The following is a 72,089-nucleotide window of genomic DNA, read 5'->3' as shown; positions in this document are numbered from 1 at the left end:
TGGTGTCAAGATCGTGATGATGTTAATGCAAGCATGATGGTGTGGGTATTAGTGGAGGAAGAGGTATTGCCACGCGGAGTGCTTGTGTTGAGAAAATGTAGGTTGTGATGGAGGGGGTAGTGGTGGTGGTGCATGGAGTGTTGAGATATTAGGAATGTTTAGATATTAGTAAAGTTGAGATATTAGGATATTGATTCGTTTGGTCCAGTCGGGTCTTTTAATAAAAAACATTTATAAATCCTATGACCTCATACTAGCGTAGCAAAGCTACTATAGTACAGCAGCTCTAGGGTCGAACTCTGGGATGGGTTTTCACTCTACCAGTGATAGACTCAAGATTAGAAATTGAATCTGATGATTTCCTTTGTCAAAAACTTAAAGTTTAAAAGAAAATAAAATTTGTTTTGAAAGTGGTGTTTGAAACTAAACTAATATAGAACTAGGTAAAAATGTAAGAAAGAAAGTCTCCCGGAGCTAAGGGTTGCTAGGATCAAGTTCAGAATGCAAAGTGGAAATTTCGGATTCTTCTTCTCGCATTGGAGACAACAACATAAAGGATGGTTGTTTCCTGAACCAGTATAGGTATAACAATGAAGATTTAATCCATAAAAAGTCAATAGAAATGGTAGTCAAGTTCCATTAATGGCTTTAAACACTATGGGTCTTCACCTTGAACCACTTTCCAATGGCTCGTACATGATAACTAATGGTCTGATATGGATCTAGCAATAAGTATCCACAAAAACCTGAAGCTTACCATGTATTGGCCATTCAAAGTGATTCTAAGGGATTTAAAGCAAAACTTTAGATTTAAAAGCCATTTATGAACTCCAACTACCTGTATTTAATGCACGAGAGTTTTCCACCTTTGCATCTGGACTTTTCACCTAGCTTCCTTCACTTCAAGAAACCAAAAGTTTAGCCTCTCATCCTCTGGGAAAACATCCTCAGAGGTTGTTTGGCTTCCAAGAAAAAGAAAATAACAGAGAGAAAAAGGAAAGCAAAGAGAGCCCTGTATTTTACTAAGTGTAAAACATAACACATATCCATTGATTACTACCAAAAAGTGATATTTTGTAGACCTAATTATAATGGTTTTAAGCACCTTTGAGTAGTAATCATATTCATTTAACCCAATTAATTCATTAAGGTCCTTAGTAATTGGTTTTAACCATTTTGTGGCAAGTTTACATGTTTTTCATCAGCTTATGAACCAATTCAAGCATGCCAATTGATGAAGGAGCTACTTGTGCGAGTTAAGCAAGGATTTTGGACATTTATTGGAGCAAGCATGCCAATGAGTACATCTTCATTGGAGCAAGCCATTTTGAAGATAAGCAAAGTCATGGAGGACTTTGTAGGTGAGCAACAAAAGATCAACTCTCATCTTAATGAAAAGATTGATAATTTGGAGAGTTCAATAAATGTAAGAATGGAGGGGGTTTATAATGATCTATCACTAAGGATAGAAAAAGTTCAAGACTCCATTGAGAAGCTCACCAATCTCGACATAGCAAGGGGGAAAAGGAAGCTTCCTCCTCAACCCCACCATAACCTTCAAGGAACCAATGCAAAAAGATCAAGGAAAGTGTTGAAGATCGACACTTTGGTGGGGGATTGCTATGACAACTCTATGAACCAACCTTCCATTGAAAATCATAAGGTTCAAGATGATAAAGGGTTACCTGAACCCTTTAAAGCATCCACTTCTCTAGGGAAGAGAAGAGAAATGAATTCCCTTAGACCAAATGGGAAGGATGCCAATTTTGTTTGGGATCCAGGGGAATTCAGCATGAAGTGGGTGTGTGAGTGAGGATGAGCTAAATAGTTCATCTTCTTTTTGGGGTACATGCTATCAGCTTCATTTAAATTCTATCATTTCTTTAAATTTATGCATGTTTTAGTTTGAATTCTTAGCTTTAATTTAGTTTTAATATATTTTTAAGATGAGTTTTGAAGTGTTCATGCAGGTACGATGCTTGCAAAAATTGAAATGGAGGTGGAACAGAGGAAACAGGGGAGCCAAAATGTATAAGCAAAGCTCTCAGTGGAATTTTGCACCATGAACACACTCAGTGCGAATTTTTCGCACAGTGACAGTGCATGGTGCGAAAAGGAATTTCTATACATTTTGGAAAGCCAAGCCTCCCGGGATGCTATCTTCGCACCTCAATTACCAGTGCGAAAACTTTCGCACCTTGTTTATCTTGGTGCGAAATGATTTTCAAGCTAATTTCTAAAAACAAAGCTCTCAGGAAGGCCTTTTTCTTGAATTCCATGTTTTTCCAAGTTTAAAAATTCATGAATGCATTTCCAAACCTTTTGTTTTCAAATCCAAACCCAATTTCTTCCAAAAACAAACACCATTCTAAGCCAAAAATAGTATTCACCTTCTTCCACAACCTCCATAGCCACACACCACCATTCTTAATTCTCCACCCTTCACCAATTTTCTAGTTTTCTCCCATTAGAAACCTTCCCTTCATCCATTCTAAGCCTTAGGAACCCAATTTTAGAAATCCCATCCATCCAAAACTTTTTAAAAATCGAATTTCAAAACCATTCCATGCATGGCCTTCCACTTTGATTTTCATTTTCCATTATTTAATTTTGTTTTTCATCATTTAAAAACTACCCAAACACCTTAGGAATCTTGTTTAGAGCCTAACCTTACCTTTTAAAAAACCATTTTTGAATTTTTTCCCAAAACTTGGAAAACACACAGTCGGGCTTCAAAGGAGGTGAACAGTGACTATGCCAATTTTGGCACTCACTGTTCATTCCTCCTTTGTTTTCCCCTGTTTTAGCCAAAAATCTCCAATTTTAACACCCCTACAAGCTACATTCAAATGTCATTGCAACTTATATGAATATACCATCATGGCATGGACCCTTTGAGCCTTGTCCTCAGCTGCTCAAAGTGGGGCCCACTCATCATTTTTGTAAATATTTAGTATAAATTCCTCTCTCATTCAATTTTTGAATTTTGAAACAGGTGGTTCAACCTTCTCAACTCCAAGTCCACATAACATGAGGTACCACTTCCTTCCTCCTTATTTTCGATTCAAACATTGAGGACAATGTTCATCTCAGTTGGGGGGAAAGTTGAGGAAGTAAGTATTAGTTTAAATTTTTATCATACTTAGTTAAATTAGCTACTTTTTGTTTAAATTTTAAAATTTTTGCTTTAAACTCCATGGATATTAAGGATTAACTCTCAAAATTAAATGAGAGAAGTCGAGTTTCAACTTGATTACATGAGTCTTAGAGTTTGTATTATGCTCTTCTAAAAGTTGATGAATTATTGAAACTCCCATTGCATACAAACTTATCTCTTCCACCTTAAGCTATTCGTACACACATACATTACATTTCGGTTATAAGATGTGAAACTATCTCACCCTCTAAGCTTGAGAAATCATAATTTGACGCCTTTAACCTCTCTTTAATAGTGTGGGGACACCTCATAAAGACCAATGAGTCTTTGAAAAAATAGAAAAAGAAAAAGAAAAAGAAAAAAATAATAATAATAAAAATAGAATAAACTTCTTTGCTTGCCTTGAAACCTGAGCATGGTCCGAAGGGGTGGCGAAAGCCTTTAAAGCCTGGTGCCCTAAGCCTTTATTGGTTGGGAGTCACCGATCCTCTGCTTGTTACATGGGTGAATTGGTTAAGTTTAGTAAGTGAAAAGAATTGTGAATAAGAGGTGTGTTCCTAGCCTATCAAGAGATGGTTAATTTTGCTAAGCTTAAAGAAAGACTTAGGTTGGGGGGAGATGATAGTTATCCATACTATACTCGGAAGCTAATCACATTAACACTTAGCTTTTAGTGGAAGAATTTGATTTGGATGTTTTGAGAGTGGAAATTCTTTTGATGCTTAAACTTGCATAATATCCATTCTTTGTACTCTATGATCAAGTGAATGCTTTGACAACTCTTATTATAGGTTGAGTTTCACATCTTTATTGATCCATGGATGTCCATCATGCCACTCATATCATTTTTTGGAGTGATTTGCATGATCCCTTTTATGTATATTATTATAGTTTACTTAGTTTTTATCTCCTCCATTGCTAAGGGACTAGCAATGAGTCGGTTGGGGGGTGTGATTACTACCAAAAAGTGCTATTTTTTAGACCTAATTATAATGGTTTTAAGCACCTTTGAGTAGTAATCATATTCATTTAACCCAATTAATTCATTAAGGTCCTTAGTAATTGGTTTTAACCATTTTGTGGCAAGTTTACATGTTTTTCATCAGCTTATGAACAATTCAAGCATGCCGATTGATGGAGGAGCTACTTGGACGAGTTAAGCAAGGATTTTGGACATTTACAGGCTTGAATTTCAAGTGGAAACACGAGCACAAGCCATGGGAACACCATTTTGCAAGGAAAGAACAATGGAGAAGAGGAAAACAGAGTGAAGAAAACAGAGGACAGCAGCTGCAGTCTTCTTTCACACTTTTGGAGCACTTTCCAAAGTCCATTTTCTATATGCTATATACCATTTCAAAGATCAGGAAGTCAAGAATCCAACGCTTCAAACCGTCTACGATTTGGAGCTGAAATGAGGAAGATATGGCCTTCGGAAGACAACTACATCAAGCCATGGGAATTCACCTTGCGAAAATTTCGCAAGGAGATTTTCTTCATGGTGCGAAATTTGGCCATTTCGCACCATGAAGAACCACCTTGCGACTCACCTTGCGAAATTTAGACCCTTCATCTTTCCATTCCACTGCCGGTTCTCCAAGATATTTTGCTTGATTTTTAGCTTTGTAAATACCTATTTTACCCTTGTAATCAACCAATGAATAGGTTGCTTTTGTAATAGCTCTTGTAATTTAGCTTGTTATTGTCTTTAAATAGAGGTGAAGAGCCTCAGACAAATCTATCTTGTAACCTGTAACTTTATAAGTTATAAGAGCACTTTTGTTCATACGCTTCTTTTCTCTTTTCTTTCTCATTTTCTTAGTAGCCAAACATCCTTGGAGGATGAAATCCCCAAGGATGAGAGGCTAAAACCTTTTAGTTTCTTGAAGTAATGGATGCCATGTGAAGCTCCCGTGTCAGGATGGAGATTTCCAAGCCATAAATGTAAGTAGCTGAGCGTCATAAATTTTTTCATTCAAAGTAAAGCTTTTAATCCCTCTGACTTGCTTTGAATGGCCAATACTTGATAACCTTTTGGTCTCAGTGGATTCTTATTGTTAGATCCACTGACGTTCATTAGTTATCTCCTACGAGCCATTATATTGCAAGTTGAGGAGATGACCTATATCAATAAAAGAGCATTTATGAGGTTCAGCTACCCTTTTTGTAAGTTTTCAAGGACTAAAACTCAGTTGTTAAACTCATACCGGTTCGGGAAGTAAACATCACCTTAGTTGCTTCCCCAACTCGATGTGAAAAGTCCCAAAATCTCCATTAATACACAGTGAGTTAAGCATGACTATCCAAAGCTTTGAGAAACTTCTTTTTCCATCTTTTAACCTATTTTCATGTTAGTTTAGTTTACAATACCTTCATCTTTTTATGTTTTCATCTTAACCTAATTTTTATTAAGAAAAGTTCATTCCATCCTTCGAACTTCACCAGTTAAAGTAAAAACCCTTCCCAGTGTTCGATCCTAGAGCCACTATGCTATAGTAGCTTTGCTACTTTAGTGTAAGGACCTTAGGTATAAATTTTGTTGATACCCTTACATGCCAAGCTACCAAGAGTCGGGTTATCATCCATTGTTTCGAGAGATGATTTTCACCCCTCTTATAGTTTTTACAAAATCAAAGCCTGTGATTGGCTAATTATAGGGATAAGAAAGGAATTTACATCAAAAAATATAAAAGAAAATATCTCATGTGGAGTCGGCAAAACAGAGGAGATTTCGCACCAAAGACACATGGGCTGGTGCGAATTTCGCACAAGGAGAAGGTGTTGTGCGAATTTGGCACAAGCTGAAGGTGTTGTGCGAATTTCGCACAAGCCTGGAGCAGTTGTCTTCCGAAGGTCATATCTTCCTCATTTCAGCTCCAAATCGTACACGGTTTGAAGTTTTGGATTCTTGACTTCCAGATCTTTGAAATGGTATATAGCATGTAGAAAATGGACTTCGGGAAGTGCTCCAAAAGTGCAAAGGAAGACTACAGTTGTTGTCCTCTATTTTCTTCACTCTGTTTTCCTCTTTGCTTCTCTCCTTTACTTGGCTTGTCTTAATGATCCAAAAAGCTATCAAAACACTAAAACTAGCCACAAATATGATTAGAACTCATTGTTAGGTCCTTAACATGCCAATTGGAATAAAGATGGAGAACTACTACACAAAAGTGCTTAAAAACATAATGAATTAAAGGCGCAAAATAGCACTTTTTGGGTAGTAATCACTCCCCCCAACTGACACATTGCTAGTCCCTGAGCAATGAAGGAGAGAAAAAGAAAGAAAGAAAAATAGATAATATAATAATTTACAAAATCATGCTGATCACTCCAAACAATAATCAAGTGGCATGATTGGATCAAACTCTCACATGGCAAGTCAAGGATATAAAACTCAATCATCAACAAGAGTCATCAAATAACTTACCTATCACAACATACAAAGAGTGGGCATTATGCAAATTTGAGTATCAAAATACTTTCTACTCCCAAAGGACCAACTCTTAATTTTCCACAAAAATCTAAGTGTTAAGGTGCTTAGTTTCCAGTTATAGTATGTCAAACTACATTCTCTCCCCAACTAAGGTTTTTCTCTAACTTTAGTAACACTAACTCATATATAAAAGGCTAAGAATGCACCTCTTTTTAAAAAAAAAAAAAAAAAAAAATACTCCACCCATCCACCCATGTAACGAGCAGTGAGGTCTCATAAGATACATTGGCCTTTTATAAGGTGTCCCAACACTAATAGAATGAAGTCAATGGCACCAAGTCGAAAATTTCCTAAGTTTAGGGGGTGAGAAAGTTTTCCATCTTATAACTGGAATCTAATGTGTTCAGTGTGTGAAAAGATTAGAGTGGAAGACTTAAGATTGAAATCAAAAGGAGCTTCAACAATTTATCAATTTTAATAAGCATAATACAAACTCTGAAACTATGGCAATAAGATAAGAATTTAATTTCTCCCATTTACTTTTGAGAATTTATCTTTGAGAAACAAAGAGAGTTTGCAAAAATTTGTTAGCAAAATAACCTAACCAAAAAAATTTACTTCCTCAACTCTCCCCTCAACTAGGATGAACATTGTCCCCAATGTTCCAAAAGCAAGTGATAATAAAAGGGAGGAAATGATACCTCCTGATAGTAAGGGACTCTGAATGAACAGGAGAAACCACATGTTGCATAAGAAAAGAAAAATCATAAGAGTGATGAATAGAGGAAATAAAAAGGAACAACTAAAATACACAAAAAAGAAGATGTCTATATAAACTGAGAGAGTACAATATACAAGATAAACATGGAATACATCCAATCCCAGTATAAAAGTGGTCCAAAATATATAAGACATCCAAAAACGTAGAATATAGATACAAAAAGGGAGAGGAGTGATCGTATGATCAAGTAGTAGGCTCCTCTGGTGGATAGGAGGGGTCCTCCGCTACAACTGTGGAAAATACCGCTACAGGTGTAGCATCATCAGCTGGAGCAAAATCATCAGTTGGAGCAGAAGGCTCTGAGGGCACAAAAGCAACAAGTGGAACTGGTGGCAAAAGACCAAGGTGCTGCTGAATCTCACGGGGAATGAGAGTCTGTTGGTCCTGCCGAAGCTGGAAGTGGTCCATCCGCTCCATAATAGTCGTCTGAGTAGTGGTCAGAGTCTGGAAAGAAGCGAGCAAGTCACAATACTCTGCACCAAGGATAGTAATGGGTGGCTATGAGGTAGGAGGAACAGCAGGTGGAGCATCAGACGATGCTGCCTCTAGTACGGGCTCCGAGGGAGCTGAAGTGGACAGAGCAAATATAAATGGTAAAGGCTATGGAGGGACTTCCCTTGGCTTGGGAAGTTCTGGGGAATGCTGATGGAGCCATACCTGATTCTATTGGTCAAGAGAGAAGCTCTCTCGACAATGGCGGCGGGGCTCAGAATGAGGGTCTGCAGGAAAACCCATATGCGCCAAAACATGGCATAGCAGCCGAGGGAAAAGTAAAAGAATGGTGTCTGCCCTTGTAAGACGCCGCTTATGCACCTTCCCCTCAAAATGGAGGAAGGCGGCCATAATCAAATGATGGGGGCCAGAGTAGTAGCCCTCAGAGATACGGAATAATGCCTCTAGAATGGCCCCTCGCCTCTGCACTCTATGCTGAAGAGGAAAAAGATTGGCGCGAAGCACCACATCAACTAGGAGCATCCCAGGGGAAAACTCCTTCCTCATAATGATCCTCGCTAAAGATGTCCCTATAGATAGTATACGAACCATGTCCCACTCAGAAAGTGGGGCCCAGCGTCTAAATGTAGCGGGATCTGCTGGTGCATAAGGGATATGGAAAGCCTCGGCAATATGTCTAGCCCCTAAAATACCCTGGCGTCCATCAATGGTAAAAAGGATCGAGGCTGGTACCGGGATGCCACGAGTAGTCATAGACTGGTAAAAGTCTAAAGCTACTCGAGGATAAAAGAACTGGGGCGGAGTCATAAAGGGTACAAGATGGTACCTCTCAAGTAGGTAGTATGAATCCCGCAACTCAGGCTACTGTCGCAAAATAAAGTGATCAAAATATGCCTCGACATGAAATGCTCTCGATCAGCAATCGGAGTTGCCCTCAATAGGCGAGCTAGCTATAGGGCGCCTGGTGGGAGGAGGCTGAGACTGTGAATCCCGAGGTGCTCTGGAGGACTCTCCTAGCTCTAAAGTCTTGGCCTTCTTTGTAGGAGGACTCCTAGGTGGAATCTGAGTAGGGGCAACAGGCGTGGCAGTTGCTCTCCTCGTATGGTATCTGCGCTGAGGAACAAAATCAGGTAAATGTGGAGGTGCATCTAGTGGGGCCCGCACAGGGGCAACTCTCTGACTGCTCTGGGAAGTTGAGGCATAGCCTCCTCGGGTCTTAGGCATGAGGAAGCAACGAAATGAGGCTTAGAGGCTTGGAATTGGGGAGGGTAGGGATGAAGAATCTCAAAAATTCTCACAATGGAATGTGTTGTGCGAAAATTTCGCACAAGGGGATGTGTTGTGCGAATTTCGCACAAGGGGATATGTTGTGCGAATTTCGCATAGGGCACTATTCACCCGCCCAAATGCGAAATTGTGGTTTTTTCAAATGGCAACAATTCTTGGTTTTTGAGGGTGGGAAATGTTGGCTGAGGTAGGAAAAGAGTTTTTCATGGTGGCTAAGCTTGGAATTGGGAGCTTTACAAGAAGAGAATGGAGAATTTGGAAGCTCCCATAGCCGGTGGCAATGGGTTTCTTATGAAGAAACCGTGGCTTTGAAACCTATGCTTGAGGTTTTGATTTTGAAAAATCAAGGTGGGGTTGGGTTTAAGGATGAATTTGGAGTGTTGAGTGAAGAAATGAAGTGTTTTTTATGGTGGAATGAGGAGAATGAGCTGAAGATGGAAGGTGCGAACTGTTGTGAATAGTAATGGTCGCGGCTATGGAATGAAGCTATGGAGATGGGCTGCCATGGTGGGGTTGATGATGAGGGATGATGAAGGAGAGGAGCTTATGTATGGAAAGGGGTGATCGGAAGAGAGGTGTTGAGAGAATTGAAGAAGAACAAGCTTAGAATTGAAGAGGAGAAAACGGTTTTTAAAGAGAAAGTGCGAATTTCGCACAAGGTGATGGGTAGTGCGAAAATTTCGCATTCCTATGGTTCCCTAAGACAAAGAGCATGCTTTTCGAAAATTGGTCACAAAAGAGAATTCGCACAAGGCTCGTATTCCTGTGCATTTTCGCACTGAGATTTTGGGAGGGACCGAGAGCATGCTTTTTGAAAATTTGTCACAAAAGAGAATTCGCACAAGGGGATGTGTTGTGCGAAAATTTCGCACCAGAGGATTGGGTAGTGTGAATTTTGCTGTGTCTTGGCTTTTCTCCCCTGTTTTCCCTTCTTTTAATTTTTTAAGCTTTCCTACCTGCATGTTAATACAAAAATCCAATTCAAACCACATTAGAACGAAGTTAAAGTCAAAAATAAAAATCAAAACATGCACAAACACAAGAAAAACACTGATTAAACTAAAATCAACTTAAAAGAAAACAAAAAGAGGATGAACTTTTTAGTCTTTGAAGAGACTAAGTTCGACCATGAACTGAGTGTTTTCATGTTGAAGGTGGATCAAGGAGGATGAATTCCTCCTTGTCTCGGGAAAATGATTCCATATAGGACTTGAGACGATGCCCATTCACTTTGAAAGTTCGAGTGCTATTGAAGTTGAGTGGTTCCACTACTCCATTTGATTGCACATCATGAATTATGAAAGGAACCGTCCACCTTGATTTCAATTTTCCTGGAAAAAGATGAAGCTTAGAGTCATAAAGCAAGACTCTTTGCCCCTTGGCAAAATTCTTCTGATTTACCAACTGATCATGCCATTTCTTCAACCTTTCTTTTGCAATTTTTGAATTGAGGTAAGCATCATCCCTCATTTCCTCCAATTCATTCAAATCCAAACATCTTTTCAACCCGGCTCTTGTCAAATCCATGTTGAGCTTCTTGATTGCCCACCATGCTTTACATTCAACCTCTACTGGAAGATGACACGCTTTGCCATAAACAAGGCGATAAGGAGACATTCCAAGAATGGTCTTGTAAGCGGTCCTATAAGCCCATAATGAATCCAGGAGCTTAATAGACCAATCCTTCCTATTCACATTCACCACCTTCATCAGTATATTCTTGATTTCCCGGTTGGCTAACTCAACTTGGCCACTTGTTTGAGGGTGATAAGGTGTAGCTACCTTGTGCTTGACCCCATATTTGGCTAGAAGAGTCTCAAAAGGCTTATTGCAAAAGTGGGTTCCTCCATCACTTATAATGGCCTTAGGCACTCCAAATCTTGCAAAGATATTCTCCTTGAGGAATTTAAGAACCACCTTATGATCATTGCTCCTACATGGGATTGCTTCTACCCACTTAGAGACATAATCCACTCCCACCAAAATGTAGGAGTGTCCAAACGACATTGGAAATGGTCCCATGAAGTCTATTCCCCAAACATCAAAGACATCCACTATCAAGATGGGGTTCAAGGGCATCATATTTCGGCGTGTTAGCTTCCCAAGCCTTTGACACCGATCACATCCCTTGCACATAGTGTGGGCGTCCTTGAAAAGAGAGGGCCACCAAAAACCTGATTGGATCACTTTCATAGCTGTTTTCTGGGAAGCAAAATGACCTCCACATGCACTATCATGACAATGGGATAGAATTCCTGATTGCTCTTGTTCAGGAACACATTTCCTTATGATTTGATCCGCACAATATTTGAAGAGAAAAGGCTCCTCCCAATAATAGGCATGGATCTTAGCAAAGAAATGCCTCTTGTCTTGGGCACTCCACTCACTTGGAACTTCTCCAGTAACCAAGTAATTTGCAATGTGGGAATACCATGGAGCTACCTCTATTGACATGAGAGACTCCTCAGGGAAGTCATCATTGATAGGTAGACCATGTGAGTCATGTGCTATCACAAGTCTTGACAAGTGGTCAGCTACCACATTTTCTACTCCCTTTTTATCCTGGATTTGGAGATTGAATTCTTGAAGCAAAAGGATCCATCTTATCAATCTTGCCTTGGCATCTTGCTTGGTTAACCAGTACTTCAAAGAGGAATGGTCAGTGAACACCACTATAGAGGACCCTACCAAATAGGCACGAAACTTATCCAAGGCAAAAACTACTGCCAACAACTCCTTCTCAGTAGTTGTGTAGTTCCTTTGAGCCTCATTTAAAGTTTTGTTTGCGTAATAAATCACATAGGGCTTTCCATCTTCTCTTTGCCTCAAAATAGCCCCCATAGCAAGATCACTTGCATCACACATTACCTCAAAAGGTAATTTCCAATTCGGGGCTCTCACTATTGGTGCAGTTGTGAGGAATTGCTTTAGTTCCTCAAAACTCTTCTAACATTTCTCATCCCACACAAACTTGGCTTCCTTTACCAAAAGTTCACAAAGAGGTTTTGAGATTTTTGAGAAATCCTTAATGAACCTCCTATAGAACCCAGCATGTCCTAGGAATTGCCTAATTCCTTTAACATTTGTGGGAGGTGGCAACTTAACAATTAACTCCACCTTTGCCTTATCTACCTCAATGCCATTCTTGGAGATTATATGTCCTAAGACAATTCCTTGTTGTACCAAAAAATGGCACTTCTCCCAATTTAGCACTAGGTCTTTCTCAATACACCTTTGAAGAATAGCTTCTAAATGCAACAAACACTCCTCATTAGAACCTCCATATACAGTGATGTCATCCATGAAGACTTCCATGATGCGCTCTACCATATCACTGAAGATGCTTAGCATACATCTTTGGAAAGTTGCAGGAGCATTACATAGACCAAAGGGCATTCTCCTATAGGCAAAAGTACCAAAGGGGCAAGTGAAGGTTGTCTTTTCTTGATCTTCCAAATCAATCTCTATTTGGAAGTACCCCGAGTAACCATCCAGAAAATAGTAGAAAGGATGTCCTGAGACTCTCTCAAGGACTTGGTCCATGAAAGGCAATGGGAAATGGTTCTTCCTAGTCACTGAATTCAACCTCCTATAGTCTATACACACCCTCCATCCTAAGATAGGACGTGTAGAGACTTCCTCCCCTTTCTCATTCTGGATCATAGTAATTCTAGATTTCTTTGGGACTACTTGGGTTGGGCTCACCCACAAGCTATCTGAAATGGGATATATGATCCCTGCTTGAAGTAGCTTCAAAACTTCACCCCTTACCACCTCTTGCATGTGAGGATTCAACCTCCTGTTGGGCTGCCTCACTGGTTTTGCATCTTTCTCCATGTAGATATGGTGGGTGCATACCAAAGGGCTAATCCCTTTCAGATAAAAAATTTGCCATCCAATGGCTTTCTTACATTTTCTGAGGACTCCCAAAAGACTATCCTCTTGATCACTTGTGAGATTTGAAGAAACCACCATTGGACATTTCTCATCTTCCTCCAAATATGCATACTTCAAATCAACAGGAAGCGGCTTCAAAACAAGCTTTGGAGGGTCCTCCATAGCTGCTCCTTGTGAGTCCTCCTTATTGAACAATGGTAAGATCGCTTCTCGTCTCCTCCAAGGAGACATGATGGCTAGCAGATCAGAGGGTTCAGGTAACCCGTCTTCAAGCACTTCAAGGCTTTCATTCAAGCTCTCTTCTAAATTCTTGTCATAATGCTCTTCAACCAAAGTGTTGATCAAGCACACCTCCTCCAATCATTCCTCATCTTTTGGGTGAAGATGCCTCTTGCATAGGTGGAATATGTTTAATTCCAAGGTCATGTTTCCAAATGTGAGCTGCATCACCCCATTCCTACAATTGATGATGGCATTTGAGGTAGCTAGGAAAGGTCTCCCAAGGATGATTGGCACATAATTTGCTTCCTTAACAGTGGGATCAGTATCAAGCACAACAAAATCCACAGGATAGTAGAATTTGTCCACTTGAACTAGAACATCCTCTATCACCCCCCTTGGGATTTTTACTGACCTATCAGCTAAGGAGAGAGTGATGGTTGTGGGCTTCAATCCTCCAAGTCCCAGTTGCTTGTACACAGAGTATGGGAGCAAATTCACACTTGCCCCCAAGTCTAGTAAAGCCTTCTCCACATGTGTCCCTCCAATGTTGACTGAAATGGTGGGATATCCCGGATCTTTGTACTTAACTGGAGACTCACTCTAAATGATGACACTTACTTGCTCAATGAGGAATGCCTTCTTGGTCACATGTAACCCTCTCTTGACCGTGCACAAGTCCTTTAAAAATTTTGCATATGTGGGGACTTGCTTGATCATATCAAGTAAGGGTATATTCACCTTCACTTGTCTCAAAACTTCAAGAATTTCTGATGAATTCTTAATTTCCTTCTTTCCATGTAAAGCTTGAGGAAAATGGGGAGGCATATGTTTTTTCATCATATCCTCTTTAATCACTATCCTTGGCTCTTCTTCAATGCTTGATTTGGATGCACTTTTCTTCCCACTCTTCTCTTCTTGGTTATTGCTCTCTTTAACCAATGTTCTCTTTGACATGAGTTCTTCATCTTGCCTCACCTTAGGCAAGGGTTGATCAACCTCCTTCCCACTCCTCAAGGTGATCACAACTTTGACCTCCCTCAACTTTGAAGACTCCCCATCTTGGGTTTCAACTTCATGAACACCCTTGGGATTTTGGCTTGGTTGAGAGGGAAACTTTCCTTTCTCATTCACTGTGTTGAGGTTGGTAAGCCTAGAGATGGAGTATTGAATATTATCTATCTTCTGAGATAGATCATTTTGCATCCCATCCATTATCTTAATTTGAGAACTCTCAACATTTTCAATCTTTTGGTGCAATTGGGAGTTGATTGCCTTTTGTTCACCACAAAGTCACCCATGACTTTACTTAGGTTCACAATGGCTTGCTCCACTGAAGAGGTTTGTTGAGGTGCTTGGGTTTGGGCTTGTGGTTGGTATGGAGGTGGCCTTGGTTTCTAAGAAAAATTTGGATGGTTTCTCCAGCTTGAATTATAGGTGTTTCCATAAGGTGCATTGTTGTTGGGCCTAAATTGCCCCAAAACATTGGCTTGATCACCTAACATCTCCCTCACAGCTGGCATGGTTGGGCACTCATCTACCACATGATCACATGATTGGCAAATGGTGCATGGCATAACATGGGCTTGTGTCTCGGAAATGGCTTGGACTTCATGCATCTTTTTCAACTCAAGTTCTTCCAACCTCCTTGCCATTGTTGCCACCTTAGCTTTCATGTCCATGTCTTCACTTAACATGTACATTCCACTCTTTGGATTTACAGGAGCTTTCATCCTTCCCATTTTTCTTGAGTTTGGCTCATCCCATCCTCTTGATACCTCAGACACATAACTTAAAAAGTCCATGGCTTCTTCAGGATTCTTACTCATAAAATCTCCCCCACACATGGTTTCAAGAATTTGTTTCATGGAGGAAGACATCCCATCATAAAAATAGCTCACCAAGAGCCATGTATCAAAGCCATGATGAGGACAAGCATTGATGGCCTCCATATACCTTTCCCAACATTCATAGAACTTCTCATTTTCTTTGGCAGAAAAGTTTGAGATTTGTCTCTTCAACCCATTGGTCCTATGGGTGGGGAAAAATTTCTTCAAAAATTCGGCCTGAAGATCAACCCAATTCCTTATGCTCCTTGGCCTTAAAGAATTAAGCCATATTTTTGCCTTGTCCTTCAAAGTAAAAGGGAATAGCTTGAGTCTCATCAAGTCTATTGAAGCTCCTCCCTCTCTAAAAGTATTGAACACCTCCTCAAACTCCTTGATGTGGGCATATGGGTTCTCACTCTCCATTCCATGGAAATTTGGTAGGAGGGGCACAATATGGGGCCTTATAGTCAGCTGCTCAAGAGGAGGTACGATGCATGAGGGTGCACTCATCCTTGGTGGGTGCATTCTATCCCTCATGGATAGATATACATTTGGATTACCCCCTTGACCCTGTTGAGAATTCTGATCCTCTGGTGGAGGGTCCATGATGTTTACACAGATGTCCAACTCTGTGTCTTGAGGATTCTCAATCCTTACTAGTCTTCCCTCTTGGTCCCGAATCCAATAGGGCATGCACAAGTTAGTACTTACCTAAAAACAAAACAAAGACAACAAAAACAAAAGAAAGCTAGAAGAAAGTTAAGGTTAGAAAGAAAATGAAAATAAACTTAACAAAAGGAATTCTACAATAAAAGAAAGGAAATGAAGTTAGTGAAAAAGGAATTCACCAAACTTGTGATGGAAATCACAAGTAGCCTCTAAAAAGTTGTATCACTGTAAAGTGGCACCATCCCCGGCAACGGTGCCATTTTGATTCGTTTGGTCTAGTCGGGTCTTTTAATAAAAAACATTCATAAATCCTATGACCTCATACTAGCATAGCAAAGCTACTATAGTACAGTAGCTCTAGGGTCGAACTCTGGGATGGGTTTTCACTCTACCAGTGATAGACTGAAGATTAGAATTTGAATCTGATGATTTCCTTTGTCAAAAACTTAAAGTTTAAAAGAAAATAAAATTTGTTTTGAAAGTGGTGTTTGAAACTAAACTAATATAGAACTAGGTAAAAATGGAAGAAAGAAAGTCTCCCGGAGCTAAGGGTTGCTAGGATCAAGTTCAGAATGCAAAGTGGAAATTCTGGATTCTTCTTCTCGCATTGCACACAACAACATAAAGGATGGTTGCTTCCCGAACCGGTATAGGTTTAACAATGAAGATTTAATCCATAAAAAGTCAATAGAAATGGTAGTCAAGTTCCATTAATGGCTTTAGACACTATGGGTCTTCACCTTGAACCACTTTCCAATGGCTCGTACATGATAACTAATGGTCTGATATGGATCTAGCAATAAGTATCCATAAAGACCTGAAGCTTATCATGTATTGGCCATTCAAAGTGATTCTAAGGGATTTAAAGCAAAACTTTAGATTTGAAAGCCATTTATGAACTCCAACTACCTGTATTTAATGCACGAGAGTTTTCCACCTTTGCATTTGGACTTTTCACCTAACTTCCTTCACTCCAAGAAACCAAAAGTTTAGTCTCTCATCCTCTAGGAAAACATCCTCAGAGGTTATTTGGCTTCCAAGAAAAAGAAAATAGTAGAGAGAAAAAGGAAAGCAAAGAGAGCCCTGTATTTTACTAAGTGTAAAACATAACACATATCCGTTGTTTCGAGAGATGATTTCCACCCCTCTTATAGTTTTTACAAAAGCAAAGCCTGTGATTGGCTAATTACAGGGATAAGAAAGGAATTTACATCAAAAAATACAAAAGAAAATATCTCATGTGGAGTCGGCAAAACAAAAGAGATTTCACACCAAAGACGCATGGGCTGGTGCGAATTTCGCACAAGGAGAAAGTGTTGTGCGAATTTCGCACAAGCTGAAGGTGTTGTGCGAATTTCGCACAAGCTTGGAGCAGTTGTCTTCTGAAGGTCATATCTTCCTCATTTCAGCTCCAAATTGTACACAGTTTGAAGTGTTGGATTCTTGACTTCTAGATCTTTGAAATGGTATATAGCATGTAGAAAATGGACTTCGGAAAGTGCTCCAAAAGTTCAAAGGAAGACTGAAACTGCTGTCCTCTATTTTCTTCACTCTGTTTTCCTCTTTGCTTCTCTCCTTTACTTGGCTTGTCTTAATGATCCAAAAAGCTATCAAAACACTAAAACTAGCCACAAATATGATTTGAAGTCATTTCTAGGTCCTTAACATGCCAATTGGAATAAAGATGGAGAACTACTACACAAAAGTGCTTAAAACATAATGAATTAAAGGCGCAAAATAACGCTTTTTGGGTAGTAATCAGATATTAGTTGTTATTTCCTTGTATCATTCTTTCCCATTCTTAGAATGGTGATTATCCTCTATATATACTCTGTACATGAACGAATGAAATAATGAATGAAAAAAACTACCATTTATCAATTTGAAGATGGTATCAGAGTCATGGAATTGAAATCCTGGATATTTTGTCGCTATGGTAGTCCGACAGCGAATAACCATCCTAAGACAAGCCCTAATATTGATAAGTCAACCTTCAAATGCATTCACTGCAATAAGATTGGTCCCACCAGTCTGGATATCCCACAATTTCAAAGCAACGACTCTTGGTATGACCAGGAAAACAATAAAGAACCGAGGGTTTGAACCATGGACCTTTAGATCATGTTTAGGCTATCAACACTTTGTTATTAATGATAATAATCGTGATCAATGGAAGAAGGATTCCAAGAAAACCTCGACTACAACTGTTTCCGAAATAAAAACAGAGGTTAATGTTGCTGAGAAAGCCTCTGCATTGGTAGCTGCTACTGATCATGGTGGTAAGTTTTTAAATACTTTTACACTTGTTATTAATAGTGCATGGATAATTGATTCTGGTGCTACAGATCATATGACTTTTGATTCTAGTCAGGTTTCACCTCTTAGACCTTCCTCACAAAAAATTGTTTCCACGGCCAATGGTAACACAACCCTAGTCATTGGGGAAGGATCCTTAACTCTTACTGATACTTTGAATTTGGATTCTGTTCTAGTTGTTCCATTTTTAGATTACAATCTTTTGTCAGTTTCTCAAATCACTGCAGCCTTATCTTGTATTGTCATTTTTTGGCCTGAATTTTGTGTGATTAAGGACATCCAAACAAGACAGACGATTGGTTATGGTATTAAGCGTGGAAAACTCTATTACTTGGACTTGCAGTCAAAGGATTCAAATAAGTTGCAACAAGCCTTGATGGCAGATGGATCTGAGGATGAGAAGAAAAAGTCTGAAATTTGGTTGTGGCATCGATGTTTGGGACATGCTTCCTTTGGTTATTTAAAAAAATTATTTCCTAGTTTGTTTGCAAAGAGTGATATTTTTGGTTTCCGTTATGATATTTGTGAATTGGCTAAAAGCCATCGTGCTTCGTTTCCGTTAATTTTGAATAAAAGTTCATTTCCTTTTATGGTTATACATTCTGATGTTTGGGGCCCATCCAAAGTCCCAACTTTGAGTGGCTCACATTGGTTTGTTACTTTTATTGATGATTGTACCAGAATGACATGGTTATGCTTGATGAAGACCAAAGATGAAGTGAACTTGTTGTTTCAAAATTTTCATAAAATGATTGAAACTCAGTACAATGCAAAGGTTCGGGTTCTGCATAGCGATAATGGTGGAGAATATCAAAGTTCTGATCTTCAAAAGTATTTGGAAGGACATGGCATCATTCATCAGACTACTTGTTCCAATACACCCCAGCAAAATAGAGTCGCTGAACGAAAAAATTAACACTTGTTAGAGGTTGTTCGTGCTTCCTTGATAGCAGCAAAAACACCAATATCTTATTAGGGAGAAGCAATCCAATCTATTGCATACTTGATCAATTGGGTACCTTCTAGCTCAATTAACTTTCAAACACCTCTCCAAGCTCTTACTAATGCCGTAGTTGCCCCAACCATCCCAAATCTACCTCCTCGTGTTTTTGGTTGTGTGGCATTTGTGCATCTACACAAGCACCAACGCACCAAGTTAACTTCCCATGCATTGGAATGTGTGTTTGTTGGATATGCATTGCACAAAAAGGGATATCGATGTTACCATCCTCCAACTCGACAAATTTATATTACAATGGATGTGGTGTTTCATGAAGATTCGATGTATTTTTCATCTGAGTCTGAACTTCAGGGGGAATACCATAAGGAAATTCAGACTCTCGATTATGATTATCATATCTCTGAGGAAGATGAATCTTAACAATCTAAACTAGTGAACCAGGAAGCGGGTGAGTTGGATATGAGTGGTCAACAATTTGGGTCCGAAGATGTCTTCACTGAAATACAAAACCAATCATCGTCTGTTGAGGGTGTTCTTAATTTGGAACCTGATCCATTCATGAAACAGTTACCACACCGTCATATTAGAGGTATTCCTAAACCCACATATGAACCTGAATTGTTGATTACTACTCAAAACATGCTATTTTGTAGCTTTTAATTAGCTCTTTAAACACCCTTGAGTAGTAATTATTACCTTTTAACTCAATTGACATGTTAAGGACCCTTGCAATCGTTTCTAATCAAATTGTGTTAAGTTTTGGTGTTTTTGATAGCTTTTAGCTACACCAAAGCAATCCAAGAATAAGGGAGAGCTGTATAGTTCATGGCAAAGCTTTTGGAAGCTCAAATTCATGAAGAACCAAGCTTTGGAGCTCCATAGCCCTTTGCCAAAGTCGTTAAAAGTATGCAAGGAAAGAATAATGGAGAAGAGGAAAACGGAGTGAAGAAAACAGAGGACAGCAGCTGCAGTCTTCTTTCGCACTTTTGGAGCACTTCCCGAATTCCATTTTCTACATACTATATACCATTTCAAAGCTCAGGAAGTCAAGAATCCAATGCTTCAAACCGTGTACGATTTGGAGCTGAAATGAGGAAGATATGGCCTTTGGAAGACAACTGCATCAAGCCATGGGAACACCATTTCGCAAGGAGATTTTCTTCATGGTGCGAAATTTGACCATTTCGCAAGGAGATTTTCTTCATGGTGCGAAATTTGGCCAGTTCGCACCATGAAGAACCACCTTGCGAAATTTCGCAAGGTGGCTTTTCACCTTGCAAAATTTGGACCCTTCATCTTTCCATTCCACTGTCGGTTCTCCAAGATATTTTGCTTGATTTTTAGCTTTGTAAATACCTATTTTACCCTTGTAATCAACCAATGAATAGGTTGCTTTTGTAATAGCTCTTGTAATTTAGCTTGTTATTGTCTTTAAATAGAGGTGAAGAGCCTCAGTGTAGACCCTCAATTTTGTCCCTTTAACACATGTCTTTAAGTTCGTTTTCAGTGCTCCACAGTAGTTCCTTGGTGGCCCAATACTACTCACCACTTACCTTTTTTTGAGTCACCTTGGAGACTTTGGTTGAGGGATTATTTGATCCCTTATTGTGACCCTTGGTAGCCCTAACTTAGACTTAGGCTTTTCTTGTTTTTTTTAGGATAGCTTTTAGATACACTTGGCCCATTAGGCACCACCCTAGGCCCACTTAGTCTCGTCATAGGCCCGTTTAGGCACACTTGGCCCATTTGGACATTTTTAGTGTGACATATATGACTTGCATGGTTACATGGCTTTTGGGCTCAGCTTTTCTTTATTGGTTTATTTTTTATTTTATTTTATTTTATTTATTTATTTATTTATTTTGTTTTTAGTTTTAATTTTATGATTATCATTCACTTTTTATTGGTTATCTTCCTCTTTATATTATTTTCCTTAACTTATTTATTTATTTATTATTTTTACCATTTTCTAATTTACTTACTTATTTATCTATTCATGCAATTATTTAACTTCAAAAATTTCATATTTTTGCAAGGAAACTTACCATTGGAGTTTAAGGAAGGCGGGACTCTCCTTGGAAGGTTTTGGAGGGGAATTTGAAATTGGGAAGATTGCTTTTGATTGGAAGATTTAAAAAAAGAGAAGAGAAGAAGAAGGAAAATAGGAGAATTCTCTTTTTTGGAAACAAATTTAGGTCTTGAGGGGTGATATATATAGGTGAGAAAAGGAAAAGAGGGGAGGGCAGCACGTATTGGAGTTTTGGTAGGGAGAAGAAGGAAGATAGCAGAAAAGGAGATTTGTTTTAAGAAAACTTTCAGCACACGTTGAGAACGGAGGAGATTTGGAAAAGAGAAGCAATTTTTGTTTCTTCAGAAGAGTTCTAAGCCCGTGGTGATGCTGGAAGTAGTGCTCAGAAGAGCTTGTCAGAAAGTAACAATCTCAAGGCAATAGTTATTACAGAGTCAAAAGGAAGTTTTATCAACATATCACAGATGACTGTTTGTGTGGGACAGCAGAATGTTGAGGGTAAGCGAATCCCATATGGCTTCATAGATTGAGCGCTTCCCCATTTCACCAAAGATGATTACAGACCTGAAAATGGAGGATTTGTCAAAAACTCTTATCTGCGTGGTTTGAATCCTGAAGAATTTTTTTTGTGCTATGGGTGGTAGGGAAGGTTTGATTGATACTGCAGTCAAAACTTCTAGGATTGGATATATCCAGAAGCAGTTTGTGAAGTTTATGGAAGATATTACGGTCAAATATGAAGGTATTGTTAGGAACTCGTTGGGGAATGTTATCCAGTTTTTCGTATGGTGAAGATGGTATAGATGCAGTGTGTATTGAAACACAGAAGCTGGACTCACTTAAAATGAAAAAGGCTGAATTTGATAAGAGTATTCAAATATGAGATTGATGATGAGAATTGAAATCCGAGCTACACATTGCCAGAACATGTTGAGGATCTGAAAACCATTAGGAAGTTCCGTAATGTGTTTGATGCTGAGGTTCAGAAACCTGAGGCATAAATGCATGCTACCACCATGGCTCTCAGCCACTCACATCTAGAAGGTAAAACAGAAGGAAAATTCCTGTGGTAAATAAGCAAACAAACCTGGTTTTACGCAGTTCGTTGATGATTCACATGAAAGCATTTGAATCAAGACACCATCTTGCAGAACTGAAAGCAATGTTAAGGGAAGAACTGAAGGTTTGGTCCCCGGTTTGTGCTTGGAGGGGAACAGGATTCCTGCTGGAGACAGTAGAAGCTTTTCTGATAATTCTTCCAGAGATTCTGCTGCAAGTGAAACCAGTGCAGCATCTAGAACTGACACAGCAGCTTTGGAGCAAAGAGATAAAAAGTACTCTTTAAATAATAATGGTCCAGAAATGGAGATTGGTCGCTGTTGTGTAGTCTTTTAGTCTTCACTAAGACCATTAGTTGGCGAAGTTCACCAAATTTTGAGGCAATTCAAGATCAATTTGCTTGATATGGATGCTGCTAATATGAATGTTGTACTCCCTGAGGATGTTCTAGGACTATCAAGGGCTGACTTAGAAGAGGGATTGGCATGGCGTGCTTTTGTTAAATCTACAGAAACGATCTTTGAGATGGTTCAAGCAACAATCGTGCTCGAGGACAAGATTAAAAAGACTGAGTACTTGATGAACGGATGGTGATATTGGTCATCACTCTCTGCTGATGCCAAGACTTCTATCGTCTTTTCCCTTGCCCTCTACATATACTCCCTGGATGCTACCATTGCCTATGAGAAGATCTCATCTAATTTGGATGATTGACAGTCCCAAGCTCAACAGCAAACCCAGCCTATGTCAATGTCTCAGTTCCAAATTTAAGCGACAAAATGTTGTCTCATGATGGTGCTGATGATATACTTGAGCCTGGAATTCTCCCTCCATCTCTATATAGATATGTGGAAAGGACCTTAATTCATTGCAAAGGTGGAACACAAATGGCAGCTTGTCAAATTGTCCTGAAGGGAACAATTATTAAGACAATTGCTGATGGTACACTCTACACAAGAGATTGGGACATTGAGCCCCTTTTCCCACTGCCAGATACGGATGCTGTCAATAACAATATAGAGAATAAGGGACAACATGTCCTTCGTCTAGAGAAGATTGATAGTGAATGCTCCTGCCATGGCTACTGAAAGCACAAACTACATTCTGTTCTTACAGGTGTTGAATGAATCTTATCAGATTAGTTTAGAAGGAACTTCTGAAAAGGGTGCTCAAGTTCTGTGTAGAAAGTGTAGATCCTAATATCTAAACCTCTCAGGTATTGGAAACATTTCCAGTAAATTCATTTGGAACATAGTTTGGAAGTGAAGGCCTGCTTATTGACGTTCATGATTGGGTATCAAAAGAAGTCTTGGCTAATTGTTGCATACAAACATATCAATCACTAGTCAGATTGTATTTACGGAGTTCTAATTACATAACCCGAGTACAGGAAAGTCTCCATATGTGGTAAAGCTCGCCTTGTGAGTTCATATGCAGTAAACCCATCATGCTTGATTCCAAGAAGAAAGTTGAAGGAACCCAAGGCTGTACTCCTAGTTACATCATCAGTCTTCTGCTTCAAATAGCATATGTTAGTATCTTTTCTATCCTTAGAACTATGTATATTTCCCTAAGTCGATCAGATTGTTTGGCTCCTTTAGATGAAACCGCATTCGTTTGTGATTCCTTGAAGAATACAGAATTCGAACACATCGACGACCATGATGTTTCTGCAGTTTGTTTCTTTAAGAAGAAATGTATTGATTTCAACCTCTTAAAGCATTTGGAAAAAAAACAGATTTATCAGAAGATAACATAGGAGGCAGACATGACTAAGTTTTCTAGAACACCTAGAGGTGCAAGTCAGGATTTTAATCTTGCTGCAATTTATGATGCCGAAGTCTCCAACAGTTCCGCCAGTTTACAGAAAACTCCAATACCTGATCTGAACGTTGATGAAACACACATTGCTTTGGTGAAGCTCTCAGAGAAGCGCCGATTAGTCCTACTATTGGACATGTGCGACATGTAGTCCAATAATAGTTTGCTCCTCGAAGATGCTATGATTGAAATGAAGATAAGTCGGCTAGGTAAAAGTTTGATTGATCTTGCTATGATCGGGACAACTTCCAATGCTAATAGCATGCATCAGGCTGAACCTTTCTCCCTAGAGTCCATTGGGTTGGTGGATTTTGAGAACGATTTTACTACTTATAGTAAATCGAAGCAAGTCAAATCCAGCAGCAGTGCTATTGAGACACAGTGCAAATCAATTAGTTCTTCGAATTTAAACAGCAAAGCCACAATGAACTTTCAAATATTCACTCCTCCTAATCCTTTACCAGCGTCAAGCAGTTAATGGAATGTTCAGAATGCAAAAGACAATCCTCTTCCCGGAAATGCAGGTTACTAGAAATGATAAACTGCCAACAGAATTGGGCAAGAATCGAGGCTTGCCACTGCCAGTGACTCTAATGACGCTGCTGATTCTGAATTCAGGTTAAAAGATTTAAATTTAAGAGTAAATATAATGTTTCTCAATTCAATAGAACACACCAGTGGGCTTGCTTAGTTTGACAGAACACATCAGCAAGTTAGCATCTAACCAACATGAAGGATGAAAATGAGAAGCTTTCGAGCAGAGAATACATGCTTTAGCAGTAAGATGAATTTATCTCAAGATGCAATAGCAATGATGCTGTCAAGGCAATGGAAATTCACCGGAAAACAGAGAATGCCTCAGTTTTCGAATCTGAGAAGCTTGGTGTTGCTATTCTTGGGAGACGTTTCAGTGATAAAGTAGAGCATGCACCGATTAAGAAAAGGAGCTTTATATTTCAGTCTTCATTACCACCCCCATGAACTCCTTCTCCTCCCTATGAGGATTCAGAACAGCTTGTAGATAGTCAACATTCTTCCGAGGCAACAAATGAAGAGATTGGCGATGGTAAAGACTTCTCTGGTATTGAGATGTTCGCAGCAGCTGCTTGCAATAACAGCATAGGTGATGATGTGACGGAATCAACTACAGAGGATGGTTCAGTTCTGACATATAAAGGAAACAACTCATCTATTTCTACAATGCCTATAAAAGAAACTGTGCTATTGTCTGTGTTGCTATTACGGTTGATAACCAGGATGGTACTAAAGGGGATATTTGTATTGATAAAAGCGAAACTGCTGGTCTGATTAATAATGAAGAGAAACAAGAAACAGAAACCAAACCAGAAGTTGATCCTAAAGCCACGAGGAATGAGCCTATTACAAAGATAGTTGCTGATGGAGTACAATCTGTGTATAATGGGAAAGAAGCTATTGGCAATGAAGATCAGGTAGTGGAAAATGGTGTTGAATCTAAGGAATCCAACACTTGAGTCGAAACAGTCAGAAAACAATCTTACACATGTTAATGCTCAGGGCGCTGAATCGGGAAATGTGGTCTCCTTTATCAGTTCCTCTGCTTCCATAATAAGGAAAAATGGTACTAAAATTCAGAAAAGAACCCTCCATTTGAAGGACATGCAGGGCCGAAGTGTTGAATTAATTCTATGGAGAAATTTCTATAATGCGGAAGGACAAAGGCTGCAAAATATGTGGGTATTTCCTGTTCTGGTTGTGAAATCTGCTAGAATCAATGATTTCAATGGGAAAGCAGTGGGGACTATTTCTACCGGCTAGCTATTCGTAGATCCAAAATATGTTAAGCCCCTTGCAACTCTTACCCTTGATGATCTCTCCCAATATGAAGGACTTGCTAGAGCTAGTGATTCCGTATCAGCATGTCGTATACTGATAAACTTGCTTGAAGATTAACCAACAGAAGAAATGAAAATAGTGGCAATTTGTGCATTACAGAACTTTGCGATGTGCGGTAGAATTATTAATCGAGCTATTGCTGAAGCAGGTGGCATATTGGTAGTTCAAGAACCATTACTTTCTCTTTAATTCAGATGTTGCTGTGCAGGCATCATTGCTGATCAAATTTTATATTCCAATCACATGCTTCAAGAATATGTGTCAGATGAGCTCATCAGATTATTGACAGCTGCATTAGAGGAGTTGTGGCCCACATCTACCACCAACTTCATTAACTCATGATCAATTAGCACAGTCCATGTCATCCATTCTTTCTTCCTCACAGAGAGCATACCCTGATCAGATGGATAAGGTTGCCTCAACATCAACATCACCTAATACTTTGAGCACAACGTCTACTCCAACATTTCAAGCACAATTATTGCCATTGCCAGCCTCTGCTCAACAGCCTCAGAAATCTACAGTGTAGTTCACTGAAGAATTCAATTTTATGATGATGAATGAAAGGTTGAAAAGGGATGAAGTTTGAGGTTATCTTGGAAAGGCAAAGAAAAAGGATGTTAGATGGGCAGCAGCTCAAGAAAAAAAAAAATGAGTTCCTATAAGCTCCAGAAAATTAGAAACTGATTTTCATGATGGTACAACGGCAAAAAAGGGAGTTCAACATGAAACTTATAATGGATATGACAGCAGAAGTCAGGGCACAAATCAAATGAGAGTGGGAAACGAAGGAGTTAGGATCGGGAATTTACCTGGTTTTCAAAATTGCAATTCTGAAATGAGGAGGACCAATGCTTCTAGAAGTATTAGGCTTGATATTGAAGAGGACCATCACAACTTGAAATCTGAAAATGTACTTGGAGAAAGCTTTATGAAATACGCTTATGCAAAGAAACACATCCTGATGGTAGCATCTGTATCTGAGCATTGGCCAAGAGCTTGGTCATCATTCATGTTTGACCTTCATATCTTACTTTTCTTATTCCCTACGGGTCTGTATTTCTGCTTCAAGCGGTTATCTGGTGCCAGAATATTCATAGTTGTGTATGGTCTCACAAGCATGTATTTTGTTGGTGCCATAGTTCGGCTGATTCTGGTTACTACACCTGTAGCGTGATTTATCAGTGCCATTGCAGTTTCTGCCACCATTAAGAATTTGATTCAATTAACAAGTATAAAAGATCAAGGTTGCTCATACTGGTTCTACCAAAGGTACCGCTGGTGTCTTCTAAAGCTTCCAGATACATTCAGTCAACTTGTTTCTGAAACGAAGAACAGACGGTATGATGCAAAGACATTTGCTTCCATGTTACGGGCAATGATGGAGAAACTTGAAAGGGATATCAGGGATACAGCGAGTGCCATTCCAAAAGTTTGACAGGTTAGTGAGGGAGAATGTTCCCATACTCGAAGCTGTAGAGAGCCATAATGGAATCTGGAGTTACCTCCCTGGGGATCATGTTGCAGCGGCCAATCTCAGTGAGACTAATCTATAAAGATTTGCTTCGAAATTGCGAGAATAGATCCTGAAAACCGTACTAATCTCAGTACCGCTTTTGTTGATCAAGGAGAAAATTGCAGCAAGCATTTGGGGACTAATACTTGCAGCCAGAAAGTATCTATTGCTCATAGAGGGCAGACTGAAGAGTGCTCAGAAACAACAGTATCAAGAGTGGAGCAAAGGTATAACTAGGCCTCATTTGATCATGGCTCCAAAGGCTGTGTTGCCAAATTGGTAAACAAATTCTCAACATGGGCTCCTAGCATTGCGGCCGTCCCAACTGACAATGCCTTTGATATCAAATACCCACTAAAATCCCCATTCAGTAACTGCTTCCAATCAGCAGTAAAGTGAAGAGCTGTGACTAGATTTGCTCCAGAAATTCTCCTCATCAGGGCAGAGAATCACTTTTCATACCAATCAATCCTACTCCGGTGACCTATTATGTATCAATTTGAGTTTATGGATCCAACAGAGACACGGATGGGGAAAGCTAATTACACCAGGGTTCTTACTTCTCAAGAGCTACCCAAGTTTGTTGGAACTCTTCATCCCTTACCGGAAGTCACCAAAACTTTGAACAGTAGAGAGCCCCAGAAAGTGCCAAGAGAGAGAGCAGAATGTATTTGGGGATTCAACACCAGCAAGACAGTCTCAAATCTCATTCACAAGCTCCACTCCATCATAGCAACCTTGCTACAAGCATCTTCTCCCCTACTTGCCTCTTTGATTGAGGATTTACTGTTTTAAATTGAATTTCAAAACCATTGTTCAACTAAACATTCTCAACTTTGAAAAATTCATCTTTAGACCTTCTCTAGTCACTAAAATCCAGATTTTTAACATACTATTTGCTGCCATTTTCCCTTCCGGCATGCATTTTCACCATTTTCAACTATTTTTCATGGTTTTCTTGATTTTTCAAAAAGCATGAACAAACTCCATAATTCCAAGTCATGGAATTTATGGAATCAACTCATGCGAAATTAATTAGGGCTTTGGTGGGGGCCCGACATTCATGATACCTTCTTCAATATTGTTTGCTTGATATGTTGATTTTTGATTCTTCTTGATGATATACATGAATTCGTTTCGTATTTATTGTTGAGATGCTTTTGATTCCCGTAGAGGAGTACTAGCTTGCTATCCAGGTACGCTCTCTTCTCATCTATTTTTTAGAACTCTATAGACTTGTATGTCATTGATGACCATATCCATATTTGACGTGATGCTTGAATGTCTTGATATATGCCTGATTTGCTTGAATAAAACAAATGTTGTGTGATGTATCTCCAAACTAATCTCTTATGTTTTATGATAGCGCTTGGGAAGCCGTCCAGGTACGCACTTTTAACTCTCCTTAATTGTGATTTGACCTTGTTTGATATGTTATGTTTTTGGAATCACCTAGCCTACTTAGGTATCCATGATCAACCATTTAATTGTCACGCTTCCCTTAACTTAGTCAGTAGAGACCTCTTTAGGGCTTAGAGGGGTGCTACCTCCTAGAGGTACCTTCCCAATAAGTAACCTGATCCCTGGACTTAGACTCGGATTTTTCAAAGACACGTTTTTCCAAAAATTATGGAGTCATTTTTTAGGGTTTTATTTCTTGTTTTATTTTCCCTTTTAAAAAAAATAAAATAAAATAAGTGGCGACTCCAACTTTTTTTCCAAAAATCAATTTTTCACAAAAATAATAAAAAAGCGAGTTTCGCCGATCGAGTGGGGACGCACGTGAAAAATGCGGGTCCACACTCAGACAAAAATATCTTGTAACCTATAACTTTATAAGTTATAAGAGCACTTTTGTTCATAAGCTTCTTTTCTCTTTTCTTTCTCATTTTCTTAGTAGCCAAACATCCTTGGAGGGTGAAATCCCCAAGGATGAGAGGCTAAAACCTTTTAGTTTCTTGAAGTAATGGATGCCATGTGAAGCTCCCATGTCAGGATGGAGATTTCCAAGCCATAAATGTAAGTAGCTGAGCGACATAAATGTTTTCATTCAAAGTAAAGCTTTTAATCCCTCTAACTTGCTTTGAATGGCCAATACTTGATAACCTTTTGGTCTCAGTGGATTCTTATTGTTAGATCCACTGACGTTCATTAGTTATCTCCTACGAGCCATTGTATTGCAAGTCGAGGAGATGACCTATACCAATAAAAGAGCATTTATGAGGTTCAGCTACCCTTTTTGTAAGTTTTCAAGGACTAAAACTCAGTTGTTAAACTCATACCGGTTCGGGAAGTAAGCATCACCTTAGTTACTTCCCCAACTCGAGGTGAAAAGTCCCAAAATCTCCATTTTTACACAGTGAGTTAAGCATGGCTATCCAAGCTTTGAGAAACTTCTTTTTCCATCTTTTAACCTATTTTCATGTTAGTTTAGTTTACAACACCTTCATCTTTTTATGTTTTCATCTTAACTTAATTTTTATTAAGAAAAGTTCACTCCATCCTCCGAACTTCACTAGTTAAAGTAAAAACCCTTCCCAGTGTTCGATCCTAGAGCCACTATGCTATAGTAGCTTTGCTACTTTAGTGTAAGGACCTTAGGTATAAATTTTGTTGATACCCTTACATGCCAAGCTACCAAGAGTCGGGTTATCAATTGTCTATCAAAGTCAAATATCCCATGAGCAACTATGTGTCTAATCATCGTTTGTCTAAATCAAATAAGTCATTTGTAAATCAATTATCTACTATAGCTATTCCTAACAGTGTGCAGGAAGCCTTAGCTGATCCAAGGTGGAAAGCAGCTATGAATGAAGAGATGAAATCATTGCAGAAGAATGAAACATGGGAACTCGTAGAATGTCCATCAAGAAAGAAGCCAGTTGGGTGTCATTGGATCTATACTGTGAAGTACAAGGCAGATGGTAGTATTGAACGATTTAAAGCGACTAGTAGCAAAAGGGTACACTCAAACTTATGGAATTGACTACACAGAGACATTTGCACCTGTAGCTAAGATCAACACAGTTCGAGTATTACTATCTTTAGCTGCAAACCTAGATTGGCCATTACAACAATTCAATGTGAAAAATGTCTTTCTACATGGCGAGTTATCTGAAGAAGTATATATGGATCTTCCACCAGGATGCATGGTGTCAGAAAAGCAATGTCAGAAGGTATGCAAATTGAAGAAGTCATTGTATGGGTTGAAGCAATCCCCGAGAGCATGGTTTGGAAGGTTCACAAAGTCAATGAGAGCTTTTGGCTATCATCAAAGTAATTCAGATCACACTTTGTTCCTAAAAAAATCAACATGGTAAGATTACGGCACTCATCGTATATGTGGATGACATGGTAGTTACAGGAAATGATCCTGAAGAAAGAAAAGCTCTGCAAAATTATCTATCTAGAGAATTTGAAATGAAAAATCTAGGTCCTCTGAAATACTTTCTTGGGATTGAAGTTTCTCGATCAAGTGAAGGAATTTTTCTGTCTTAAAGAAAGTATGCCTTAGATCTTTTACAGGAGACTGGACTATCAGGATGTCAACTTGTTAATACACCAATAGAAGAAGGTCTGAAATTGTGTTTTGAGTCTAATCAAGTATCAACCGATAAGGGAATATACTAGAGACTTGTGAGGAGATTAATATACTTAGTTCATACAAGACCAGATCTTGCTTATGCATTAAGTGTAGTGAGTCAATACATGCATAATCCTGGAGAGCAACATATGAATGCAGTCATGCGTATTTTGAGGTATTTGAAGAATGCTCCTGGGAAGGGAATTTTGTTCGCTAAAAATGTTGATCATCAGAGTATAGAAGTATATACTGATGCTGATTGGGCCGGTGCAATGGATGATAGGCGATCTACATCTGGTTACTTTACCTTTGTAGGTGGTAATCTTGTGACATGGAAAAGTAAGAAGCAGAATGTCGTCGCTCGTTCAAGAGTAGAAGCGGAATTTAAAGGTATGGCTCTAGGACTTTGTGAGGCATTATGGCTAAGACTCCTCTTGTAGGATTTAGGTTACCTATCTAGGCAACCAATCCGATTGTTTTGTGACAATAAAGCCACATGTGACATTGCTCATAATCCAGTACAACATGATCGTACAAAGCATGTCGAGGTGGATAGATTCTTCATTAAGGAAAAATTGGATGATAAGATTGTGGAATTGCCTAAGATTTGATCAGAAGATCAATTGGCCGATATCCTTACCAAAGCTGTCTCAAGTCAAGTGTTCTCAAAATTTTTAGACAAGTTGGGCATGTGTGACATCTATGCACCAACTTGAGGGGGAGTGTTGAGATATTAGGAATGTTTAGATATTAGGAAAGTTGAGATATTATGAATATTGAGATATTAGGAATATTGAGATATTAGGAAAGTTGAGATATTAGGATATTAGTTGTTATTTCCTTATATCATTCTTTCCTTGTATCATTCTTTTCCATTCTTAGAATGGTGATTACCCTCTATATATACTCTGTACATGAACGAATGAAATAATGAATGAAAAAAACTACCATTTATCAATTTGAAGATGGAGACCGTGACTAGTAACAACAATGACAACCACAAGGATGTAGGGTGATGTTGCAACACTGACTGCAAGGCTATGTGATACTACGGTGTGAATGACATAGTTGTCCATGGTGAGATTAGAAAGTAATAGCCCTCATGAGGAAGAAGAGAGAGACTAAAAGAAACTCAAACCCGCGAATGAGTGGGTTAGGCCTAAGGTTGAGTAGCCCATATTATATGTCTTAGGCTTTAGAACTTGGAATAAAATGGATCTAAACTTAATAACAAAATGGATGGGGATAAGTTTAGGGTCTACACATATCCAAACTCGACTTGGTCATGTGGATGGAATTAAAATGAGACAAAAATCTAAACAATACCCAAGAGTAAATTTTAATTTCTACAGGTGTTGGAAAACCTTTTGTTTTGAATCCAAATATTCCCAAATTACCCTTATTAATCTTTAAAATATTTTTCATTTTAAATCAATTTTTCAAGACCAAAAAGTATAAGCATGCAGAAGATCTATGAGAACTCATTATTCGGATATAATTCTATCTTACTACTTGGCTCCCCATCATACACATTAAAATTCCAGCTAATTCCTATGATCTAGTTGATGGACAATAAACCTTAATCACATCCTAAGTACTATAATCTTATGGCTGCATTCCAAAATATAGGAAACATTATGTTAATGACCCAAAGTAGTTAAATAACTTACAAGTAAGCCTTTCCATTCTATCCATGCAAATAATTAAAGGGACCATCAACCTTATTGACTAACTATCTATATTCTTCTCAAATCTTACCCATTTACACATAATCATAAATTAAATGACAGAAAAATATTTATTTATCAAAAATAAAAGGAATAATAAAGAAAAAGAAATAGAGTTATAAAACAACTTTAAGGGGAGTATTTCATTGATCTAAGTCTCCTATTTGTAGAAGTTAGAAAAAACCAAAATTAAATACAACAATATTTAATTATTTATGGGAAAAGTAAAAATCATCATGGCAATTACCCACATGCATTAATAATAATAATATTATTAAGATTATTATTATTATTATTATCATTATATAATATAAATTCAATTATTTGTTATTTTGTGACTTTTATACCTAATCACTAGCTTGAATTTAATTAACTCAAGATGTTAGTTTTTTATGATGGTATGAGTGATTGGGGAGATCATGTCAGCATTCATTAATGGTCATATCAATTACTCTCTAAGTTTAACGCTAAGTAACTATTCATTCATCCTTTAACCTTATAAAATAATTGGTTTTGCTTTCAAGATTGATTGCAATGGAAGATAAGAATAATAATAGGCATGTTCACAAATCTCCAGGTTTTAAAATTTTAACTACATTTGAGCATTATCAAATTTTGATACAGGGTTGATTTCTGAATATTTTACTTCGAAAAAACCAAGTGATCTTCCCCCGTGATGTCAAGTTCAAACTAGTGCAAGGTTATCTAGGCAACCAGAACAAATAAGTGGGGTAACGTTGGAGAGAGAGAGATCTGGTTGGCAAAATTAAAGGAAGAAGATTAACGGAATGTTATTACTTATTACCTTCGTTTATGGTGAAACAAGTCATAGAAAAAGAAGATTAACCAGTCCTGTTTCATACTCTATGTTCAACAGCAATAACATGATTCATTTCACAATAGTTTGAGGCTCCAGCTTTCAGGCAAGGCCTCGCCTTTCCCAGCCGATTTTACCCACTGATGGAAAAAGTTCTCAAAGGCCCCCAGGGCCACGGGACAATTAAAACAAGGGTCAAAAGTTTGCTAACCCCAGTTCATTTCACATGGGAAAGTTGGAGAGAAGCATAATTCTGGGGATGCTCCTGGAGTAACCTTATCTGTAGAGCAAAATGACAATGACTTGGTTAGATGCTACACCACAAGTGTAATGTTCTTGGCAGACCGAGTCCGCGACAAACTTACATTAAACTACATACGACATTATTGATTGTGACCCTCTCTCTTCCGTCTCCTTCAATTTTTCTTTCCTTATTTATTTTTATTTTTTTTCAAGAGAAATAGTAAACGATTTTGCTTGGTGTAAAAGATTTTGCTTGGTAGCTTCTGTTCTCCACGCACGATGGCCACTAAAAGTCAGAGTAAAAAAATTTTAAAAAAAAATAAATGAAAATGAGAGGGAGAAGGAACACATGCATCTGTCCATACACACTTCCTTTGTTTGTGGTGTGCGCAAGAACTTTGGAATATTAAATTAGAAATGCCCCACTGTCTCAATAGTCATTGCGCTATATGAGCCAGAACTATGGGTGGAAAGGACTGGAGTATGGTGTCAACATTATACTCACAAACTAAACAAAGAATGAGTTTGAACCGAAGAGAAAAGCATGTTAGGTTATTATTTTTAAAACATATTTAAAAATATTAAAAATATGTTTAAAATATTTTAGATTTTCAAATAGATTTTTATTTTATAAAATATCATAAAATAAATTTTAAAAATTATTTCTCATAATTGTTTTAAAAAACAATTATCAAAAAAAATTTCTATTATTCTTTTTTCATTTTAAACGTTGTGAACTATCGACTTTAAGCTAAAAAAGTTAGGCTATGATACAACAGGCTCTCAAGCAATTCAAAAGTTTACATTGATTGGACTCTTATCAATTAATATACATAGATTTAAAGAAACATACAAACCTAACATGAAACTCTTTCCAATTCTTTTTAATGGCCATGAGGTTTATATATATATATTGGAGATATTGGAAGTCAAAAAGACCCACTTTTATCTCTTTCCGACAAAGTAACTTTAATTTTCGCGTCAGCCAAATGAAATCTCCAAGCCATGATACAACCAGCTATTCCCGATAGCAAAGTAGAACCGAAGCTTTGCTGGTAGCTAAGTGCCGGAAAGTAGACTTGAGGGCGCAGTAGTGCGATGCGTACAGTTGTTTGGGCGTGTCTTCATTTGAAAAAGCTATGCATAAAAGCAGTCACTCAATGAACGTTACCAATAATGAAAAAGAGTAGATACCTTATTGTGCGAGGAAAGGTCTTCTTTACCTTGAAAATACCAAAGAAATGAAAAAAATATATTTGCTTTTCACCTATTTGGGTTGTCATAGTCTATATGGTTTACACCTAGTTTGGAAGTAATTTAGATCCTTTATCTAATGTGGGACATCGTGTCTCACAGGATTGTGATATCTTACATCAAATAAGAGAAATTAGTTAATTACGCTGTAAATGTATGACTTTCTCTCAATCTATTGAACTAGTTTTAAAGTTATGTATATCTACATACTTCCAAAGTAATTACTTACATTTTTAAAAATAATTTTCAAAAGTTTGTAAACACTTAATTTTTATAAGAAAGTGTTTAAAAGCATTAGAAAAGCACTTCTAACTCTCTCCTCAAAGTTTCTTTCAAATAAGTTGTTATCCATTGATGGCCAAAAGAGTTAGAATTATCATATTTTTCACGGTACAACGATGTTAAAGTTATCCAACATTTTAAAGTTTTAGTTGTTTCTTTTCAAGACTTAAATAGTTATTTGGTAAGGGTTCTATAATGCGGTTTTTATTCTTTTAAACAATTTTTTTTAATAACACGTAATTTTTTCCAATTGGTTTTTTTGTAGAATTTTATTAATAACCGAAAAGTTGGAACTAAACAACATATAAATGTAGAGTATCTTTATGAAAAATGCATGAAAATAAAAACTGTTTTTTATATTTGAATTATTAAACAAAATTTTATTTTAAAAACTATTTGTAAAAAGAGTTTGAAAATTATTATAAAAAACATTGCCAAAAAATCCTACTTGTCATCCTTCCCAAACTTTGATGAAAGCATGTTATAAAAGTTGAAATTCATCTCAAATGGATTCCGAAGTAAAACTCTAGTTCTTAAAACACAAAGGATTTACTAGTTACTGATTGATTAGGATGTTCTACCTTCCGATCTAAATGAAGAGGGTAACTGAATTTTATTACCTTGCTGTTTGGTGAAACAAGTCAGATGTGAGGTTTTGAGATTGTATCCAATGAGATTCTTCAACCCAACAGTTAGGTATAGCTTGACCCAGTAGATTCAACAGCTGGAATTTTAATAATTGGGATAAACCTAGGGTGCCGTGCCAACCGCCAAGAAGTCATGGGTCCACTTTTAGCCAGAACATCGTCCGGTCACGGGATGTTTCTAGTTATCTTGCCACCATGCATTTCAGCTGCAGTGCCTAATAGGCTAATAGCCTACTCATCACTTGGTTGGGCACAAAAAGGAACTTCTGCCTGTTACTGCTCAGCTCCCCCACTAAATCCGAAGAGAATGTAGATACAATTTAAAATGACTAAAAATTCAATATGTTGATGGATGCTCATTTTAATATTTTCTAGCTGTGCATTTTTCCCTATCAATGCAAGATTAAAAATGATAATAAACTTTAGAGAGACATTGTTTGTAAAAGGATGGTGCTAAGATATTTTTAGTATACTATATATTTTTATTATATAATAAATTTTGTTTTATGAGAAGTCAGTTTTTTCAAAAAATAAATTTAATATATATATAAAAATAAAAAATCGTCTTTTAAAAAGATAAGTTTAATGTAAAAAAAAGAGTGAATTATGTGTTTATAAAAAGCCGATTTAATATAGAAAATACATTCATATTTTGAGTAAAAAATGAACTCTTTGATGGCTTTAAAACATGAGTTTAACAAGCGAGTAGTATCTATCAAATTGGTTTTGTATTTATTTTTAAATATATTTTTTTAATAATAGTGCTAAAAAAGGAAAATGGAAAAATATGTAACATGTAAGGGTGCATTTGGTTTGGGTAAATGGAAGCTGGTTGATGGACGGGGCCTAGAGACACACGTCTATATATATAAAGAGAAGGCCACTCAACGCAGTGTTTGAAGTCGAAATCAGAGAGGCTAGGCCAGACAACCCATCTCCATCTTCCCCACAACCCTCCATCTCCACCTCCATCTCTATCTCCACCTCCCGAGCATGGAACCAAGGACACTTCATCTCCTCCCACTTTTCACCTCGCTTGTTTCTCTCTTATCACTCCCTCTCCCTTCCCACTCCTCCAATGACGACTTCGTCTTCATGGGGTGCTCCCAAATCAAATACACCCCAAACTCACCCTACGAGTCCAACCTCGATTCCGTCCTCACATCCCTGGCCAACTCAGCCACCTACTCCACCTATAACAACTTTACGATCATGGGGTCAAGCCCACAAGATGTGGTGTATGGACTCTACCAGTGCAGAGGCGACCTTTCAATGCCGGACTGCGCCACATGCGTCGCGCGCGCAGTGTCTCAACTGGGCTCCCTCTGCTCCCAAACCTGTGGTGGCGCATTGCAGCTACAAGGGTGCTTCGTCAAGTACGATAATGACACATTCTTGGGAGTGGAGGACAAGACTGTGGTGCTGAAGAAGTGTGGGCCTTCAGTTGGGTACGAGGCGGAGAGAATGGGGCGGAGAGACGCGGTGTTGGGGAGTATGGGGGCTTCAAGTGGTGGGTACAGGGTGGGTGGGTCTGGTGATGTGCAGGGCGTGGCTCAGTGTGTTGGGGATTTGAGTGTCGGTGAGTGCCAGGATTGTGTGTCGGAGGCCATCTCACGCCTCAAGACTGACTGTGGAACGGCCGTTTATGGCGATATGTTCTTGGGCAAGTGTTACGCCAGGTACACCACTGCTGGGGCTCACACTTATGCCCACCCTAACCATGGTCAGTCTACTCAATTCATTCTTCAAGTCCTGATTCCGATTTCTGATCATTCAAACAAGTCATTTAGAGTGAATCATATTGTTTCACAACGCTTACCCATACATAAAGATTTCCTTGTGCTAATCTTCTCAATTTATTCATCCTCACTCAATATGATATCAGATTTCTTACATACAAAAAAAAATATTAAATTACATTACATCATTGGCTACGTGTTAATATCACATCATGGGACGAGGCACTCTGCATTCAATCCCAAGAAAAAAAAAGAGGGTTTTTGAAGGTTCTTCTTTTAGCATTTATTTGAGTCCTTTCCATATCAAACATTTGAGTCTGGAAAAGAATCCCATTTTATTTCTTATTTGCAAAGATGGAAGCATATTTTTCTTAATTTCATTTGAATAATTCCTTTTTCCAAACTGTTTCTAATCAAATGCAGATTCATCTCATGATGATGGTGAGAAGACATTTGCAATTATTGTTGGATTATTGGCAGGGGTTGCTCTAATAATCATTTTCCTTACTTTCATGAGAAAGGTGTTTGAGGGAAATGGTAAATTCCTTTCCTTTTTTTTTCTTCTTCTTTGGTGTATTAATTATTTGTTCTGAAATCAGAATCATAAAGGACTGAATCAATGATTCAATAATGAAAAGATGCAGGATTCATGATACCTTATTTGGGTTTCTTTCCCCTGATGCAGGTAAATAATTAGACAACTTTGTGAAGCCCTGCTCCTGCAACTTGCTTTCGATGGCTCCTTTTCTTCTCCTCCTCGCTCAAGATGTCAACTTTTTCTTTTTGTTTTTTCCCTTTCTCATTTTGAGTTTTCTTTCTTCATATTTCTCTACCAAAAGGAGATTAAGAAAGAAGGATGAAAGGAAGTGTCTAGGGGGGCAACTCCCCTGCTAAAAACAAAGCTAGAAAGGGAAAGAAGATTAAGATTCCAAGCTGGCTCTCCATTTAAAAGATTTAATGTTATCTAATGTGAAGAAATGGCATATTCTTTTTTGTAAAGGTGCAGATGGTGCTTTCTTCTTTTTCCTTTTTCTTTTTTTATTTTATTATTATATATGTTGTTTCCTGCTTTTGATTTTTCAGTGACTTGAATTTCTATGGCTTTTTGGACTTCTCTAGATTATGGTGGATTTAAAAGCTCTATTAAAACAGGTCAGAGTATATTCTATGAGATATTGAAATGCTTTAGAGTGGAAAAGGTTATTGAGAAAAGTAGATGATTTTCAGAGGGGGCTAATATTAGAATTTCAACCATCTTCTCAGGGGGCTAATATTCCACCACTATGTCTAGTATTAACATTTGATTTTCAGAGTGCTGGCCCCCCTTTCTGGCATGTGCTCTTTGTCCTCCTATCCATGTGACTCTTGACATTTTGAATTCTGTCTTAAGGACCTGTAAAATTCATTAATATTTTGTAATTGTATCATAGAAATCATATTGTTAATTTGAGTCATCTATATTAATATGGCATTGTTCTTTCTTAAATCCTTGGCTTATATTTGGTTTCAAAAAATACAAAAGGAAATAAAATAAATGTTAAAATATTATGTCTTATACTTGGTTTTAGGTACGAAAAAAATTTCAAATATTGTTAAAATTGGTTAAAAACTTAAATATTTTTAATTTATTTGATTTCTATATAGAAGAGCTAAAATAAATAAAATATAAAGAAAATATTTAGGTCTAGATATATGAAACTATGACGAATAAATAGTTTGTGAATTAAACCATAATTCAACCTTTATTATTAATTTTTAGTTTCTGCCCCATAAAATAAAATACACAAAACCACATGGGATAAGATATGAAAAAACCATTGAACAACCACTAGGTGATTCAAAAATCACAGGATTAATCTCTTGACTATTAAATAATTTATTAGCTATGAAAAAATGGTATACAAAATTACTTGACCGAATGCACTTAATCCCTAGAATTTTATAAGATCGATAGCACCTATACTAGTTTTCCATGGCCTAGATGTAGTAATTGAAAAATGATTTTTTTTAATTTTTTTTTAAAAATGACTTAGAGTCACCACTTATTTTTGTTTTATTTTTTTTTAGGGAAAACAAAATAAAAAATAAAACCCTAAATGTGACTCTTTATTTTGAAAGAGGTGGTCTACAAAAAAAAAACCAGATCGGGTTCGAGGGTCAGGTTACTTATGGGGAAGGTACGATAAATACCGTAGTACCCCTCTAAGTCCCTAAAGATGAGTCTCTACTAATAAAACGAGGCAAGTACGACGATTGATAAGTAAATCAATGAATACTGAATGAAAATCACAACGGAATACCCGAATGAATATGAGAGGCAAAGAACGTACCTGAGTGATGAACTGATTTATTTCATGGAAAGTAAAGGTTAGTGAACAAACTCAGAGTAATCATGTGCATATCACATAACAGAATGAATCAATAATGTATAGCAATCAAATTAAATCAATTAATCAATCAATCATAAAATCACATATGTTGGGCCCCCACCAAAGCCCAATTTATTTTGCATGAATTAATATCACAAATTCCATTATTTTGGAATTATGAAAAATTTATTCTTGCTTATATAAATCAAGAGAGATAGAAGATTATTTGAAAACCAAAGTGGAATTAAAATTGTTCGAGAGAAAATTGGATTTTGAAATTTATTTGAAAATTGGAGTCTCGAAGATTACTTGAAAATCGGAGTTTTAAAAATTAAATTTAAGAATTGGAATTTTGGATATTAAATTTAAAGATGTCATTTAAAAAAAATAAATAAATAAATTTGGAAATTGGAATTTTGAAATATTTATTTGAAAATGGCATTTTAAAAATTAAATTTGGAATTTTGAAATATTTGAAAAATGGTAGTTTTGAAAAATTATTCGAAAAATGGAATTTCGGAAAATTAAATTTAAAAATTAGAGCTTTAGAAAATTATTTGGGAATGGAAGTTATAAAAATTAAATTTAGAAAATGGAGTTTTGGAAAATGGAGTTTAAGAATTGGAATTTTTGAAATTAAATTTGAAAGAAATTAGAATTTTGGAAATTAAATTTAGGAAATGGGATTTTAAAAATTAATTTTTGAAAGAAATTGGAGTTTTGAAAATTAATTAAGAACATTTTGGAATTTTTTGAAAAATTATTTGAGAATTGAGATTTTGGAAATTAGATTTAAAAACCTAAGTTTTGAAAATTAATATTTAAAAACGTGAATTGGGAATTAAGAAAGATATGAGGCCATTTAATAAAAAAAAGAAGATGGGCCCACCAAATGTTAATGGTGTATGCGGAGGCCTTATATTTTACAATAGGTAGTGTACAATCAAATTGTACTTTGTTGACTTTTTTTTTTCTTTTTTCTTTTGTTTGGCTTGCTTTAACCCTTCGTTTAAAACCTCACTCATTATATTAATGTTGTGAACACCGCAAATTCGTGTAAGCTGAAAGTTGCATTGGCCCATAGTCTCACTTTGCCTAGCTCACTTTAAATCACAGAACAAATGCCCGTCCTCCATTGCAAGCCAAAAACAGAGGAAAATCACAGTAAGGAAATAACCATAGAAACAAAGCTTAAAAGAAACAATTTCAGGCTCAATAAAACATGATGGTTTCTAATACACACTAAATCGGCAAAATGAAACATAGAAACCAACATGAAACAGTGTTTAACAATGTGAAAAAAATTAGGAAAACATGAAGTTTGTAGTGATCAAACTTGGACCAACTCCCCCTTGGCTTCTCCCTCTATGTTTCTTCTTCTTCTTCTCCCAGCTGCTTTCTCTGGCTCTCCCGAGCAGCTTGTTTTCTTTCTTTTTTTCTTTACTTCCCTCCCCGAAAAGCTTTCTCTGCCTATTTTTCTTCTTCTTCTTCCAGCTGCTTTCTCTGGCTCTCTCGGACAACTTGTTTTTTTTTTTTTTTCTTTATTTCCCTCCCCGAAAAGCTTTCTTTGCCTATTTTTCTGCAACCCCAATCCCCCCTCTTGGTTCAGCTCACCCCCCTCTTTCATTTTCTCTCTATAACTCCCCCTAAAAATCCTCCTTTTTTTCCTCCCAAAAAAAATGAAGACCCCCCTATGCCAACCTTCACCTACTCTCTGTTTATCCCCTCTTGCAAGTCTTCACCTGTTCCAGGCATCAGTCCGTCTCCATCCTTAACCACCACCATGGCAAGGTGTGGTGTCTATGGCCACATGTCCCAGCATGCTCGACTCTTCCAGAAACCAGCCCCCACTCTTCCAAAAATGCTGCCAGCTCTCCTGGGATTGTGACACCTGGTAAAAAAACTGCATGGAAGAGGAGACCTAAATGGGGGTCTACAAGTACTCCTCTTCTTTAATGGATCCTCTAAAGGCCTACATTTCTATGCAAGTCCAAACCTTTTTCTAAGCCAAGGGTATTTTCAAGATTGCCTTAAAAGTATAGAGATGGAGGTTAAGGATCTATTTGGTAATAGTTTTCAATAACAATTTTCTAATTTTTAGAATTAAAAAATTAGAAAACATATTTGGTAACTAGAAACTGTTTTCTATTTTCTATTATCAAAAAATATAAAACATAATATTTTTAGAAAACATCTTTTAGTTGTTTTTTGAGAGTTGTTTTTATAATTAATTATACAAACATATATAATAATTAAAACTAAAGCCTTAGATTTAAAAATTATTTTTAAAACATATTAAAAAATATTAAAAATATGTTAAACACATTTTAGGTTCCCAAATAAACTTTTATTATACAAAATATCAAAGAACAGTTTTCAAAAATTGTTCTTAAAAACTATTTTTTAGCATTGTTTTAAAAAAAAGTTGTCAAACAAGGCCTAAGCTTTTGGAGATGACAATAGTTCTATTAGATGTAATTTAATTTAATTTTAAAAAACTAGCCTATTGATATTAAGAAACCCTAATGCAAATATAGAGAGTTTCCTCGCTTAAAAAAAAAATCTAAAAAATAGATTTTCATAAACAAACATCCTGGCCAAATCAAGTTTGGATATCATGTCATTTAAACTTTGTAAGATTTAAACTCAGTATGCATATCGCACTTCTTAAAACTCCATTTGTAGTTAGGTTAAAAAAAGGGATTTAGATAAGTTTAAGATAAAAACAAGTAAAATGGATGAATTGAAAAATGATACCCCTTACAAGATTTTTTAAAACCACCAAAATGAGAAGTAAATTTAATTAAAAAATAAAAGAAAATATTAAACAAATATAAAATTAATATGTCACAACCACTACTTTTCTTTGAATGGAGCAGGTTGCATTAAGTTCTATCAGTTTAAAACTTGGAAACAAGTTTTTCCAGTTGAATCTTATCCAAACGTTACGAAGCAGTTTTAATTATTCTAAGTATAGAACCATCAACTGCCGGATTTCATAGCTTGATGTTGAATCTAATGAGCCCTAACGAGACCAGAGAAAAAATGAAAATGCATGAGGGACAAAAAATAGAACTACGGCCAACCCGCATTTCATAGTTCAATTTTGAATTAAAGAAAGAAATGAGAAATTGTAGGATTAAAAAGAATATGATGTCAAAAACCTTGAATCTTCATATTCATATAAAATGCGAAGTTAGGATTTGTTTAGTAACTATATTTTTAAGAATAATTTTCTATTTTTTTTTAACAAAAAATTTAAAAAATACGTTTGACAACCAAAAACTATTTTATGTTTTTTGTTCTTAAGAACAAAAAACATAATTGTGGACCCCGCATTTCAGCTCATGCGTTTCCCACTCGAAGGCAAGCTCGATTTTTATTCGAAAAATTTATTTTTATTTGATTAAGAAAATTGACTTGGAGTCGCCACTTATTTTTGTTTTATTTTTAAAAGGGTAAACAAAATAAGAAAGAAAAACCCTAAGTGTGACTCCTTATTTTGGAAAAGGTGGGTCTACGAAAAACCGGATCGGGTTCGGGGGTCAGGTTACTTATCGGGAAGGTACAGTAAAGACCGTAGCACCCCTCTAAATCCCTAAAGTCGGGTCTCTACTAATAAAATGAAGCAATCAATGGCAATTGATGAGGGAATCAATGAATACTCAGAGTGATCATGCACATGTGGGAATCTAAACATGCGTACAGAAAATGACCCGAGCGGGTGTGGATGCGTACCTGGGCAGTGATCCATAAAACGTTATCAAGAAGTGAGGTTAGCGCACAATTAAGGAATAATTTCGAGCATGTCATAGAGTAAAATAAAATCGATCATGCATGACAATTAAATCAAACAAACAATCAATCAATCATAAGGAAATCACATATGTTGGGCCCCCACCAAAGCCCGATTTATATTGCACAAATTAATCTCACGAATCCCATTATTTCGGAATTATGAAAATTACATTCATGCTTATTAAAATCAAGAGGAGCAGAAGATTGTTTGAAAACCAGAGTGGAATTAAAACTATTTGAGAGCAAATTGGATTTTTGAAATTTATTTGAAAAATTGGAGTCTCGAATATCACTTGAAAATCGGAGTTTTGAAAATTAAATTTAAGCATCAAAATTTTGGATATTAAATTTATAAGAAATTTGATTTTGGGTATTGAATTAAAAAAAATGAAATTTTGGAAATTAAATTTGAAAGAAATTGGAGTTTTAAAAATTAAATTTAGGAAATGGAATTTTGAAAATTAAATTTAAGAGTTGGAATTTTGGAAATTAAATTTGAATTGGAAATTTGAGAATTAAATTGAGGAATTGGAGTTTTTTTTTTAAAAAAAAATTAGTTGAGAATCGGAATTTTGGACAATTACTCTAGAATGAAATTTTTATAAAAATTAAATTCGAAAATTTGAATTTTGAAAAATTATTTAAAAATGAAAGTTTTTAAAAATTTTAAATTTGGAAATTAAAATTTTGGGAAATTATTTGAAGACTAAATTTAAAAGTGGGAATTTTGGAAAATTGAACTTTGATATGTATAAAAAAAAGAAGAAGAATTAAAATAGAAATGTGGGTTGCACGCGTAAATAGAATTAAATTGGGTTTGGTGGCTGCATGGGATAATAGGAAGAATGGAAAATGAGATGATAGTGGTGGGACCCATCATTTAATTGAGTTTTCCATGCCAAAAGTGGCCATGAAAGAGTGGGCCGGGTGCAAAGGTTAAAGACTTATTTAAAAAAAGAAAAAAAAAAAAAACCCTCTCCATTTTCAACAATTTTGAGAGGCCTTTTGAACTGGGTTCATAGAGTTCTGCAAGTGGGTTTTGATGGGGAGATTTACAAATCCGAGCTGTGGGAACTTGCGAACTATGGCGGGGCCAATAAAACCACGATGACCAGAAAACATGCCTCTTATATATTAAGTTAGAATGAATAAATGAATGAATCCATGCATTGGTCTTGTGCAGGGGGGAAAACAAAGAAAACCCAAAACAGGGTATGTATACAAAAAAATTAGATTAAGCCAAAACAATCAAATAGCCCTTCATATTTATACCAATCAACAAATCAATGCTCAGAACAACGGTTAAATACTTCAGAATGAACTTAAGCAAAAGCTAAAACATGGCTCCTTCAAACATTAATCAACTAATGATATTCAAAAAACAACAAAAACATCAAGTAGCAAATAACGTCTAAAAATAAATAAAAATAAAAAAATAAAAATAAAAAAGATCTGAAAATAATGGAAAATGAGAGACCTAATAATCATGCCTGGAAACTACCTCCCCATCAATGAGACTCGCCCCAAAATCCAGCCAACTCTAATTCTCTTTCCTCTCATTTTCTTCTCTGCCGCAACCTTTCTCCCTTCCCCTATTTTTCTTCCACCAGATTTTTTTTTTTCTACCCCAAAAACCCCTCCAATCTCCCAGCTGCTCCCAGAACTCCCCGGCCTCTCACCCGGCAACCCTCGAACATGCTACCCTCTACCTTATCCGGAAAGCTAGCACCTGCTCTCCTGTTCCCTCCTCAGTCGTTGCCTGCCCTTCCTCTTGTTTCTCTCCAGCCGATTCCTACCTTCTCGGGCAAGCCATTACCTGCTTCCCTGTTCATCTCTCAGCAGGTATGGGCTCCTCAAACTCCAGCATGGCGTCTCTTGCAACTGGTCCCACGCATGGAGAGGGGTCCCCCACACACTTCTCGGGTGCTGCCAGCTCCTCTAATATATATAAAAAAAACTAAATACCCCTTGCCTCTAAATACCCCTTGCCTCTTCAAAGGGGTCTACAATAATGCTCTCAGATAATATATTTTAGTTATTTTTTTTGTTGTTTTTACTTGTTTTCTGATATCTATTTTTTTTAAATAATTATAAAAATATGTAAAATGATTAAAAATAAAACATTAAATATAAAAATTATTATTAAAACATATTTAAAAATATTAAAAATATTTTAAGCTTCCAAATAGAAAGAATTTGTTTGAGAACTGTTTTTTAGAATATTTTTTATATTCTCCAAAACGAAAAAACATAGAAAACATATTTGGCAATAAAAGCTATTTTTTATTTTTTATTTTTTTAATAATACAAAATAAAATGTTTTCAAATAACATATTTTAGTTGTTTTGCATTGTTTTCGTTTATTTTATTAGGGTTATTTTAAGAAATAATTATATAAACATGTAAATTGATTAAAAATAAAAAATTAGATATAAAAATTATTTTTAAAAGATATTTAAAAATATTAAAATCAAATTAAAAACATTTTAGGTTTTCAAACAAACTTTTGTTTTACAAAAATCAGAAAACAATTTTCAAAAACTATTTTTTAGAATTATTTTCAAAAACAGTTATCAAACAAACTCTTTTATTCTATAAAATATTAAATAACAGTTATTAAAAACTATTCTCAAAATTATTTTCAAAACTATTTTAAAAAACAATTACGAATTACCAAACAAGTCTTTACTTTTTCACAAAATATACCATCAAAATTGAAATACAAGAACCGAAACCACTCAATATCAATCCTCATCTTCCCAATGGTTATATTCTCTAGGGCTATGTGTCATCATCATTATCAACAAATGTCTCAATTGGGAATAGTGTATGCCCTCTTTCTTCATTATCCTATATTGCAAATTAATTTAGGAGGCCCTCTTATGCAGTGGCAGACATAAAACAATATAATCTACAAATGATGCAAGCTGTAGGGCTTCAATCTAAAAATTAAAATGCTCAATGAATTAGGATGCCCACATGATTCCAAACCATTTGATATCTTATTACCATATGTTTGGGAACTGATTTGGAAAAGTTCTCTCAATGAAATTAATCTATATATGTATAAGATTACTGACTGGACAGAGACCTATTAATATTAGACCTACCTATACGATATAACTATAACACCCTCTACTTGGAAGGTCATCATTCATTTGCACAACTTTGTGGCCACCACATTTCGCCTTGTAAATCTGGTATTTGCTTTATCCCAGAATCCTCCATATTTGACTGTATCGATAATAATTCTTTGTTCTAAATCCTGTGTCTATTTTTATTTTTGGAAACAAATGAAGAATTAATTATTTCTTTCAATTCATTAAATCAGCAAGTCATTTGATTTTCTTGTTTTCAAGATTGTGTCATTTTTTTCCTTTGTTCAATAATTAAACAAAGACATTTACAGTATCATGAGAGGAACCAGGATGATGGAGCAGGCAAGCCATGTACTAACAGTCAAGCAGAAGTTGATTAGAACCATGGCCTAATAGAAAGTTCCCAGAAAAAATAATACTAAAATCCTGAATCGTGTTTTCAAATCCCCAAATACTAAAACAAGTTTGTGCAAAGGACCTATAAATTCTCCCAAGAAAGCAAGAAAGCAAGGAAAAGAAAAAATGATAAGTTTAGAGAATTGAGCACCTTCAGTTTGGTTGTGAGGCCAAGCGCTTGAAACCTAACCTAGATATCAAATACAAGAAAGAAAATGCACATGAAAATAAAAGGGCCCTTCTCACCAAGGACTGAAGCCGGTAAATCTACGGATGACATGCTTGATGGGGGAACCAACCAGCTTGACACTATCAAGAAGTCAAGTCTTTAACTTGGGTCGGGTACCGAAAGTCACTTTTCGGTACCATACCCACTTTTTTAGGTTAATAGGATTAAGACACGCTACCATATCCACTTTTTTAGGTTAATAGGATTAAGACACTGGCATGCAAAATAAATAAAAAATTAAAGACAACCAATTCTTCAATTGACATGGGAATTAATCTCATCCACCACACTGTTAACATCGATTACAATGAGCAATTATATTACAATGACCAATTATAAAATCATGTTTAATGCAATTATTTCATTTTAGGAATTTTTTTTTGAATTAGAAAAAAAAAATTTGGGAAAAAAATTACAATTTATTTATTTTTGTAATATAAAGTGATTAAACCCAAGAGGTAATAATAAAAATTAAATTTAAAATAAACAAAAATAATTCAAAATAATTTGGTGATATAATTTATAAATTAAGGAAAAGTAAATTTATTTTATTTTAACATCAAATTATTTGTTGACAAAATTGGATGAAAGTTTGAAGTGTGAAAAGCAATATAATTGGTTTATGAAGTGAAAAAAAAAAAAAGAGAAACAATAGAAATAAATTTTAAAAAATGTATATTAATTTAAAATTAAATTAGTTGTGTACTAATTATGAATTGATAAATATATGAATAAATTACTTCTTAGCATTTAAATTCAATTACACAAAAAATTGGATGAATATTGAAAAAACGAAAAAAAGGCATAATTAGTAACAATATGGAAATCCAAACCCCTTGTTGATTTTTTTAGTAAATTTCAATTTTGAATTTTTCAGCGATCCATTTAACACCCACCAAATATATTGAACTTATTTAAACAATATTTAAGTCATATGAAGTCCCAATTTTTTTCCAAAAAAATTAAAGAAGTGGAGAATAGGGAGGCACAAAGAATATGAGATTCCTCACAATCTTCGTACCCTTGCTCATTTGTTAGTATTTTTGAATTTTGATTTTTTCGAGACTCATTTGAACACCCACTAAGTGTAAAAAATGAATTTAAATAACATCTAAGCCATACGAAGTCCCTAAATATTTTTAAAACATCATAGAAGTTGAGAATGAAGAGGGTAATTCCTCACATTCTTCATACTCTTACTAATTTTTTAGTATTTTTGGATTTTGATTTTTTCAGGTATCATTTGAACACCCCTTAAATATAATGAACTCATCTAAATAATATTCAAGTCATACGATGTCCCAAATATTTTTTAAAATATCAAAGAAATGGAGAATGGAGAGGGTATGAAGAACGTGAGGATTCCACACATTCTTCGTACCATTTCTTATTTTTAGGTATTTTGGGAGTTTGACTTTTTCGGGGATTATTTGAACACCCCTTAAGTGTAATGAACTCATTTAAACAATATCCAAGCCATACGATGCCCCAAAAAAATTTAAAACATCAAATAATTGGAGAATGGGGAGGGTATAAAGAATGTGAGGATTTCTCTCATTTTTTGTACCCTTTCCAATTTTTAAGCATTTTTGGTTTTGATTTTTCCAAGCCTCATTTGAACAATCCTTAATTGTAATGAACTCATTTAAACAATATCCAAACGATACGATGTCCCAAAATATTTTTAAGACACCAAAGAAGTGGCGATGGGGAGAGTACGAAGAATGTGAGGATTCCTCACATTCTTCGTACCCTTTCTAATTGTAAGTATTTTTGGAATTTGATTTTTTCGGGGATCATTTGAACACCCTTTAAGTGTAATGAACTCATTTAAACAATATCCAAGCCATACAATGTCCCAAAATATTTTTAAAACATCAAAGAAGTGGAGAATGGAGAGGGTACAAAGAATTTGAGCATTCTTCACATTATCCGTACCCTTTCAAAATTTTAAGTATTTTTGAAGTTTGATTTTTCCAAACATCATTTAAACACCTCTTGTAATGAACTCATTTAAATAATATCCAAGTCATACAAAGTCCCAACATTATTTTAAAACATCAAAGAAATCGAGAATGGGCAGAGTACGAAGAATGTGAGGATTCCTCACATTCTTCGTACCCTTTCTAATTTTTAAGTATTTTGGAGTTTGATTTTTCTGGGTATCATTTGAACACCCCTTAAGTGTAATGAACTCATTTAAACAATATCCAACTCATACGATGTCCTAAAAAATTTTTAACACATCAAATAAATGGAGAATGGGGAGGGTACGAAGAATGTGATGATTGCTCACATTCTTCATTCCCTTTCTAATTTTTAAGTGTTCTTGGAGTTTGATTTTTCAAGGAATCATTTGAACACCCCTTAAGTGTAATGAACTCATTTAAACAATATCCAAGTCATACGATTTCCAATTTTTTTTTTAAAAATATCAAAGAAGTGGAGAATGGAGAGAGTATGAAGAATGTGAGCATTTCTCACATTGTTTGTACCATTTCTAATTTTTAAGTATTTTTACAGTTTCATTTTTCTAGGAATCATTTGAACACCCCTTAAGTGTAATGAACTCATTTAAACAATATCCAAGTCATACGAAAACCCAAAATTATTTTAAAACATCAAAGAAATGAAGAATGGGTAGGGTACAAAGAATGTGAGGATTCCTCACATTCTTTGTACTCTTTCTAATTTTTAACTATTTTTGGAGTTTGATTTTTTCGGGAATCATTTGAGCACCTCTTAAGTGTAATGAACTTATTTAAACGATATCTAAGTCATACGATGTCCCAAAAAAATTTGAAACTTCAAAGAAGTGGAGAATGGGGAGGGTACGAAGAATGTGAAGATTCCTCACATTTTTTCGTACCCTTTCTAATTTTTAAGAATTTTTGGAGTTTGATTTTTTTAGGCCTCATTTGAACACCCCTTAACAGTAACGAACTAATTTAAACAATATCCAAGAGATACGATGTCCCAAAAAAATTTAAAACATAAAAAAAGTGGAGATTGGGGAGGGTACGAAGAATATGAGGATTCTTCACATTCTTTGTACTCTTTCTGATTTTTAAGTATTTTTAGAGTTTGATTTTTCCAGTGATCATTTGAAAACCCCTTAGGTGTAATGAACTTATTTAAACTATATCCAAGCCATACAATGTCTGAAAAAAAATTTAAAACATAAAAAAAGTGGAGAATGGGGGTAAGAAGAAAGTGAGCATTCCTCCCATTCTTCATACCCTTTCTAATTTTTAAGTATTTTTTAAGTTTGATTTTTATAGGGATCATTTGAACACCTCTTAAGTGTAAACAACTCATTTAAACAATATCCAAGTCATACGATGTCCGAAAAAATTTGTAAAACATCAAAGTAATGGAGAATGAGGAGTGTATGAAGAATGTGAGCATTTCTCACTTTGTTCGTACCCTTTCTAATGTTTAAGTATTTTTGAACTTTGATTTTTCTGGGCACCATTTGGACACCCCTTAAGTTTAATGAACTCATTTCAAGAATATCCAAGTCATAAAAAGTCCCAAAATTATTTTAAAACATCAAAGAAACGGAGAATGGTTAGGGTACGAAGAATATGAGGATTCCTCACATTCTTTGTATCTTTTCTAATTTTTAATTATTTTTGAAGTTTGATTTTTCTGAGGATAATTTGAACACCCCATAAGTTTAATGAACTTGTTTAAACAATATCCAAGCCACACGATGTCCCAAATTATTTTTTAAAACATCAAATAAGTGAAGAATGAGGAGGGTACAAAGAAGCAATTTTCTTGTCATATCATTTTCAAAAACCTTGAAAGCGTCCACTACCACATGGTTCCTCAAATAACATCAAGGTGTCAACCAACCAGGTCCTTGTTTCCATGTCCTTGTTACTTTTGTTGAAACAAGGTATGAATTATAACTTTTAGGAACACTTTGTATTTGTCAGTTGCAGGAAGTTATGAATAGATCTTGAATCTTATGTCTTCTGTTGCTTGTTTCCAGAAATGAAAGCTCAACCTGTCCAAGTCAATTGGCTCTATTATGTGTTGCTCAGAGAAGGATTCTGATCTCTCCTGCCAGAAATAATTCAAAATCTTTAGTGCCTTATCTTTTCTAAAGTTAATATCAATCCAAGTGTGTTTAAAAAGACCCTTTGATGGATTTGGAGAAAGGAGGTACCAGTTCGCAAGGATGTTGGGAACAATAATTCCATGTAAGGAATAGAACTATTGGTGGATGATCTCACTTCTCTTATAATAAGTAGGAATGGAACTGGGATAGATTATGAACAGGCAGAAGTCTGATAGAGTCAAGATTAAAATCAATTAGGTTAAGAAAGGTTATTGTAATACTAAACTGTTTCAAAAGTAGGCGAATGGTAGAAGGAAGGAAAAATTGACTAAATCCATAAAAGGGGGAGCATGGATCAACCGTTGAAGACCAGCATTGGTTTTCAGGGTAGATTTAGGTCCTTCACATCTATAAATGTAGGGACTCAAAAAGATTCAGAACTGAGGGTTTGGATTGATCACACCAAACCCGAGGATATTTGTAAGATGGCCAACCAGACCATCTTTCGGATGGATGGGGATATGCCCAGGTCAGGAATGTGCCCTGGCTGAAGATGTTTAACAATTGCTTTGTGTCAGGATTATCAACTAACCTCAAAGGAAGATGTTCTGAGTCTCTGGATATTTTTTCCCTAGTGAGATCATTAATTAAAATACTAATCAATTTTTATAATACTTGTTACTAAAAGGAGGTGCTCCAAAGATAAAAATTTTAGGATATCAGTCTGGTCATAATCCTCTATGAGATCATATTGAAGCTCCTTTTAAAGGGTCTTGAAATAGTGCTACAATAAACTGTATCACCATTTTAAAGAATTTTTGTGAAGGATAGACAGATTCTTGGTTCAATTCTCACAAAAAATGAAATTGTGGATGGGAGCTAATGAGCAAAAAAGGCAGGGAGAGTCTTTAAGATGAACTTTGAAAAGGCTTATGATTATGCGGATTGAGAATCATACACATTTTAAGAAAATACAAGTCTTTCTATATGAATCCTATGAAATGAATGGTCCCTTTAAAGGTATTTATCAGGGTGACCCTATCTCATATTTTTTGTTAACTATAGTGGAAAATGGCCTAAATAGATAGATTTGAAAGCTAAAGAACAAAATTTAGTCAGGATTTTGAAGTTGGGAGGGAGAGTGAGAGTACCTTACATGCAGGAGCCTGTCTGACATGGGCACGACTACTCTGTAAGAGTGTGTACGCTATATAATTGCTAAGAAGGTGACAATCAGTTAAACTGATTAGATTGGTAATACATACAAAGGAAGATAAGGATTTTATGATAACTTTTCATTAACATCCAAATATTCTCTATGTTTTAAACATAATACTTCATCAAGCTTGCAGAGCATGGATGCGTGTGAGTGCATCTATTTGTGTAGGCATATATCAAAACAAAACCAGGTCCTGAATAAGACTACATGAAGCATGCTATAGTGGAAAATTATCTGAAAGAGTGCTAAAGAAACAAGCTCAAAAAAAAAATTACATGGTGCTACTCATATCACTGACGACAAAGAGGTGCTGAGTTGGATACAATTGTAAGCTTAAAAATTTATGCGCTGAGTGATTGCTTTCAAGACTAAGACTTGTGAATTCAAACTTCACAGCCCTCAAACCTGTTCAAGAAAGGAGGCTAAGGCTTTGCTAAAATGCCTTTAAGTCATGCCTCCAACTTTAGTAACCTTCTCGTCATCACTTGGGTATCCATCCCTAAATGGTTACTTTTCATATGAAACCAAGAACTGTAAGCAAATTCATCCATTCTCATTCAATGTGATGCACCTAAAGTTCTTGAAAGGGTATCAAACAAGATTACAAAATCCTACAATCTCACTCACTACAAATGATGTATTTAGTTGTTTGTGTGAAACTGTACATATAATAGATTTCAATGCAGATATATAAGCACAATTCATGTATCAATGACCAATTTTCCTTTTGCTTACCCCTATAAGAGTCTTCCTTCCCATTGGGTTTGCCAACACACTTCATTGCATAAAGCCTAGTATCATGGATGATGCTTCTTTACACTACTTCTAAATTCCACCCAGATGCTCATTACTAATTTAATCTTAGAAGTGCCAAATGTTTAAAAAAAACGCCATATTGTGATAACATAATAATAACAAAATCATCCTACCTTTGGTGGACACTCAATAAACTTGATATAGATACAAAGTCAACAAAGCTTACATCCAACGGCTTGGGTTTTACTAACTTGGAAGAAATAAGTGACAAATTTAATCCTGGAAATGACTTCAGATATTCTTAACAGTTTGAATTATTAATGACTTCAACTTGGCAAATTAAATTTCCCTCTAGGATTCTGTCAAAACATGTGAAAGTAAAGTACTCACCAAGAGTGGCCATTGTTAACACTTGAAAAAGATAAAGACGTTGTGTACCGCTTCCAGATATCAATCTCTCTAAAGTGAGAGTAAGTATAGTCCCCCAGCTTTAAACTTCCAATCCATGTGTATCCCTCTTCAGATTGGGGAAGTGTTGTAGCCAAATAGTAAAAGATGCAAGCTGCTGTATGCGCGCAATAGGTAAACATATAATTGATCCGTATGTCCTTCTCCATCTTTTGGAAAAAATCTGTGACTTTCCGTATCCTAATCAATGTAATCCATAAGAGGTACCTCACTTATTTTCACCCACAAGCCTGATTAAAACAGAGGAACCAAAGTGATTACAGAAAGAGATATAACTTGACATGTATCATTTGTAAGGAACATTTTTCTTCAACAAATCATGATTTATAATTCAATGGTCCAGTAGCGAGATCCTGCTCTCAATTTGAAAGGAACCTGGTATGACTCTAAATGAAGGAGCTATGGATATGATTCCATGTATCTAGTAAAAGTACTGATGGAGGAAAATCTCAAAGACAAACTCAACTCTATGCAAAATATGCATACAGATATAATTCTGTTCCAAAGGCTTTTGTGTGAGAGAAGCATCACATTATTAAATACAATGCATATGAATGACTTAGATCACTGTTTGAAGGAGTTGCACAAGACAACAAGAGTTCCATCCATGAAAATGAATCAATTCATTGTAAATTACAAATCTTTTGAAGGCACAATATTGAGAAATCATCATTCTCACCAAAATAAGGTAGAAAGGAGGTCACAAGTTGAAAACTAATGTTTTACAGAAAATAATTATCTAACTTAAATGCTACACCAACAGGATTAACTCATGCAAAATCATACATAAACACAAGGAACTAATTCAACTTCCATAAAATGTTTAGAATTACTATGCCTATATCGATCTTTTCGTGCTTAATAATTCTATAACAATGCCTTGTCATTTTTCCCATTCCAACCCATACAAAATGATGAAGAGAAATCAAGAAGGTGGGACTTGAATTATCTAATAAAGAATATATCAAAAAAACAAGCACCTAAAAAAAAACCTTGTTGATTGCAGAAACTTTTCATACATGTCGACAATAATAAAAACTAAACCAACCTTTAAAAATCTAGCGAGAAGATGATGAGAGGTATTTATACAATTTTGAAAGCAAAAGAGAAATACCTAGTAAATAATATCCCAAGGCAAACAGAAAAGTAAATCAATGACAAAACTAGATTTCAAATACCTTAAATTTACATTAGAAAATAAAATGTCAGCAGTAGTGGAAGTAAAGCACCATATACAATAATTTAGTATTATGAACTTCCTAATTAGGTTGTCACTTGGACCCAACATTTGATTTCTCGCACCAAATAAACCAAACATGCTCAGATTACATTCAACCATTCAAGCATTTTTAAAACAGGACTCTTCACATGGATGTCCACATACTTCAAAGGCAACATAGAATAGATTCAAGCATTTTCCCAACTATTGCAAGCCCCACCCATAAAAATCTAAATAATAATAATAATGAAATTCGACATATTGGATAAACTAAATAGAAATCCATTAAGTGGGTGTCTTAATAGCTTAAGCAAGCATGTATGAGAAAATGACAAATATAGAGAAGTGTAGTAGGAGGAAATAGTAAGAGAGAAAAGAGAGAGACCTAAGTGCAATAGATGTGCGCTTGTAGACCATTCTGTAAGTGTGGGTATCTCTGTAGGCAAGGAAGAATTGGAGCATAATGTCAATAAGAAAAGCAATCTGGCCAGCAATGTCCAGGAAGACCAGGTCCTTTGGCAATCCTCTGAAGAATCCAAACTCCATGGGTGTGAAAAATGAAGAGTACACTGCCCGTAACAATATGAACTTTGTCCATCTTCTGTACCACCTGCATTTTTACTATTTAATTTTCAAAAGTCAAAACAACAAGGAAAAGCCTAATTAATTTTCAAATTCTGGGAATGGTGAGAAAGAGTCTGTAGATAACACTCTTTCAGAAAGAAGAGGTTTAGAAATATTTAGTATGTAATTCTCAAAAAATGAGCATGTTATTTATTATACAATAACCTGAAAATGGTTTTATTAGTCCAATCGCTTTGCTCTAGTGTTTAGGATATGGTATGCAAATTGTCTATAAAATTAGCTGCAATACATTCCAGGTCCTTCCCTAAGAAAATTGATAACTTGATATGGGTCGAATCTCTCCTAATCTCTAATTGCTACCTTGTCTCTCCACCTGTGGAAATAAACTGATACATACTTGCATTACATCAAACTCACCCAAATATTAACTGACACATGGAATGTTTGTTCCCTAATATTTCAACCGTCTACATGTCATGTTACTCTATCTTTTGAAGAAATATAGAAAAATATTCTTTACAAATAAAGCACTTGGACACCTAAAATGCCCACAATTCTATTTCAACTGTGTTAAATCAAGTGACTTGCAACATCAATTCCATTCAAAACAAGAATTACCCAAGTTTACACCTGGCTCTGAATTTTAGGACAAAATATTGCAGGAAAACAACATAAAGTTTTTATGCTCCTCCAACTCCAAGCAAACCAAGGAAATTAAACAGTTGTAAATGTAATAAATGAAATCTTGATTTTGATGCATGGGTTTCTCCAGCATTATGGCGTATAACAAACCCATAAATTCAAAATAAAAGAGATATTTACTATCTACCTTGCATCAGGTTCAATTCTTCCCCTTTTTCTTTCATGTCTTTTGCTAAGGAAGAATTCATTAGTCAGTGCATTGTGGTTCTTGGAAAATGTCTCAAATTCCTAATTAATACAGATTTTTTTTTTAAAAGAATATTGTTAGAATATTTCCTAAGTTATATATTATTGTAATATTATATTTCCTTATATAATAAGGAAAGTTATTCGAATTTCTTTATAAATATTTTAGGTCAAGAGAGGAAAAGGGCATGAGATGGAAATGTACTTGTGGTGACTATACAAGGTGGAAAGAGTTGTGAGGAAAAATGGAAGACACTTGATGAAGTGAGAGTCTCATAGTTTAAGGTGTGGATACAAGAAGTGGAGAAATATCGGATGTTTCGAGACTTTAAATAATTGTATCCTATTATGTCCTTTGTAATATTTTCTATGGTATAGTGAAATGATCCTCTCTTATCCATGGATGTAGGCATGGTTGTCCGAACTACATTAAAACCTCATGTACCTTTGTGCTAATTGTTTTATCTTTATGTTCTTAAACTAATGTTAGGTTAAAGATTTTTAGAAGAGAAAAATATTACAGACCATATAAGATGAAGACAAAAGGAATTTCAGTTGAAGGGAAAGTCACTTGCTTTCTCGTTAGGATGTGATATAAAAAGAATGTATTATGGAGAGATGAAAAATTAACTTAATGGAATTTACTCTAAAGTGTTGGCCTCTTAGATTTAAGAGATGGAAGCAATACTAATTTTCAAAAAAAAATTGATCTTCAAGGTTAAAGTACTAACCTTTAGGTTTGGATGTTCCCAAACCTTAAATTCCAAGTATTGAAGACAACCCTAAAGTTGTTGAAAGTCTCGGAAACCCACAATTTTCCACCCGATAACTTAACTTTGTTCTTGGCACACTTCCGGTGAATAGGAAAAAATGGTGGAGGCTATGGTTCTCTTTCTCTCTAGATGGTAGAAGATAGAAAGTGATGAAAACCCTAACCCCTAGAGGTATTTATAGGATTCCTGACTAAGCTTAAGTGACTTGAGTCCACATAGGCTTGGGTTACTTAATCTAGCCTAAATTGGGTCCTAATTGATTAATTCACTCAACAAGGTTTACTAATTAATCAATTACCCCAATCTAGAGACCTTATTCACTTACCCTTGTGCAACCTTGCATAATTACCAAAACACCCTTAGGTACAAAGGTGAACCTAGAGCTAATATGACCCTCACAACTCATGCCAACACGATATATGAGTTCAAAGCAAGGACCACTTAAACCCATAGGAATATTGGCTCCCTTAGAATCCAATTCTGAAGTTTATTCAATATCGCACTATAAGGAATTAATTGAACTTCAATATCTTATGTAAATAATAACAAAACACTATGTGCTCAGGTCCGTGACCTACTATCCATTGCGTTCAGTCTCTCCATGAACTAGTGTTTGTAGTCTAATAAGATGAAAGTTATCAACCTTTCCAAACTACCTCTACTATCCTTGAATTATAGATCCTCCTATTGTGTGTTCAATTAACATGTCTTAGCTCTCAAAGAGTTTATGTCAAGTTCCACTTAAGGAACTATTATGGTCATAGTTTCCATGAACACATCTCCTTAGGATCACCCAAGAGGACACTTTATCCTAATCCCATGAGATATCATGGTGCCTCTATTAAAAATACCTATTGTTACTGACTTCCATCAATAGTGATCAAATCCATACAGAATATATGATTAGTTTACGATCTCACCGTAGGTCAAAGCCATTGCTAACTTTAGCACAAGCTTAGTATTCTCTCAATGTTGAGAGACAACACAATGAAACAACTTGGTGAGATCATGACTACTTGATAGCCTTAAGTCATACCCAATAATGAAAATATCGGTAATCACATATATATTGGTACTTCAATTTTATAGATATATCAAATATATCATACATATATCGGTGAATATTTTGACACAAAATATTGATAGGCCTAAAATTTATCAAAACCCATAGAAATGTAAGAAGAAAAAACTCATAGAAATGTAATTAGAAGTATAATAGACATTTTAAAGTTGTTTTATTGAATAATTTGATATATCTATGATATAATTTGTGATATTAAATTTAATTATATCATATCGATCGATTAGAAATGTGAACTTTGTAAGTGTACACTCATTATAAAGCTACATGAAAGATTTAATTTCATTAAATATTAATAATTTGTACATATTACATTGCAATGAGCCTTTAGTACCAACATGATGACTTATGTGGTTAAATGGAATTGGCCGATAAAGGAACCCCGTCTTGTTGTTGGAGACAATATTGGTACCAACTCATTAAGCCTCGTCTATTCTCTTCTGTTCTTTTCCCCAATAGCTCTTATGCTTAGACTAACTTTTCTAGAGCCATGGTATTCATTTCGTGTGCAGTACGTGAAATCATCTTCATAGGAAAATGGGCTCACTGGATATTGACATTGTTGGTGTTTCCTAATATCTCCTTCATCATCAATTCCAGTTCTTGAACCATTGTAACCAAAAGTATAAGTACCAGCAACATTAGGTCTACTACTTTGGCCTGCACTTGTTGAGTCAACCTCATGGTGGGAATTCAATGTCGTCTAAAATGAATCCTCAATGTCTATGTTAAAACTCTCACTGTGAACTTTTTTAAACAACACACGTTCAACATCAACACCAAATTCTTGAACATAAGCGGTAATTCGCGGATCAGGATTTCCAACTTCATCATTCAAGTGTAGAAGCCTAACCCATTAGAACAATTATCTTCTTCATCACCCATCTTAACTGAAATGTCAAGGAGATCAATGTAATCTTTCTCAACAACTTGATCATTTTCTGTCTCTATATCGCGCAACTTTAGCTTCATGTTATCACAACAAAAAACAAATTGTTGCAATTGAGGGTAAGTCAGACGATTTCGTTGCTTCTTGTGGATGAGAGCAAACGTGTTCCAATTTCTCTCGCAGGTAGAAGATGATGTAGTTTGTGAAAAAAAATTGATGGCCAACTTCCTCAATGTAGGTGTATGATTTCCATACATAAACCACTATTCAGTTGCTACCAATTCATAATTATATAAATACTTATGTGGTGAATTTATAATAATGATATTGATTCGACTCATGGTAGCTTAGCTTTAAAGGTGTATCAACAAAATTTATACCTTAAATACTATTACTAAAGTAGCCAAGCTACTATAGCATAGTGGTTCTAGGATCGTTCACTGGGAAGAGTTTTCGCAAACACTAGTGATATTCAAATTAGGAAAATAGGTGATTTTCTTATGGATGTTAGCTTTAAAAGAAGATGTAAATGTTTTAGAAAGATTTAAACTAATCTAAGCTAACATTAAAGACTAAAATGAAAGGGTGTAAAAACAAGTTTCTCAAAGATAGGATAGTTATGCTCTGGCTCTTATGCAAATTGGAAATCTCGGGATAGGCTCCTCGAGTTGGGGTTGCAACTATGGTGATGCTTGCTTCCCGAACCGGTATGGATTTAGCAAATCAAGTTTTAATCCTTTAAAATGGCAAAACAGATGGTAGTGAATTTCATCAATGGTTATTCACCTTAGACTTCCTTTGAATGGCTCGTAAGAGATAACTAATGGTCTAAAGCCAAAAGCTTACCAAATATTGGCAACTCAAAGTCATTCCAAGTGATAAACTCACCTTTCAATGGCCATTGAAATTGGTTCTAACGGATTAATGCAGAACTTGGAATTGAAAACCTCACCTTCCAATAGCTCGTAGGAGATAGCTAATGGATAGAAATCCAAAAGCTTATCAAGTATTGGCCGTTGGAAGTTGTCCAAAGGAAATAAAAAACCAAACTTTGCATTAATGAACCTTTAATGAAAAACGTCTACCTTACCTTCCGAGTGCGAGAAATTTCCATGGGATTGCATCCAAGCCATCACATAACATCCATACTTTGAGAAACTAAAAGTTTTAGCCAATCATCCTCTGAGGAAAAGCCCTCAGAGGCTGTTTGGCTTCCAAGAAAATAAAATAGTAAAGAGAAAAGAGAGACGAGAGAGCTCTGTATATATTCTAAGTGTAAAACGTAACATATGTTCTATATATTTTCCAAGAGGTGATTTCCACCCCTTATATAGTCTTTACAAAAGCAAAAGCTTGTGATTGGTTAGTTACAAGGATAAGAAAGGAAATTACATCAAAAAATACAAAGGAAAATATCTAAAGTGGAGTCGGCAAAAACAGAGGAAAATTCGCACCACGCATGGGTTATGCGAATTTTGAAGGTGTTATGCAAATTTCGCATAACACCTTGTGTCGTGCGAAATTTTCGCACAACCTGGAGCAGTTGGCTTCCGAAGGCCATATCTTCCTCATTTCAGCTCCAAATCATACACGGTTTGAAGCGTTGGATTATTGACTTCTAGAGCTTTGAAATGGTATATAGCATGTAAAAAATGGACTTCGGGAAGTGCTCCAAAAGTGTGAAAGAAGACTGCAGCTACTGTCCTCTTTGCTTCTCTTCACTTTGCTTTCCTCTTCTCCATTGTTCTTTCCTTGCATACTTTGAACGACTTTGGCAAAGGGCTATGGAGCTCCAAAGCTTGGTTCTTCATGAATTTGAGCTTCCAAAAGCTTTTCCATATCTTGTCCAAGTAGCTCCTCCATCATTTGGCATGCTTGAATTGATTCATAAGCTGATAAAAACATGTAAACTTGCCACAAAATGGTTAAAACCAATTACTAAGGACCTTAATGAATTAATTGGGTTAAATGAATATGATTACTACTCAAAGGTGCTTAAAACCATTATAATTAGGTCTACAAAATAGCACTTTTTGGTAGTAATCAATAGTACTCACCGAGCACCATGGTTGACCTTGCTGCAATCACCGCTAAATCCCCAAATCCTATCTTTGCATCTGAAAAAAGTATAAGCTATTTATTCAACATTTAATTGTCAATGTCATATTTGTTAGCAAATGTTCAAATAAATTGATGAATGAAATTATTGTTTAATTAGATTAACTAAAATAATAGTTTAGTTTTTTTATTTACGTCATTTCCAAGTTGATCAAGCGATTCAATAGTTGGGTCTAATTATACGAAAACATCATGGACCACTTGAAGTAGATTTGGATCACTACCAACTCCATGTCTATATTGAAACCTTGGATTCAAGAAGTATGCTATAATAAGATTAAGTAGATTAAGTATCTTGTAAGAGAAAATTAAATAAATTAAGAGTAAGAACTTATGAAGATAGATAGTACTTAAGTACTTGCTGCATGAAGTGGATGTGTTAGTGTTTTCTCCCAACGATCTTTTATTATTTTAAAGATCCATTCTCTAGTTTGTTGATGAATGAGGTTCTTTTTCATCACTTGCATAAGCTCATTCACAAATGGCATTGTGGGAACAACTTTTGAATCCACAAGTCGAAGCACCACGTATAGTGGCTCATATAATGAAACTACATTTGCCATTTTGTTCCAATACAGATGGTCAAACATTAATTTCTTCAATTCTTATCCAATGTTTTTCCAACTGAGCTTGTGTTGTGCCCATTTATCAGTCATAAACAATCTCTTCAAATCAGCCTTTTTTTTAAGAAAGTTGTCATTAGAAATATAATTAGTAGCAAACCTCATAACTCTTAGTTGAACAATGTCTCCACCACATTACTTTCTTATTTGTGTAAGTAACCAACCATGGTTGTAAATGAAGTTGGTTATCTTGCGGGCATTGCTTGTCATATCTGCAACTAGGTCATTTGTCGATGTCTTTTAACATTAAGTCAATGCAGTGTATCATACACGGAGTCCAATAAAAGTTAGACTTCTTCATCAATAACTTGCCTACTTTCACAAATGTCAACCCATTATCTGTGACAATTTGGACCACATTTTTTCCCCGAATTCTTTTATAACACTCTTTAATAGCTTGTATATATATTTGTGGTCATTGATATTGTTTGATACATCAACTAACTTGAGGAACACCATAGTCCCTTTTGAATAGGCCATGAAATTAGTTATACTTAATTTCGTGGGCCTTGTCCATCCATCTAATATTATTGTGCACCCATGTCTTCCATTTTTCTTTTTGTTGGTTCACATAAGCTTCCATTTCTCTATACTCCATTTCCAAGTACTTGTTGTTTATTTCATATGGAGATGGAGGTTCGATTCTCATTCCTACAATTCATATGTAAGAAATATTTTAAACATGTCACAAAAGATTATACTTACTCAAAGTCTAAAACAATATAAAAATTAAGAAATTAGTAATTACCTGCTTGTTGTGTACCAATAATCATATTCTTGAAGTGATGAGAGTTTGATTTATGAGGCGTGATGCTCTCATAAATGAAGAATTTGCTTATTAAGCATACCATCTTTTCTTTAATTGAACTAGCCTTAAATATATCTTTGATATTTTTTTGTCTTGCTGTAGAAGACTTGTAGAGCAAGGGCACAATAGGCAACAATAGGTTCGAATTTCGCTTACTTTGTGATTTTTGCATCATCGTCGGTGTGGCGCTAGGAAATGATGACTCCCCTATTTTATGCTTGCTTCCTATAACGATTTCATACTATTGTCACTCCCATTCTATCGCTTTCAAGGTGTGAAATGTAGATTGATAAGCATCTTGCTCATCCAGATGCATATATGTTGGATACATTTACACATCTCCGTCCTCATCACCATCATCCTTATGTATGACAATTGTATGACTACCCCCCATTGTGCCACTTAATTGAGCATGGATCTTTTGAATTTCTATAACTTTCTTTGCTTTTGCTTTAGATTTTTCAAGTGACATCTCTCGTATCTCTTCTTTTACTTCGAAAGGCACTCTAAGACACTTTTTGGTGTTGTTGTGTGGGTTTTTATGCGCTAAATGGAACTTGAGATTCGGAGGAAAGGAAAGTAACACCCGTTTTTGGTAGCACTGAGTTGGTACATTTCGGGACCCCTGATCAGCCCAGGAAGCTAAAGATTGGCACCTCCTTATCTGCTGACGAGATAAGCAAATTGATTGACCTGCTTAGGTCAAACCTGGATGTATTTGCATGGTCATATGAGGATATTCCAGGCCTTGATCCCTCTATAGTCCAGCATCACTTGCCCATCCTGCCACATGCTAGACTTATTAAGCAGAAATTGAGGAGATTACACCCTCGATGGAGTTTGTAGATTAAGAAAGAGATTCAAAAACAACTCAGTATTGGTTTCCTGTCAGTGGTCGAATATCCTAAGTGGTTGGCTAATGTCGTCCCTATTCTAAAGAAGGACAATAAGGTTAGAGTATGTGTTGATTTTCGAGATCTGAACAAGGCCAGTCCTAAGGATGATTTTCCCCTCCCACACATTGATATGTTGATTGACAGCACTGCAGGACATTTGATGTTGTCCTTCATGGGTGGGTTTACTAGGTATAATCAGATTTTGATGGCTCTAGAGGATATGGAGAAGACTTCTTTCATCACTGAGTGAGGTACTTACTATTACCGGGTTATGCCATTTAGGTTGAAGAATGCAGGGGCCACCTATCAAAGAGCTGCTACTACTCTATTCCATGACATGATGCATAGATATGTTGAGGTATATGTGGAGGACATGATAGTAAAATCTTGAGACAGGACAGATCACTTAGTAGCCTTATAGAGATACTTTGAAAGGATCAGACAGTTCAGATTAAGATTGAATCCCAAGAAGTGCACCTTTAGGGTAACTTCTGGGAAATTGTTGGGGCATGTCGTTAGTGAGCGTGGTATAGAGGTTGATCCAGAAAAGATCAGAGCCATACTTGACATGCCTGCTCTGAGGACCGAGAGAGAGATCAGAGGCTTTCTTGGCATATTACAGTATATCAATCGTTTCATTGCCAGATTGACAGACATATGCGAGCCTATCTTCCATCTTCTGAGGAAGAGCCAACCTACAGTTTGGGATGATGATTGCCAGCACGCTTTCGAGAAGATTAAGGAGTGTCTCCTTTCTTCTTCAGTTTTAGTACCGCCTACGCCAGGGCGCCCTCTGCTTCTGTACTTGTCAATATCGGAGATTGTCATGGGATGCATGTTAGCTCAACTCGATGATTCAGGAAAATAGCGAGTCATTTATTATCTGAGTAAGAGGATGCTCGAGTATGAGTATAAATACATTATGATTAAGCACCTATGTTTGGCATTGGTTTAGGCCACCAGAAAACTGAGACAATATGTGACCGAGTATTCCATATTAGTAGTCTCACGATTAGATCCATTGAGATATCTGTTTGACATGTTTATTTTGACTAGTAGGCTCATGAAATGGTTAGTGCTACTGAAAGAGTTTGATATTCAGTATATCACGCAGAAATCAGTAAAAGGAAGCATTGTTACAAATCATTTGGCTTCTTTGCCAGTATCTGATGAAAAACCGGTTGACGACGATTTCCCTGATGAGCAGTATGTCTCAGTGACTAGTATTGCAGGATGGCGGTTGTACTTTGATGGTTTCGCCAATCAGTCGGGGTTTGGTATTGGCATCCTATTGATATCACCTCAAGGTTATCATATTCCCAGATCAGTCCGTTTGGCATTCTTCGATCATCACCAGTTGATGAATAATGTTGTTGAGTACGAGGCATGCATTACAGGTCTAGAGATTGCGCTCGATCTTGGAGTTAGACAGTTGGAAATCCACAGGGATTCCAACTTGGTTATTCAGCAGACTCAGGGTATCTGGAGGACTCGGGATGAGAAGTTGAAACCCTATCATGCTTATTTGGATTTGTTGGTTGATAGGTTTGAGGAGTTGAGATATATACATCTGCCCAGGGCAAAAAATCAGTTTGATGATGCGCTAGCCACTTTGGCTTTTGTGATTGAGATCCCTATGGGAGTGACTATGCGATCATTGCTGATTGAGACCAGATCTGCACCAGCTTATTGTTGTCTAATTGGAGATATCAAGGATCAAGATGGACTACCATGGTACCATGATATTTATCAGTTTCTGTCATGTGGCGCTTACCCTGAGTCAACCACTATCAAGGATAAGAGAGCTTTAAGGCAGTTAGTCACTAGATTTGTGATTTGTGGAGAGTCATTGTACAGACGATCGCCCGATGGCCTATTGTTGTTATGTCTAGATCGTACCTCTACAAATCGAGTGATGAGAGAGGTTCATGAACGAGTTTGTGGCCCACACATGGGATGGCACATGTTGGCCCTAAAGATTATGAGGACAAGTTATTTTTGGTTGACCATGAAGGCAGATTGTTGTCAGTTCATTTAGAAGTGTCCAGAGTGCCAAATGCACGGTGATCTCATTCACATGCCACCTTCAAAGTTGCATGCACTCACTTCTCCTTGGCCATTTTCAATATGGGGTGTTGATTCGTGCCCAATTGGTGTCTCAGTTGATTCGTGTCCAGTTGGTGCTCCTTGATTGAGGGAGTAATCAACAAAATTTATAACCTATTACACCATATACTAGGGTAGCAAAGAAAAAGCTACTATAGCATAGTGGCTCTAGGATCGTTCACTGGGATGGGTTTTCACTTCACAAATGATATTAATTCAAAGCTGAATTGGTGCCTTTTCATTTCAAGGTTAGCTTTAAAAGAAAACATAAAGATGTTTGAATGAAAAAGGTTCGGTTTTAAACTAACCAAAAATAGTAACTGATTTTACTTACAAAAAAAAGTGTTTCTTGGAGTTTAGATCACTAGGCTCAGGTTCCTCATACAAAAAGGGAGTTCCGGTCACTTGTTTCTTTTCCTCGCATTAGAAAATTAACATATAGTTCCTTCTCCAACCGGTGTTGTACAGATGCTTCCCATTAATGGGTTCAAACACTAAATCTCTCTCACTGATGCACCTTGCAATCGCTCATGCCTCTCACCTAGCACTTGCCATTCAAGATGATCTTTAACCTTGGATTACCCATCAAAAGCTCGCAAGACATAACTAATGGATGTCTCCTTGGAGTCCAAAAGCTTACCAAGTGTTGGCTATTCTAGAAAATCCTAGCTTCAAACCACCTACCAAAAGCTCGCAAGAGATAAACTAGTGAATCTCCATGGACGGAGATCACTTGCCTTACCTAGTGTTGGCTTAGGTGAATTAAAGGCGTTTTAAGTTAACTAAAAAGATAAAAACCATTAACGGGTCACACTTTCTCTTCATTAAAAACTAAAACAACAAAACTTCCAATTTATGCATGTGGAAACTTACCCGGCTTTCCTCACTCCAAGAGACAAAAAGCCTAGCCTCTCATCCTCTAAGGAAAAATCCTCAGAGAATGTTTGGCTAGCAAGAAAATGAAAATGAAAAAAAATGAAAAACAGAGCAAGGCTCTGTATATTCTATATATTTATATATCTATATATTTTACAGTGGATGCAAGGGAATATATATAGAGACGTTTTTCCAACCTTCCTAACTAAGAAATCTTATGGTTGGTGGATTACAAGGAGAAGAATGAAAATTTATACAAAAATATCTGAAGAAAAGATCTAAAAGAGTCGGTGCACAAATATCCTAGTTCGCACGTAGATTTCGCACGTTGCATGGTGACTTGCGAAAATCTCGCAAGTTGATTTCGCAACTTGGAATCCATTTTCGCACGTTGAGCTCCAAGTTCGCAAGTTGCAAAATCACTTTCGAAAGTTGGGCTTCTCTGTGACTGTGCGGCTGTATTCCATTTCCATTTCGCAAGGTAGGCTTTAATTTCGCATGTTGGAGTTCCAAATTCGCAAGATGCGAATTTGTCCTTCAGCTGGATGCAGTGGTCTTGTGAAGGCCATATCTTCCTCATTTCAGCTCCAATTCGTACACCATTTGAAGCGTTGGATTCTTGACTCCCTGAGCTTTGAAATGGTATATAGCATGTAGAAAATGGACTTCGGAAAGTACTCCAAAAGTGAGAAAGAAGACTACAGCTACTATCTTCTGTTTTCTTCACTCTATTTTTCCTCTCTCCGTTGTTCTTTCCTTGCATACTTTGAAAAACTTTGGCAAAGGGCTATGGAGCTCCGAATCTTGGTTCTTCATGAATTTAAGCTTCCAAAATCTTTGCCATGAACTATATACAGCTCTCCCTCTTTCTTGGATTGCTTTGGTGTAGCTAAAAGCTATCAAAAACACCAAAACTTAACACAATTTGATTAGAAACGATTGCAAGGGTCCTTAACATGTGAATTGAGTTAAAAGGTAATAATTACTACTCAAGAGTATTTAAAAGAGTTAATTACAAGCTACAAAATAGTACTTTTTGAGTAGTAATCAGGTATTGATATTATTGGGCAGATCTCGCCCAAGTCTTCCAGCGAGCACGAGTACATCTTAGTAGCCATTGATTACTTCACCAAGTGGGTGGAAGCCGCTTCTTACGCCAAATTGACAGCGGCTATGGTAGCCAAGTTCATCAGATCGCATATTATCTGCCGATACAGGATCCCTCATGAGCTGATCTCAGACAGAGAGGTGCATTTCGGAGGCAAGGTGGATACATTGATTTAGGAGTATGGCATTCAGCATCATAGATCATCTACGTATAGGCCGCAAACTAATGGGATAATTGAGGCCACGAATAAGAATATTAAGCGGATTTTGAGGATGATGGTTGAGACTTCTCGGGATTGGTCAAAGAAGCTCCCTTTCACACTATGGGCTTATCGCACTTCTTTTTGTACCTCTACCGGAGCAACGCCTTACTCCTTGGTGTATGGTATGAAAGCAGTGCTACCTGTTGAGATTGAGATGGGATCTTTGAGAGTAGCACTAGAGTAGCAGATATCTGAGACCGAGTGGGCTCAGTCTCGTTATGATCAGCTTAGCCTTCTAGATGAAAGGAGACTGAGGGCAGCAGATTATGTTTAGGCTTATCATAGGAAAATGACCCGTGCATTCAGGAAAAGGTTTAAGCCTAGGAAATTCCAGAAAGGTGACCTAGTTTTGAAGGTCCTCAGGGGATTGATCAAAGACCCTAGAGGCAAGTTCAGACCGAGTTGGAGTGGGTCGTATGTTATTCGAATTTGACCCGAGAGTGAGCTGCCTGCTTGACAAATTTGGACGAAAATCAGTTTTCGGAGCCAATCAATGTGGATTAGCTGAAGAAGTTTTACGTATGAGATCATGGTCAGAGGATGGGTGGCCATAATTTTGAGTAGCCATATTCCCTGTTGCACACCTACACATTGATATATCCCATTGCTAGCCCATTGAGCCTCACACAATTCATTATGACCTATTCGTTCACTTTGCCTTGCATACATTTTCTCACTTGGGTTAGGGGCCTTCTCTTGTGCGCTTTGCATTTATTGTCTAGATCGGTGAGTATTGTGAGTCCATTGTGTCATTGTTCGTTTGTTTCATTTTTGGGTCATTCATGATTTCTTCTGTCCTATATTGTGCATTTTCACTTTGTCTGTCTTTGAGTTTTGTTTCTATCCTTTCGATTCTTTTCGCTTCTATCTTCCCTTATGTGATGATGACGCACTCTCGTCCCAAAGCTGCAAGTTAGGCTTGTCACACCCTTCGTTCCACCCTTAAGTTTTGATCCAGGAGTTTTAGTTTGAGGGAACCATTTGGGTTTGGGATTTGAGGTACATTTGTTAGATCATGTCGGTATGGTCGTTGGCTTACTTTGTCGGTTGTTCCGCAAAAAAAAAAAAAAAAACTTGTGCTCATTCGATGTTCATGTCATTAATATTTGGGTTTTGTATGGTTTACCGACAGTATCACGACTTGATCATCATAGGTCATTTTGAGTTTGAGAGACTTATTCTTCTTCTGAGAGTCAGTGAGAACATTGTACGATCCTTTTCTCCATGGATCTGGGAGACATTGGGAGTGAGGTTTAGGTTTCCTTTGCACTAGGTTCCTTAGATCATTATCTATATCACCACTCCCATCATATAGTGACTTGCTTCGATTTGGCGTTAATGGGATGAGTTGTTTGTCGTTATCACACATTGCTACACTTTTATCCCAGCTTGTTTCTTCATTTTCTTCTACACTCATTCATCATTCGTCTTATCCATTTTCTTTTTCTTTTATCCTCGTCGATCGTCGTCTCACTGCATGAACGACGCGTTCTTTGGTGCACATCCCAGTCGTTGGACATTGTTCATTTGAATGTAGGGTTGAGTCACCTTACTCACATAGTCCTCCGATATTTGACATTGTGCACACAGAGGCTTGGCATTATCTATTGGGTATTTGGGCCTTTGTTTCTCGTCATTTCATTCACCTTTTACCCCTAGCCTTCATTACGGTCTGAGTCGTAAGACCACCTTAGGCCATGAGATCTCGTGTTTGCTTCGACGCATTTCATTCGGATAGGCTTCATCTATTGATTGAAGTATGGGATGCCGACAAGGCTCCATTTCTTGAGGGATATTGAGGATTGCATACTGCTTTTTCCATTTTGTCTCTTCGCCTTTGGTCCATAATCAGAGACAGATGATGCAGAGAGTCGAGTCTGTCCAAGACCCCCTTTGCTTGTTGGTTTGTTATATTCATACTAGGACATACCCCTATTCTTACATGATGGCATCAGTTCTTACACTGGGATGCAGGCAGCCCATTTCACCAGGTGACGCTTGGCATCAGTGTTTGAGTAGGCCCCCACATTCAACTTGGTTTCTTCATACAGCAACTTGCTTTTGAGAGATGGCCTAGGATCAGATTCATGCGTATTCGTCGACCTAGTGGGTGTGCACACTAGGGCGTACCCCATACTTTGTCATGTTTGCTTATCCAGACGATTAGGTTTTTAATGATATATTTCAGAGTTGTTTTTTTACCGAGACACTTGCATATCAGATGTACACACTGGGGCATACCCCCTATCAGTTTTTTTGTGGATATTGGATGTTGCGGAATAAAGTCGATGTTGTTCTAGGAATGAATGTTTGTGATGTTTTCAGCTCTCTAACTTTGACCATATGCACAGTTATGGGATTCTAACATGGTATGGATATCTTAGACTGGGGTATAGCCCTTTCTTTTCACCTCTAGTCACATTTCTGAGTTGTCCTATAAGGGCATACCCCCTTTCTTTCCATCTTGTTAGTGGTGTTCTTGTTTTCTTGATTGTCATTTATTGGCATTTTCTAGACGTCACAATGAGGCATACCCCTTCGTCTTTTGTGATTGAGATGTTTGATTTCTTGCTTCTTCAAATCATTTAGTGGCATTCTCGTGTTCATACTAGGGCATACACCCTCTTTCTTTGTGTTGTTGTGCTTGGCTAGTTTTTTTTGGGTTTTTCGGTACTCACTCAGATTCTACCATTCTCCGGTACTCACCCGGATTCTACCCCTTTTCCAGGACTCGCTCGGACCCTTTTTAGATACTCACCCGGATTCTATCCCTTTTCCGGTACTCACCCGAACCCTTCTTCAGTACTCGCTCGAACCCTTCTTTGATACTCACCCGGATTCTACCCCTTCTTCGGTACTCGCCCGGACCCTTTTTTTGATACTCACCGGAATTCTACCACTTTCCCGCTACTCACCCGGATTCTACCCTTTCTCCGGGACTCGCTCTGACCCTTCTTCGATACTCACTCGAATTCTACCCCTTTTCCGGTACTCGCTCGAACCCTTCTTCGATACTCACCCGGATTCTACGCTTTCTCCGGTACTCACCCGAACCCTTTTTTTAATACTCACCGGAATTCTACCACTTTTCTGGTACTCACCCGGATTCTACCCCTTCTCCGAGACTCGCCCGAACGCTTCTTCGATACTCACCCGGATTCTACCCCTTTTCCGGTACTCGCCCAAACCCTTTTTCGATACTCACCCGAATTCTACCCCTTTCCCGGTACTCGCCCGGACCTTTCTCCTATACTACCCCTTCTTCGATACTCACCCGGATTCTACCCCTTCTCCAGGACTCGCCCGGACCATTTTTAGATACTCACTCGGATTCTACCCATTTTCCGGTACTCGCCCAGACCCTTCTTTGATACTCACCCGGACCTTTCTCCGGTACTCACCCGGATTCTACCTCTTTCCAATACTCGTCTGGATACAATCTCTTCTCCAGTACTCTCCCAGATACGATCCTTTTTGTCTTGGATTCTTCGGTACTCGCCCGGATTCGATCCCCCATCTGTCTCATATTCTCTAGTACTCACCCGAATACGATCTCTTCTCTGGTACTTGCCTGGATACAATCTCTTCTCAAACATCATGGCCGGATTTCCTGATCTTTTCCAGCATCGCATCCGATTTCCTTTAGTCTTCTTTGGCATCGTGTCCAGATTCCTTTAGCTTTCTCCGATATTGTGTCTGGATTCCCTAGTCCATTCGGTCAGCATGACTCATTTCCCTTAGCCTTATTTATTGTTGTGTGGGGACAAAATTGTTGGTCATTTGAATTCTTCACTAGAGTTCATTTCACTCAATTCATTACTTGCACTTCACACTCGCGTTTCACTCGTTCATTCACTCTAC

The 72,089-nt window shown here is 36.6% G+C and overlaps 2 protein-coding genes across 4 annotated transcripts; both read left to right on the top strand.

Moving 5' to 3' along the window:
* Positions 1-36,732: 36,732 nt before the first annotated feature.
* Positions 36,733-38,676, top strand: LOC100259932 (plasmodesmata-located protein 7). 3 transcript variants are annotated; one of them, XM_002263821.4, is made up of 3 exons: positions 36,849-37,578; positions 38,018-38,131; positions 38,280-38,676. In XM_002263821.4, the coding sequence occupies exons 1-3, from the start codon at positions 36,849-36,851 to the stop codon at positions 38,285-38,287; spliced, it is 852 nt and encodes a 283-aa protein (XP_002263857.1). In that variant the 3' UTR covers positions 38,288-38,676. The 3 variants fall into 3 exon arrangements, with proteins under 3 accessions (XP_019080262.1, XP_002263857.1, XP_059598762.1); XM_019224717.2 differs by lacking the exon at positions 38,018-38,131 and having other exon boundaries at positions 36,733-37,578; XM_059742779.1 differs by having other exon boundaries at positions 38,018-38,676.
* A 6,780-nt stretch (positions 38,677-45,456) lies between these two features.
* On the top strand, positions 45,457-68,412 carry LOC104881573 (uncharacterized). The gene is made up of 7 exons (XM_010662145.2): positions 45,457-45,603; positions 63,827-64,065; positions 64,159-64,234; positions 64,322-64,699; positions 64,832-65,800; positions 67,930-68,106; positions 68,158-68,412. Exons 1-7 carry the CDS (start codon positions 45,457-45,459, stop codon positions 68,410-68,412), a joined length of 2,241 nt encoding a protein of 746 aa, XP_010660447.2.
* The last annotated feature ends 3,677 nt before the right edge of the window (positions 68,413-72,089 follow it).

Source organism: Vitis vinifera, chromosome 14 (assembly GCF_030704535.1).
Source record: "Vitis vinifera cultivar Pinot Noir 40024 chromosome 14, ASM3070453v1".
NCBI classification, from domain to species: Eukaryota; Viridiplantae; Streptophyta; class Magnoliopsida; order Vitales; family Vitaceae; genus Vitis; species Vitis vinifera.
The sequence above is the reverse complement of the archived record's forward strand: the minus strand, read 5'-3'. Positions and strand labels throughout refer to the sequence as shown.

Excerpts from the sequence above, each read along its gene's own strand:
- LOC104881573 (XM_010662145.2), top strand. The coding sequence starts at position 45,457 with ATGCTACCCTCTACCTTATCCGGAAAGCTAGCACCTGCTCTCCTGTTC. Across the intron at positions 65,801-67,929 it reads CAAATCGAGTGATGAGAGAG|ATCTCGCCCAAGTCTTCCAG; the intron begins GTTCATGAACGA and ends ATTATTGGGCAG. Across the intron at positions 68,107-68,157 it reads AGCTGATCTCAGACAGAGAG|CATCATAGATCATCTACGTA; the intron begins GTGCATTTCGGA and ends TATGGCATTCAG.
- LOC100259932 (XM_059742779.1), top strand. The coding sequence starts at position 36,849 with ATGGAACCAAGGACACTTCATCTCCTCCCACTTTTCACCTCGCTTGTT. Across the intron at positions 37,579-38,017 it reads TTATGCCCACCCTAACCATG|ATTCATCTCATGATGATGGT; the intron begins GTCAGTCTACTC and ends AATCAAATGCAG.